Source organism: Phasianus colchicus, chromosome 1 (assembly GCF_987193195.1).
Source record: "Phasianus colchicus chromosome 1, bPhaCol1.hap1.1, whole genome shotgun sequence".
Lineage (NCBI taxonomy): Eukaryota > Metazoa > Chordata > Aves > Galliformes > Phasianidae > Phasianus > Phasianus colchicus.
Genome location: NC_143436.1, coordinates 9,800,855 through 9,872,943, shown reverse-complemented (window position 1 = coordinate 9,872,943; position 72,089 = coordinate 9,800,855). Strand labels below are relative to the sequence as shown.

At 36.5% G+C, this 72,089-nt stretch overlaps 1 long non-coding RNA gene across 1 annotated transcript; it reads right to left on the bottom strand.

Annotated features, from left to right (window-relative positions):
• Positions 1-28,871: 28,871 nt before the first annotated feature.
• LOC149919388 (uncharacterized) lies at positions 28,872-42,090 on the bottom strand. The gene is made up of 3 exons (XR_016463559.1): positions 42,018-42,090; positions 39,590-39,660; positions 28,872-29,299 (listed from the first exon to the last, which is right to left on the bottom strand). It is a non-coding gene; the product is annotated as an uncharacterized LOC149919388 (long non-coding RNA).
• Positions 42,091-72,089: the final 29,999 nt, after the last annotated feature.

Here is a 72,089-nt window from a genome sequence, read left to right as displayed (position 1 = left end):
TGCGGCTGGGATAACATCATCTCACTGCTGTGCTCAGCTGACCTTCACAATGTTTTTGTTTTGATTCATATTTGCTTGCAAGGAATTTGCTTTTTCTGTCATTATATAAATACACAGGCCAACTTCTGAATCCTTTGCTTTGCAGGCTCTGAGCTAACCACAAATCTGCACCCTGGCTGGTATCTAAACTGCATGGTGTTAGGAAAATGCAGCAACTGAGAAGCTTTATATGCACCCAACCCAGATGCCTCTGCAAGTAAATCCTGGACTACAGAAATCTGCCCTGATATTCCTGCAGAAATATGCAGCAGTCTCTCTCCACCAGGTGAGAAGTCAGAATTAGGCCAACCAAATCCTCTCATGTCAATATGCAGCATGACCAACCACCTTGTGTGAGAAATCCCCTATACCATAATGGTTCCCATAGTTCCTAATTGATAAAATACCACCGAGATCCACTCATCCAGAAGGGACAAACATCCTTGTGAATCTCCTATTCACAGGCAAAACTTAGCATACTTTGGGAGAAAAGAGGCACATTTAGATAAAATGGACACCAAATAAGAATAAACTGTGTTTCTGAAAGTGCTGTCACCAAAGCTGAGACCTATAGTAATTGTGATTGTGTTTGCTCTCTCATTCCCATATATTACTGTAATCAGTGAAGTCATAAGAGCCTTGCAGAAGAAAAACCAGAAAATACTGTTTTAGCCAATGCTTTTTGCACCTCTTATTCAGGAGCAATTCCAGTGACCAACGTTACCTGCCAGAATCAAGTCCAGGGATTAGCTTTGCTCAACGATTTTGAAATCATGGCTCCCCAAAGTGCTGGTAAATCATTCATATGTGGTCTCTGGTCTATTAAACAGTATGATCTCATCAGACCTAAATAGCTGAGCTAAACTCTCCAAGAAACTTTGAGAGCTGACAACAGACTTAGTACCAAGCTGTGGGCGTCACTGTCCTCCACAATACTGTCATTAAAGCAAGCTGTGGGTGGAAGCTCAGAGTCACCATTATTTCACAGAGAAAAGACATACTACAGCAATATCTACATTACACATTTTCCTTGGACTGGAGCTCTGGGCTCCAGTATGTTGAGTCTGCTGTTCAGGATGTGTTATGAAGGCAATGAGATCTCACTGTGGTGGGCTGTGAGAGATGATGATCATAGCTGCTGACACTCTGGCCCTCCTCTGGAAATGACAGAATCATAAAATGGCTTGAGTTGAAAGGGAACTTAAAGATCATCCAGTTCCAATCCTCTGCTGTGGGCAAGGTTGCCACCCATCAGATCACATTATCTGCCCCTTCCAACCTGGCAGCTTGAACACTTTCAGGCTTGGGGCACTGAGTTGTTTGACTTCAGGCAGCTCTTGGGAGGGAGACAGGTTTAGCTTACAACACTTAAGTAAATTGTCTCTCCAAGAAGACTGAACTCTGCAGTGAGATATGCAGCTGAAGGTGGGTCTGGGGCCAGTGCTGTTCTTGCCCAAGCAGGTCCTGAGCCGGGCTGTGGCTTTCTGAGGGCTGTCCCTGACCTGAAGGGTGTGAGTTATGGAGCTCCAATTCCTTGCATTGTAAAGGGAGAAAATACAGAATTAAGGTAAATATTTTCTGAGTGGAAAATGTTTGATTTTTTTTATTTTCTGCTTATGTTTTATACATACACCCATTATTAAAGTTATAATTATTTTTCCCCAAATATGCATGCTGTTATAGCATAACATATTCCCAGCCCTCCCCTCCACCCTCCCCCCCTTTTTTTTTCATGTTAATATTTTCATGGATACACTTATTAAAAGAAATCAGATGTTTAAGAAAACAAACAAACTGAGACAAATACTTCAAGAAGAAGAAAAAAGAAAAACCACAAGGAAATGAAAAATGCTCATTTTAATGTTTTCAATTAAAAAACAATTTTTGAAAGACGCTTGCCTTTACAGATATTTGGAGCACTTTTACTGAGAGTATTTAGTCAGTATATACTGGCTTATTTAAGTTAAAATGTTCCACAGAAGCATCTCAATATTGATGATATTTTTAAATGATAAGGTTTCTGAGGTCACTTTGCAATGAGGGAAAAAAGAAAAAAAAAAAAAAAAAGATGAAGAAAGAAACACTGGAAAGCAGACCTTTATGATAAGAAAACATGTTGTGCAGCGTTGCCAAATATGGGGGATGGGAGATATTTCTGAAATATTTTTGCTATTATGCTTAATTTTCTTTCTCTTGTGCACACCAAAATCCCTCTCAAGATGTCTTCAGAAATTGGAGTTGTCCATTACATCCCTCTGATCGTATTCAGCTCATTATAATGTAACCTGTGGGCCTGTGCAATGCTGTGCCTTGGAGTCCCGCAGCTCCAGACATCCTAACAAGGATGCAGTATGGGACACGCAGTATGGATGGGACCTGCAGCGATTTTCTCTTGTAAGAATCCCTGGCCATAGATGTGGAGACTGGAGGCGCCTGCTATACCATGCCAGCTCACTTGCCAGGGAGTTGGGCTGCTCCCAAGTCTTCCCCTCTGAGATGTAAGCTCCATTTGCCATTTCCCCCTTAAGCATTATTGCAATTTGCATACACCTATACTTGAAGAATAGATGTACTGTGCACAAATGTCCTAGCTGGCATACAAACAAGAATGTTTATACATAAGCAAATTCATCCTTTGTTGTCTATTAGAGTCATTAGTCTCTTTCAGACACTTGAGTCATTCTATTCATAGAGCAGAAAAAGTAACGCTGACCTCAGTGACCAATCACAGACAAACCAGTGAGCAGCAAGTGATGGATAAAGGAAGAAAATTCTCATTTAAATAAAAAATCCACAAGCTTAAATTTCTTTGTATAAACTATCAAGCATAAGTTTAAGATTAGCAAAGAAACTCAGTTTTTGAACAACTTATGAAAAGGAGTAAAGATCAAGGTCTTGTTCTGAAGCTTGATGCAGTCAATGGGGAAACTCACTGTTCAGCAGGTTTGGGGAGCATGTCCTTATTTCCAATGTATCTAAACAAACACATTTTCTATCTCTTCCAACTATACAAGGAAAAAGGACTGTCTTTTCAAAACAGAAATATACGCTATCCAAGGACAAGGAAAGTTGGTCTGAAGAGATATGTCAGTGCATGAAGGAAAAGTGTGTGTGGGGGGAAATGAAGGAAAAATAAGACATTATTTTCTTCGTGTCCCTGCAGAGTGGGATGCAGGACAGAGAACATAAATTTAGGCCTGTGCTGCTGGGAACAGGAGAGGTGTCAGAAATCACACATTTCGCAGTGTGTTCCTCTACAAGAAAGTCCTTTGAGAGAAAAGCCTCTAAGTGTGTGAGCAGATCCCATAAAATTTTACACCCACCTCCCCAAAAAATGAAGAATCAAGAGTCCAAACCTGCCACAGAAACTCCGACCCTTCATTTAAATCTGTCTTCAATGCTTTTACAAGACATAGCTTGAAGAGGGCTGAAAGCTTGCGGTAAAAAAGTTGCATCTATAACCCTTTCATTGTAGCAAGCTGTTCTTGCCTGTGCCAAGATATTATTTTCTATCCTCAAAACAGCGTGCACATTCATATGGTTTTAAAATTTTGCACAGTAGTTTCATACCAAACTGCTCATTGTTTATATAATTTTTCATGTCAAAATGCATTTGATTTGCCAGAAAAAATGAAATATATTATATTTTAATAATTTTTGACTAACTTGTGAGTGTTTACTGCAGGTTTAAAAAGGCTATTTTCTCCCAACTACCAAGCTGATTGAAAACAATTATGCTGCTGGCACAAGACTCTGAACAATATTCAGCACAAATTAAATTTCATTCTATTATGAATAGATGTGATATGTAAGAAATGAAGATACATAGCTACTTGTTTCTGCTTATGATTATAGCAATGCCATTCTTATTTCCCATCTTTTATCTATACTTTGTAGAATCTTTGGGTTTGATACCTATGCATCTGTGATCCCTTATCCAAAGGGCAGAATGACAACAAAAATAGGAGCAGATATCCTGTTACAAGATTAATTTGGGAATGATAAATGAGTGTTTTTAAAATGAATTGTATAGGTTACCATTTAAGCAGGTCTTGGCAGCTAACCAGCCCTCTTCTTTAACAAAAAAAGGGGGAAAAATGTAGAGAATGCATAAATGGGTTGATTGCCCCAGGATGTCTCTCTCAAGAAGGATTAGAGAAACCAACTGGGCCATTTTCTATCCCCACAAAAGCTCTGTTTGTGCTGCAGAAGTTTACCCTGTTAATCATGTTACTACAGAAAAAAAAAAAAAAAGAAAAAAAGAAAAAACAATCTTCTGCTCTTGTACAGCCTCTTGTAAGACATTTGAAGTCATAGGTGTCACTGAGTCAGTTATGTAATGCAGACTGAGTCTATCCAAAGAACGGAAGTGAGAACAAGATCTCTCAAATACTTGTCAGCATAGACAGGGAAAGCCAAGCAATATATTTATATATATTAACATTCAAAAGTACTGTGGAATCAAACTCCGCTGTTCAGACACAACTTTGTCAAGGCTACTCACTTTGGGTTTTAATTGTATTCTGTCATTTTGTTCAGGTTGTGGCTGGTTCTGCATGTATACTTTGTAAGAAAAAAAAAAAAAGGAGTAGTATTTGAAGGGCAGGTCCTGGTCATGCACATTCTTGCTCCTAAGAGTACTTCTTCCAATTGAGATACAGAGATTTCTGAAATGCCCAATCAGTTATGAATAAGACTCCAGCATGGCTTAAGGCCAGTTGTGATATACATTAGATGAGATAGGACATCTGTGCTTCAATTTGGTCTCTGTACAAGAAATTTATTGGCAGGAGTAAGTCTAAAGCCTTGGAATATTTTTGGTTGAGCCCTATAATTTTTCTTCTCGCTTTTTTTTTTTTCTTGCACAATTTCTTCCTGTTAGTAATGTAGTTATTTATTGTATGTAGAATGTCTTTCTCATTTGATCAGTGTTTCTTTCACTCTAACCTTTCTGCTTTTAAAAACTTTAAAACTGTCATAGTTGTTCAGATCAAGAGCCCAATTCCTAGCCGTCTAAGACATGAATAGATATTTATGGAAATAATATAAGAAAAATGGAAATGATGATGGGAGCCACCCTCCCAGCATACAGTAATCAAATCTTGAGTCGTACCATGCAATGGATGATCTCCTCCACGAGTTTTTAGAACTCATTTTCACTTCACTTATTTGGCTCTTTCAAAATCCTGCAGCAATTGGCTTTAGATTATACTTCTTACTGAGTAAAAAGACTTGTCTGTAAAATAAAAATGTATTATTTGGTATTTGTTTGCCATCTCTTAATCCCATAGTTACAGGAAACAATGAAGAACCTTTCACCTTTCTTATACGCTTTTGTTTTAAAAGACTTAAACAAAATATGGAAAGAAAAGGCCAACCAGTGAAGGAAGATTGAATAAAAATAGGGAAAAAAAGATTTGTCAAAAACAGGATAGGTAGAAGCAAGGGTGAGAGAAAGACTGGTGGTTGGCATGTGCCTTGTAACTGAATGTAGAGATTTTCCAGTGTGAGAGAACATGAGATGGGTTCCAAATATCCCGAATACCAACACTGTCTTAGAATCATTAGTCTGTGTTCTCAATAGATATTTTATTCATACTAAGGATTTCTGATCATTAAAATTTGTACATCTACAAATAAGCAAAACAAAAAGCTCAAACCAAGAAAACAAACCAATTATTTGTTGATTTGTAATAGAAGAAAAAGAGAAGATTCTCCCTCTGGGCCCAGCTGTTCATATTTATATTCTCTTGGCAAATGCTTGAAAGATTTTCTGTCTGAACCATACATGAATGTTGTTGGGAAAAATAAAAAGGATCCTGGAAAGATTCATACTGAGATACTGCTATAACTCACTGCAATCATAATGACATATTATGTTTCTGTTGCTCTGTGCTTTAGCTACATTATGTATATGGGATGGATCGGACAAGGATGTGGCTGTTTTTTCAGAATGTCCAGTGTGAAGGGATCCCAGTCAGTCCATGGTACATGGTGCACATCAGAAGAAGGCACAGAAGGATGCAGCTGTTTTGTAGGTGGGACAGTAGCATGCCCACAGCTGAAACAGATGCCATAGAAACACTTTTATTGAATACAAATTGAAATTTGACTTCTCTATGGAGCACTGTGACTGCCTTTCCCGGACCAATGCAGTATATCTAGTGAAGAACCTCCACACAGTCTTTGTGTACCGAAGTAACAAGGCCAGCTTCCCTGCTCCACTTGCCCCAATACAACAATATTTGTGAATGAATAAACTGATTTCAATTTCAAATGAACAATCCAGATAAGAAGGTGCTCAAAGCTGAATCCAAATGAGATAAACAGCTTCCCTGAGATCTGAACAAAAAGCAAATTTATGCATAAAGTTATAACTGTGAACTGTGATTTTGCCATTTACATTTGAGTGTTGAAGACAGCAGTCAAGCTTCCCCAACATGTCACAAACTGTTATTGACAACACTGAGAATCCTGGATATGTGCAAAGCTCTCTGGCATGTATGCTATCATAAAATTTAAAATCTGACTTAAAGGCAAAGAACTGTTGGTTCATAGGCACTTCTACTTGTATTTGGCATTTCAAATAGTATGACAGCTTCATCCAAAGACCACTAAAGCAAAATGTTACACTTCAATTGCTTTCACCGAGCAATGGGACACAGGGTCCTTAGAGAGTTGGATGCTGCACACACCAAGTAAGCCTGCACCAAAAATTTACGATTCAGACCTCTGACCCATTAGTGCATAAACACACTTAATAGTCCTACAAACATCATACAGTTAGTTGTGTCTGAAAGCTGAAGATACTAGCAGTGTTTGGAACCAGACAAGACAAACAAAATAGTAACCACTATTCAGATTTTATAAATGTAAATCATTAAATTTGGTCATTCAAAATCCTTAAATGAAAAAAAAAAAAATCTACTTTGAATAATCTGATCCTTCTGATTTTGGTTTAAGGAAGACATAGGACAATTATTTAGGACATGAACAGTATATTGCATTGCTTAAGAGAGGTCCAGAACTCCAATATCCACAGTTTGGGATTGATAGATAGAAAGACAGATCAAACATCAAAGGGTATGCATGTTGAATTACAAAGAATTTCCACTGCTAGTACCTTATGGAAGTGGACTTATCTGCACTTCTATTTACAAGTTGAAAAGACTAAGAACTATGTAATGCAACAACAACAAAAAAATACCCAAGAAATTCTGTTAAAAGCATTGCAGATATTTTCCTGATTTTGATTTCACTGTTTATACTTCATGCTGCAGATGATGTATATCATTTAGTTGATTATCCTTTGCAAAGAAATGTCACATACGTTGTTGTCATGTAAAGCAAATCCATTTTCTTTGTTTTCTTATTATTTATTTATTATTGTTATTTTTAATAGACATTCTTTTACTATAATGCTGCTTTGACAACTGGTTCCAAGGCACATCAGACTCAGAAAAGAAGTAGTTCTGATTTTTCTTCATTGTTAGCTAGATGTTTGTGTTTTAAATCCAAAGGCTGGTTACATTCTCCCAGTTTTACATTATCTTCTCTCTCGGTAACATATTTCACCCCAGCTGTACACACTGAAAACACACTGTGGCCATTTCTAAACATTTAAAGAAGAACAAGAGTTGTCTCAATGAGGAGCTATGAGATATGATTTAGTGCTTGTGGTAGCAATGGTAATGGGAGGACAGTTGGACTAGATGATCTTGTAGGTCCTTTCTAACCTTGTGATTCTATGATTCTATGATTCTAAGAGAGATATTTGAATTCTCAGTTAATGACAGGAAACCACAGCTCTCCAAAATGGTATGAATTTGCTCATTGATCACAGCAAACTGTAGTATTTAAGAAGTAATGGTTGTGGAAAGTACACATTCTATTGCACAGGTATGGTCTGTGATACTTGCTTTTGGATTCCAACCATCAAATGTTTATTCATGTCTCTGTCACTAAGATGAGTTATTGCTTAGCTCTTCATCCTGGTGTCTATAAGCCACTCTGATACTGCTGCTGATGCATGAAATATTTAATAAAGACACAGCTTTGTACAAACTGATGCTTTACTGGCTAAATTTGTACACAATATTTTTGACCTTAAGTAATTCATAATGTTGGAGAAGCCTGGCAGTTCATGCCACACTCTTTTGAGGAATAGAAGGAGGTATTCAGGACCAAAACAAGTAAACATAATTTCTAATATTATGTGTGTCAATGACTCTATTATTGAAATCCAAGAAGCCATAATTCACCAATGCTGTCATGAACAGGTTTCACTGATTATGCAAGAACACTAAAAATGCTGTTTTTCAAATTAATAGAAAGAGTAACTATTGTACAGTTCATACTTTGAAAACAGTATTGTTGTCCACCAGAGATGGTGGACAACAACAGAGATGTTGTCCACCAACCTTTGGAAGAATATGACTTTGAAGTTACCAAATGATGAAACAACCTTTTAATTTCACTCACTGCATTCAGACAATAAGAGCCTAGTACAACATCTCATGTGTGTGAAACGTTTCCTCTCAGTGCAGCACTGCAGCTGAGCCTTGTTTTTACAGTTCACTTCACTAACCTTGCTCAAGCTACTAATTTATACAACCACCTCATGAAACCTGAAGATCCCTGTAAAATTAAACAATGAGAAATCAAAAAGTCCCCTTTTCAGCTGCATCCTCTGAGGACTGCACCCAAAGCAGGAGTTGAATATACAAACTCTAAAGGTGTGAAAAAAAAATGTGCCACCAACTCAGTCATATTGACAATGACAGACAACCACTTTGCTCAGCTTGTTGCAATCACCTAAAAGTAAGCATATGTACTAACACACTGCTTTCAGCTCTGATAACTAGGTTGGGCACAACTGTTGCTGGCAGAGTTCTTTTGGATCAGACCGTAATCTGTGGCACTATCACTCTTGACCAAAATAAGAAAGAACTGAAACTCAAGGTACTTAATTAGCACAGGAAAAAAAAAAAAAAAAAAGATTTTGAAACTTCAGGCCATGATCTTTAATTTTCGTTTATTAGAGGCTGCTGGAAATCCACTGACTTGGCAAAGTGACTCAGGCTTTCAAAGAGTTGATAGAAATGTTGCTGCTGCAATTGCCACTATGCATTTTAGATAGTTTGTTCAAATGCTTATTACACTCATGGATTTCTTTCCAGCCTACAGAACACACACGTTTACTGATAATATATTGAGAAAACATGTGGATGCAGAAAGAGAAAAGCTATTAAAAAAGGTCCTTAAGAGTGAATAAAAATTATCAACAAGAACTTAGCAGTAGCAAATCTCCTTTGGACAAGATTTCATGCAGTGAAAGTACTGAGAATCTTACATAATTGGACTAACAGATTTTTTTCCAGCATCTGGTCATCTCTTGAATTACAATACAGCTCCAATTATATTTTATAGGGAGCAATTTCATTTTTACAGCTGAAGGATTCTTTGAGTTCTGTGAAATTAAATAAAAAGCAAAAGAAAAAGGTCAGTTGGCTTCAGGGTTTCTGAATGGAGAATGAGATCAGAAGGCACAGACTAGACAGGTTGTTTACAATGCTCGCTACTGAAACCATTAAGTCAAAGCAGCGTCCTGAAAATATCTACCAGTCTTATCCTCCTTGTCTATTTAAGGGAAAAGAATGAAATCCCAAGGGATTATTGGGGTGCAGTCCAAAAGTCTAATCTTTACTCTCTGCATGTGCTAGTATGCATCAAGGATAAAGACTTCAGATGACAAATTCCCTTTCTTCTTTTTCTTTGCTAAATAAGTCCTCCTCTTAGCGCTAGAATTAAGAACAAAAACACCATCCCCTCTTCTGACTTCAGCTTCTTACTCTGATCTCTTGTTTTCAGGAGATGGATGTCCAGCTTACTGTGTAGCACTGGGAGAACGGTGACAGAACCTCAATCTGCCCAGCAGTCTTGGTGCATACTGAGAGCAACCTGGTTTATTCATGGCTCACACATCCAAAAGATAGCCAGTAAAAGTGTGAAAAATTTCTTCTCTGGGAGGTCCAAGTGCAAAACCCATGCCCCACTCTCCAAGATGCACATTGCCACAAGACTGCAGTCTAATTAGAGAGCAAATATTTCTGCTGCTCAAATCATTTTATCTAGTGCATTCTATTCTGATCAAAGTTTATTGTGTTTAGTATAGCAATTTGCAGGGGTATTTTACCTGTAAGAGGAAGCAGATGGAAAATGAGTTCAGTAAGAAGAGGTACATCAGTGAGAAAGCTTGCGGGGCATTTCAGAAGCTATTTCCTCTGCTGTCAGCGGTGAACCAGTGACAATAAGTTAAAGTTTCAACTTTATTAAACAACACTGACCTCTTCCAAGATAAATTACCTTCCAGGATAACCTGCAGTTACATTCAGGCTGATGTAATTTATGTTTTAGCATAGTACAAAGCAAAAACATAGGTAAAATTTGATATGTAGGTTGTTCCAAAGCTAATGCTTCTCACTTATTTCCATGGAAAATACAAGTAGTGGACCAAGTATTTCAGAGATGCTATGGCGGTGCCCTTGTTGAGAAAATATTGCCCAAGTAGTTCATTGGCTGAAGCAGTTGGAAGTCAGAAGTCACCAAATCAAGACTATATGCTGGGTGTGGTAGACCTATACTGCCAAGACTGGTCATGTGCTCCCAGGTTTTCAAACTGGCATGAGGTCTGGTGATATTGTGTTGCAAGAGGAGGGTTGTCTTTTTCTCTGATCTGACTCTGGAAGTTTGAGACTTCAGCTTAGTCAGCTTTGTGACATAGCAGTTAGAGTTGATGGTTTGTCTGGGTTCCAGGAAATCCAGAAGGATCAGGCTTTTTCTATCCCAAAAGGCAGTGCACATCACTTTACCCACTGAGGGCTGAATCTTGAACTTTTTCTTCAATGGGAAATTCACATGTTGTCACTCCATGGACTGCCATTTTGACACTAGCTTGTAGCAGTGATGACACATCTCATCACTAATAATGATGCAATCTCATTTTGGTTCAGTGGTGCTAACAAACTTGTGTGTGACTTTCCTTCTGTTCCTGTGTAAGCATTCTTGGTACCCACCATGTGCAAACTTTGCAATATTCCATTTATTTCAATAATAATGTTGCCACCATAATTTCCAACACACTGAAGCCAGTATTCAGTTCCATACACAATTCCCTGGTTGTAATCTGCCAGTTCTTGCAGATAAGCTGATCAAGACGATCTTCATTTTGTGGTGTGACAATTGTGCATGGCCATCTGGAACATGGCTTCTCTTTTACGTCACTGTCACCACTGCTGGAGTGTACCACCCACCATCTCACTGTATTAGCATCCACTGTTTGATTTCCATAAATGTTCATCAAGAGCAGTTTACCCTCTATTATCATACCAACACATCTGCCTTTGAGATTATGAGCCAAAATAATAAAATAGGAGGCATTACTTTCAGAGCAGCCCTTGTATGAAGTTGCTGTCAAAGATATGATTCAACAGACTGCTGACTTTGAGCTTGTATAGATGTCCTGACTGAGGTAAAGCTTCACATATACTTTGGATATCCTACTTTCAGAAGCCAAATGAATAAGGCCCTATGCTACACTGACATGATTCAGGATCAAGGATCTTTCCATTCTGATCACCATGAGGTGAAAGTATTGTCTAGATGTCTATTTGCTAATAAAATATTGTTTGCAGTATCACATCTACATCCTCCTCATTCTAAGGAGTCAGTTTTAGAAGTCCTATAAATTATGATATAGTTCAGTAGTCCATTAATTTGGGGAAAGGAAATTTACTTAATTAAGCAAGTGGTATTTTACACTACTGTTACATGTTCAGGTGGTATTTTAATATTATCTATTCAGATTCAAATATGCCTGAATTATAACAGAACACACATTTCTACTAAGCCTTCTTTCTTTCTCAGAGAGGAAAATAGTTTTATTTTTACTTTTAACACACAGATTCACCCCCTGATCCATTCTGAACCTCAGTCCAATCTGTCCATCTCCATACGTGGCCTTACCTGTATTTTCATCTATAGCTTCAGCCTTTTGCAAACATCTCCTCATAAACAGCTTTCTGCAGAAGTGCTGAAATGTTACAGTTTTAAGATAAGTCCCAGTTGAAGCTGACAGATTTCCACTGCTTTAAATTTGGATCAAGGCAAATCAAAATATGTTCCTTCATGCACTGGCTGTGGTTAATTATCAGAGATACACAGATATTTGTGTTAGAATATTATTTAGTCATTACCATTTACAGTAATGTTTTGAGAAGAAAGAGCCTGATTCATCATCGCGCAATCCTTCTTCTGTCCCTGGGAATCCATTAAAACTTTTTTTTTTTTTTTTTTTTTTTTAAATTTGAATACTTTGGCTCCGCTGACAAGTTATTTTTATTGCTTTCTCTGCGTAAAGAATATTTTTTCTTGTTGTTTTATATGTCGGCAGATGATATACCACATAATTGCAAACTCTTTTACAAATTGTAAAAGCACAGTGTTCTCCTCCTATCCCATTCCCTGCTGTTTTGTCCTTAAGCCTTGCAACAAGCTTGAACAAGACAAACACTTCACAGGATTCAGAGAACTCTTTGTAGGAGTCACCTCTTGTTTGGAGGTGTGACACAGGATCACAGAAACACTTCTCCATTAACTTTGTGAAGATTGTCATCCATACAGAACCTATCCCAGTAACACTCCTTGAGGGTACAGAGCAATCATTTTGCAAACATCTTATACAATAATAAAATTAGATGTGCAGTTCTTCATTCAGTTATCCATAAAAGTCCCATGCCTCTCTCAAACAGGCAAGTTTCAATAAACCTAGTGTCAATGCTTGTTTATAGAATCAAAATAACATTTTTTTCCTATACTTTCTTTAAACATACAATATTTCTAGAACTCTGATTTGTTTTTCTACTTAACAACAATGAACCTGCAGGGAATTCAGTAAAGACTCTCTTTAGACCCATAATACAGCAGTGTTCACACTGTAAGTTAAAGCTGTTTATACTACCGCCTTCCATTTTCGAGGAACAGAAAAACAAAACCAGTAAAGGGCAGATCTCATCCCATCACATGATGGAGGTCACTGAAAGGCCAAGTTTGACAATTCAGCTGTGATATAACCTTGAATGAAGTAGAAGAACCAATTCCCCATCCTGCAATTTAAAGCCTGGAAAGGGCCAGATCTGCATTCCTCATAGTACTGCTCTTCCACATCGCCTCGTCTTTTACTGCCAAGTCACTAAGTAGAAAAAGCTAACGTATGATTTTATGGGCATGTCTCCAGCGCAGCGTAAGCACTGTCCTGCAAAGCAGCTCGCAAAGTGATGACAACGCCGCACAGATCAGACACTGAATGGGAGCTGTATTGGGAACTGTGAAGAAACTGATTTAGGTGAAGAAGTTTGGTGTGAACTTAAACAGACTGATGATGATAAAGAGTTGGGTTCTTTTTTCCTATAGTACCTTTTTTTTTGTCAGCGAGGGTTAAAGCAAACAATCTGCCATGATCCCACTGTGTAATTGCTTCCATTTTGTTTAGGCAGTTTAACCTCACTTTAACCCCTCTGACTACTGTTCAAGATGAAACAAAATGACTTTGATGATCTTAGACCAGCAATAATAATAAACTCCTCTAGTGTTGTAAACTTCTTTGTGCTCAGGACAGAGAGACTGATTACTCCTCCAAACTGTTTCTGCTGTGTGATTGATAATGACCAGTTGAAATTCTCCTTACTTCTACCCATGTACCTCCATACAAGGGTGATTTAATTCACCGGCACTTGGGAGGAGTTTACCTCAAGGCAGGGTGAGGGTTCAACGGCACAGTGAAGAATGACTTTCTGTAGATAGGGCTTGGGGGCACAGCCTTCTGAAACCTGCAGCCCCTTTGGTATAACAAGCTGAGAGTTAAAAGCTCAGCTAGAATGAATAACTTCAATTAAGATGTATTAATTTTATTGCGAAGGTGTATTAGTTGTATTAAATCTTGTTTTGGGGTGCTTTCAGCTGTTCAAAGGCAAAACTGTCCCATACAAATTAGCTCATCACTTTTGGCTGCTGACAGATCCAAGGCATCTCCAGACCACTCAAACTCTATCACCACTCGAACCATCATACCTGCAATTCCAGTGTGACAGCATGCTCTGCAATTACCACAAAGTGAAGAAGTCTAGCAGAAAGACATGCTCTGGCAAGAGAAGTCTTTTAAAAATATGCAGAGTAGACACAATGAGGAGTTAAACAGACCTGATTTGCATTCAATAAATGAGGTATGGTGAATGCAATTATAATGTGTCATGGACTAAAGATCAAATGTCATAATTTTTAATTGCAAACACACTGCCAGCAAACCAGCACCAATGTATGGATCTGAAAAGCCAACCATTTAGTAAAACTTTAAAATCCTCAAACTGGTCACAGATGTATATGGGAGCTAGGAGAGGGCAGGAGAGCAAGGGAGTCCTTCTAACTTACAGCCACGTTACATCAACTTTGCTGTGTCTGAAAACATATTATTAGCCACATTGTGTGGATGAGAATGAAATTTCCAAAGTAAAATCCAATTAAGTTAATTTTAGCACTACAGATGAACCAAATTCTTATTTCAGTGTATTTCAAAACCAGAAAAAGATAGGTTTCATTTCAAAGGTTTCTGCCATTCTGACTTCTTGTTTGCTGCTGCAAGATATATCCACTGCTTTAAGGTATGAACAGTTATAATTTTTAAGATGAAAGATAAATAAAAGAATTTTTCACAGATTACAGTATTCACATTAAAAAGTCTGCTGCTAAATCATTCATCTTCCTCATTTAGGTATTAGGAATAGCTAATGAAGAGATCTACCAACATAAAAACCATGTAAAACAATGTGGAAAAGTACTCATACTCCCACTGCTGATGGATCCACATTGTCTTTACAAGAGGCTGATCTGGAAGTTAGTAAATATTGGGCTCAACTATGTTGTTTTTGGAGGCTTTAACTGCACAATTGTTTCTGCTGAATCATTTGGATCACAGATAAATTTCAGTTTACACTTAAAAATGTACTGTTCCCCAAGCTTTTGCCTCCCACGTGGATCCAAAAAGTTATGAACTTTTAAATCAGATTCATGCCTGGGGACATCCTTGCCATCTTCTGTGTACAGAGCAAGGTCTAATAAGTATTCCGCTGCAAAGTGAGGTCAATTAATTATTTGAATTAGTGCTGCCACAGCTGTAGCATTCTTCACCTGCAGTTCAGACAGGTACATAATTCTTCCCTGTCTTTGAAACAATCAAAATTTTTCACTTTGAGCACATACTTTAAAACTGTAGTCCTCATTGATCACTACAAACAAGGGTAAAAGTAGCAGTACAGCAAGGAGTGAAGCATCTGACGAGCACGATGATAGTTTGCAGTGGCAAGGAATCTCCAAGCACTAGAATTACACCTAAGGAAGAGTGTTATTCAGCAAAGCCTTGTATTCAATATATTTTTTTTTACAATATCAAATATATTAAAAATGGGCTCTCAGTAATGCAGATCCCATCTCTATGCTGAAGTGACCACGCTCACTCCAGAAAGGTCATATTTCAGGTGTGAGGGAGATTTCTGTTATTTGGCCATCTTTGTGATGATTTCTTTCACTGCTTCACACATGTGTCATAGGCCTCTCTGATACAGTTTTTATACAGGTGGAAAAGATGTTTTCAAGCAAATTCCTTTCTTGGTCTGAACATCTATTTAAATGCAAGCAGATTTCCCCCCCCCTCCAAAACAGCTAACAAATTAAAACATCTGCTTCAAGGGAATCACAAGTTTATTGCTGTCATAACAACCTGACATTTGACATGCTGCACTTTGCTGAATTAAAGCCACAGTACACTGTACTCCAGAGAACCAATGATGGGTTACAGTTTGCTGTAACATCTGCAGAGTAAGGAATACAGGTTTGCTCTTGAGTTCAAAGAGCTCTTGGAACCATATTTCTTGAAATTAAAAAAAACTGGCGTATAGTTAGCACCTCTTTTTTGTTTTATTTATAAACTTGTTTGTGAGGTACAAATATACTTAATTCTGAACTCTAGTAATTTGCCTTTGAACAGAAACAAGACAGGACGAACAAAGGATCCTAAACTTTTGTACTCAGGAGAAAATTATTATTGTTATCATTATTATTAATAATAATAAAAACAGGTGTGTTTAAGGGAATAAGAAAAAAAAGAGAGGACTAGATAAGCACATCTTAGAGCACTTTCCCAAGTACAACTTCACTGATGGATCAAGGAAGAACATAACGCATTGCTGTGTTGGTGCTTAGTTTGATGGCTTTCCTTGAAGCTTGGTTCCTCAGTGCTTCAGTATCCTGTTTGCAAAACAGGGACCATAGTAACTGCCTCAAATTGCTCTCTGAATCTGTTATGTAAATTGTCAGATATTGCAGTTGTAGGGAATGGAGACCATGTGAGCATGGAAATAAATACTCAAATAAGGCAATCTCTCTCTCCTTTTTCATCTATTTCTCAAAGCACTGATATCCCAGATACAAACATCAGAATAGATTAATAGGAAATTTTAACTGCTACTAGATGCCTTTTCCCCACTGATATCTCCACATTCTTTCATGAATCAAGGAGTAAAAAGGAAATATCACTTAATGCCTATGGCTACTTTAAGTCTCAAAACATCCTAATCACCAAAGTGTTTCTAGCAGGAAAACCTAAAGAAGTAATAAATATCAAGAACACGTGGAAACCAAAACAGGCTAGGCTTTTTTTTTTTTTTTTTTTTTTTTTTTTGATCCAGTTGGTTGCTTGCTTTTTTTCTTGTTTGTGTGTTCCTATCCCAGAAAGCTCTGCTAGAATTCTTTTAGAATTCTTTAGAAAATATATTTTTCTGTGAATAGTCCACATGTTGCTCAACTCTATTATATGCTGTTGAAACACACTACCGATTTGAAAGCATACAAATTCAACCAAGGGATTAGTTAAGTAGGGTCTCTTTAAGCAAGGAGAGAACTTTCTTAAAGCAATTCTGGAAATACTATGTTCAAAATTTCAGTAATTTTCTGTTGATTAATATCATTAATTTCCGTAGGAATGGACTGGTCAAACTCTGTAGCACTGGTGTACTTGGCAAAGTAAGCGATCAGAAGCCTATTACATCTAATTTTATGGTCACACATTTTTGTAAAGGTATGTGGTACCTGTCTTCAAGGGATGATTTGAGGCCTTGCACTAAGATTTATAACACCAAATGTTTTGATTTGCACTAATCTGTAACAACAGTTTGACTCAAATGAAACAGAAAAGCAGAAGGGAGCAACTAAAGAAGGAAAGAAAAAAGAACAAACAAACAACACACAAAAAAATAATGGCTTAATGCTGAGTCAGAATTCTCCCTCTCTGATCAACCTTGAAAATATCTGAAGGACCAGCAAGCTCAGAAAGAATAATATGGTAGTGACAGCATGTTACATGGGTAACAGAGCACACAAAAGCAAACAGGTTGACAAAGCATAAGGAAGATTTATGTTCACATTGTGGATACAACATTTTGACTGAGCCCATTGCACCTTCTCTTGGCAACTGGAGGCAGCATTGCATGCTGTGTTGTGACTTGGCTGACACGGCAGGAACAGCAACTATTTTAACACTGATGCAAGATAAGGGGAGCAGCTGCTCCCATCTAGACCCACAGATACATTTCTTTTTTCCCTTCCTTTCAAAAGTCACCCTCTACCTCTGTTCTGTCAACACTCCCCTACTAAGGGTCGGGGAAGAATTTATTCCACCTCTTTTATCACATACATTCATATGTAGCACTTCATTTACTGAGGTATATTTGGGGTGGGGGGAGATGATAACTCTTAACTCCTAAGGGCTTGGAAGACTGGATCTTCTGATCATAAGCTCTGGCTCCTAAAGGTCAGATGCTGCTTGCTTAGTTATGTCAATTTTATTACAGTCACCTCGCTTCCCATGTACAATGGGCATTTGATGATTGATGTTTCGTAATGGGACATTCTTACTGAACTCTTTAAGAAATTCTTTCCCTCCATTCAAAAGTTCAAAGGAAAGAGAAAAATTGAAACAGCAACTGTGTAAGATTTATGTACTGTACTGTGAGAAGCCAAATACTCTCCTGTTGAATGCAGTTATCTAATGGCAATTGGGAACAGCATGTGGAAAATGACTTCAGGTATTCTTGATTTTACATTGTAGGTTGTTTTTAAGAAACAAAGGAAGATAAAGGCAATCCAAAAATCAGAGCATAAAAACTTCTACTTTGAAAGTATAAATTAATGATGCTTTTTAAAGCAACACCTCAACATCATATATTTATGTCAACAAAGGTGCTTGTTCTTTTAAAGTCTTAAGTATGAAGTTTATGGCAAATAATTTCCATTTTCTACTGTTGGATTTTGGGTTAATACAAGCTGTAATTTCTTTCATATTCATATGGTTATGATTGCCAAGACCTACATTTACAAAGTGCAGTCTTTTCATATCATTTCTGGAAATTGCAAAAACCTCTGTAAATAATTTATGAATTTAGTAGGACAGAGATCATAACAAATTCATCTGACCCCTTGCAGTTTCTGCTATTATAAGATTGGATTTAATTGACAGTTTTGCTGAAGTAGGAACAGGAACACCCCCCCCCCCCCCGAGTTTTTGTTTGTTTTTTTGTGAAATTCTATTTCTGTAAACATGGTGTTGCGTTTACCCTTTCTTTGACTATTTTACTTAAAGAAGAACTAGTCATTAGTGTAGGACCATAGACCACAATGGAATATTCAGTGTTGTTATAAGTGATATCTTTGAATTTTTTAAATGAAGATCATAAGTGAAGTTTAATCAAATGTATTCTTTATTTAGATGCACATAAAGCTCGACTTTTTGGTACACATGGTAAAAGTTTTGTCAGTTCCACCCCACCTGCTCTTATGAAATGGTGCATTATTTTTCAGTACAATTTATTGTAATGCCTGCAACATTTGAAATGACTGTTTTTGAACTATATGTGGAGAACAACTGTGATTTATAAGCTCTCATTCCATGTATTCCATAAACACTTTAGCAATGTGAATTTCATTTCCAGGACTAGTGCTGCCACTTAGGTGCAAGCAGGCTATTCCATTCTGAAGCGTTTTAAAACAGCTAGTAAACTGTTGCATGAGAAACTGTTTAAAAATATTTCTCTAAAGAAAAAAAGTCCAAACAAATAAGGCAAGAAATTTTCTAACTTTTCAAAAAGTTCCTCATAACTCCAAAATTAATCACCATTTTAGGGTCCGGTTGCAATGAAAAACTAAATAGAAAGAAATATTGTAAAGGGATGTTCAAAATGATATATTGATCAAAACAAGAAACAAGACCTAGAAACCCTCCTATAGTCTGCTCAGGCTCTTGACATCCTTATCATTACAGTGACCACAAGTCTCTCAAAGTAGCATTAGACAGTATGACCGACAGTTGTTTCAATTCTTCTCTCTTACCTCCTCTTCAGAGCTATCTTTACTGCAGTGTTTTCTTTGCTTGAGTTTTAAATACTCAGAGTACTGAAAAGCTATGAAGAAAGTTAGGCAGAAAAATTATTTCCACCTGGAACAGAATCATAGAATCACCAAGGCTGGAAAAGACCTCGAAGATCATTCAGTCCAACTGTCCATCTACCACCAATATTTCCCCACTAAAGCATGTCCCTTAGTACAACATCTAAATATTTCTTGAACTCAAGAACAGAAAACGATGAGATTTCTCTGGGTTCATATTTAAGGGGGATTCATTTCTCTGCAAGAGTTCTCTTTCCTGACTTCAGCATAAGTGGAAAGAGAAAGTAATATCTGACAGTAGCAATCAAAGAGGAAGACTACCAACCCCTCCCACAAAAAAAAAAAAAAGAAAAAAGAAAAAAAAAAAAGAGTGTTCTCAGTTTAAACTATAATTCCCAGATAAAATGGGTTGATGTTCTGCAACTGTCTTTTATGACAGTTAGCTGATCTAAAAGCATCCTATGAATTCAAAGCATTCTGTCTTCTTCCAAGATCTCATCCCTCAATACTCTTTCCTGTGTATATCCAACAATGACACTAGCAATTTAAAAGTATTTATTAAATAAAAAGTAAAGGATGTGGCTCTGGTTTGTTCAAGAGATTGGCAGACTTGAAGAAACTTCTTTTGTTATAGAGACTTTCTCCTTTAACTCCTTCTCTTCGTTAATTTGTTGTGCATGAATACCAGCTTGCTAGCAGATTTGCTGAAGAACATTTATCAGAACCACATACTGTCTTAAAGATATTTGTAAAACATAAAATCTAGGTATCTTTTATTCAAAGACTTTTTCTTTTAGGAAGAGAAATCATGTTCTCAAACTCTGAATATTCACATTTTCAGTACTTTAACAAGGATTTTAGGCATATAGGCATAGGGTGTAATTTTATTTTTCAAAAAGGAAAAAAGCTAATCAAAAAGTTTTAGAGAAGATAAAAGAAGACATAAAAAAGAATTAACAATGCTTTCTTACCACAATGATTTCTGCAGTAAATTTGCTAACTTTAAAGCCTCAGAAACACAGGGACTATTAGCAAAGAAAACTTGCCTTTGACTGAATCAGTGAATGGCTCCAAGAATGTCTCTCATTTGCTTGTGTGTGAGGTTGTTTGAATTTCTAAAGCTTGTTCATCTTATAAGTACCAAATTCTATAAGGATTAACACTGTGGACCAGATTTCCCATAGTCATCATGAGAACACTGACATGTTACTGTCACAAACATAAAAGAATCTATTTAATACAATCAGTATTGAATTCCTCAGCAATTAATTTTGTGTGGGTCTCATGGATAGAACAAAAAATCAGGAGTCAAGTAGATGCTGGGAGTGAGTTTGAATTGAGGCACTGACTCACTGGATAAGCTGTGGACAGTCACTTGACCTCCATGTGCCTCAATGTGCCAGCAACAGAGCTGGGGGAAAGGTGGGATCTCACTATGTATAAACCTTTCAGACTGTCATAAAAAAAAGTAAAGCCAGGATGCTAATATGGAAGCGTTTCCTGAATGATTCACTTGTCCCCTTTGACTTCTTCCTCAAAGAATGAGCAGGAAATCAATGAGGAACAGGGATGATTTCACTTGTTCTAACTGGGTGGGCTCCACTCACCCTGTAGCTGCAAAACATCCGAGTGGGGCTGCCAAAGTCCTTAAAAAAAATGCCAATGTTAGCAAGACAGAACTTGCAGGCAGAGCCACCTGTGCGCCTGCTGAGCCCAGCTGTACACTGCCTGCTGCAGAAGACTCAGATGTACATGCTAGACTTCTGCTTGTGACGATCTGGGAAAGAAGAGGAAGACTGCAAAATGCAGATTGAGTCAGATCAGCAGGAGGCAAGAATTTCTCACCACTATTTCTTAAATTCACACTGTTCTGCACGGGTACAGAATATTAGGCTCTCTGAAAGAGGTTAATATTTCTCTAAATTAATTTAGTGAAAGTTATATGTGAACTAAAGGTGCCTAGCAAGTCAAGACCACTTGGATGCTTCATCTGGAGTGTGCCATTTCTGAACCACAATCATTCTTAGCTCAGCTGGGCAAAGAATGGAAAAATAATGAAGATACTTAACAGCACAACTGATCTCCTATTTCCATTAGAACAAAAAAACAACATTAACCACCCCCCCCCCCCAACTTCTAAGTGTTTAAAAGTTTTATGGTACAGTCATTTCCCTTTAAGCATAGCAACACGTTCTTACAAAGCAGGTTTTATATGTTTAGAAAAAACTCAGGCATAATGCAGTCACAGAAAAAAAAGCAAAAGATATCCATGCTGTAGCAAACTCTGTAAAACCAAGCTCCTATAGAAAGACTCACATTTTATTTGCTAGGCACATAGCACTGCACAATAAAAATAAATTCTGATGCTACTCCCAATTACAGAGAAAAGTCCATGCAACTTCACTTCAATTAGAACTGAATATTGTTTTTAACTGAGTATATATATGTCAATGGCTTACGGGCTGGTTCGGCCTGGTTCCGTGACCGAAAACCAAAAATCACAAAACCATGACAATATACTTTTTTCTTCCATCCAACTTTTCAATCTCTCTGTATTACAAATATCAATAACTGAAAAAACTTGAAAATATGCTAGGCCTTTAATATACAAGCAAAGTTTGGTCTCAGAGAAATGCATATAGCAGTATCCTTGAGTTACCTGTATTTGGCATAAAAAAACCTAAAACCACAGATCTTGACCATTTTTTGTAGCTGTGAATGGTCTACTGGCTCCTTTCACTTGAGCATAAGTGTTAACCCTAGTGTCCTGGCTTAATTCCTGTTTACATAATAATTTTATGCTTATTTGAATTCTCCAGGAGTTTCTAACTGGAGAAGCCATTCTTTAGTTTCTGGTTCTTCATTTTCTGATCCAAGAGTATCTTTAAGATTAGAAGACATCTACTTTGGACCTACTCTCCATCTACTTTCTACTTTCATTTGCATAATGAAGAAAATAGTCTACAGTTACATACATTTGTAGAGACATAAGTATGCATTCATCTATTGGTACTAATTACTTGGATATTTGAATAGTCACAAACTCTTAGAGTCCTGGAACAGCATTTTCTAATGGATTGTGTAATGTGAAAAGCAAAAAAAGAACGAAACCTGAAAGGTTTTAATTAAGTGACATAAGATGCCTATGGCACAACTGGGAGCTTAACTCGGGTCTCAAGATTTCAGCTTTTGGTACAATATAATTTCTGTCCCCAAAGAAATGTCATGTAATACAATTAAGACTGCATAATAAAAATACAGATACATAGAACATAATGAAGACTATATAATATAAGAAAGAAATACAATAATATAATCCCATACTTTGAAAATTTCTGTGCAAAATAAAGTACTAAAAGTATCACTGGGTAGGAGTCAAATTAATATTGTGACTGCCACCTTCTGAGCTGGTGTTCCTGAGAACTTGCCCAACAGGGATAAAATAGGTGTCCCAACCATTGCTCTCTTTCTTCCCTACAGCTTCCCATTTCCACTTCACCCTGCTAAGTATAAGGCTAAAGTTGTCATAGCTCAGTAACAGGCAAATTCACAGCATTAACAAAGGCTCTCTCTCTGTATTCAAACCACAGAGGGGTGTGCTTAACTTCTACCATTTGAACTGATTTCCATATATTTCATCACTCCTATTATTCACATTTTGGTGTTGTAATAACTCGGCAATATGTGCCTGTGGCTTTCATTAGAGAGAGCAGCACTTACATTTTGACAAGTCTCTCTCTCCATTCAATTACTTTGCAAATATTTTGGCAGAGGGCAAGTGAGGAGGGATGGACAATTTGTTAGAATAGGGGACAGGCATTTTGAAAAAGCTGTGGCTTTCTGGTCTTTCTGTCGTATAGACTTACCTTGTTCCTGTTGTTTACTTATATAAAATTGTAATAACATTTCATGAACTCAGAAGAGCATAGTATCATTCATTGTTTCTAAGCTGCTTGGAGATTTTGGGCTAAAAGATACTCTAAAGATGCAAAGGAGTTTACTGAGGAGTTAACTACGGGAGTCAATTCCTAATGTATCTCTCTGTGTTTACAGAGCAGACTTTTCACCTCACACTCATGGAATCTGAAGATGTAAAAAACACACTCAGCCCCAAAGATCCTAAAATCTGCCCCAAAAAGTAGAGATAAAACATCAGAAGAAGATAAAACTTGTCATTCCCATTTTACGGAGTGAGAACTGAAACAAGCAGCTTAATGTATGTATGTATTTGTTTCTGTATACACAGAGAAATACCAGTGGAAGCAGGGATGTGAATGCAGATGTCCTGAACCCCAAATTAAGTACTTCACATAGAGAATATTCTTTAAAGTCTCCCCACTGTCCTACCATGTATAATTACTGATTTTACTGAAGTTGGAAAGGTAAGAAACAGTCCTTCAAAAACCTATATCAAGCTTGTGAATTAAATGCAGGAGCATGTGCTATGTTTTATCACCTTCCTGCTTATTTGTTTATTTTTCACACAGAGTTCGTATAACTCTTTGGTTTTGATAGTACTTTTTTATTATGAAGGTTTCTTAAGGTAGCTGAAGTGGCTGAAAGCACGGTATGCTGAGGAAGTGCTCAGCCATGGCCCACTGGTTGGTGTCAAAAGGCCAGCATCTGGTACCATTCTCTTGATACTCAATTGCTTCTTTCTTTCAGCTCTTTTCAGACCAAGGTACAACTTGAGAAGTGCATTTCGTGTTATAAAAGCCCTAATAGAATGGCAGCTTTATGTGCATAAATCTGTTCTCACTGCCAACACCACAGCTTAGCCAAATAGCAACTGCAGCCACAATACCAGGAGGCCAAAGTTTTCTCTGACTAAATCTGTCACCTCATCTCATGCAACTAGCTGCCTACAGGACTGAATATGACCTTAAATTTTATTCTTCCATTGTACACTTTCAAGCTACAGAGAAAATTACTAAGTGCTGATTTATTGTGCTATGAAGATTTTCTCAATTTTCTTTATTTTCTCTTTCTTTATACTCAACAGAGATATGTATATTCCTTTAAATATTAAGGAAAAGAAAACAAACAAGCAAACAAACAAACAAACAAACAAAAGAGAGCCATGGTTAACTGTCAGCAAATCTATATAGAATTAATCTGTCACAATTTACTTATCTGAACAAAGAGAATTTCATTTTGATTTTATTCAAATATCAAAAATCCTCAAATTAAAACCAAATGAAATAATCTTTATAGTCAAACTGAGACTCAACCAAGGCAGACAGCATCAAGTGCTAGTTCACACAATGGAGTTAGTCCTCTTTCTTCAGTGCATTTGACAATGTTTATGTTTGTTTTTGTTTTTGTTTTTGTTTTTTAAAACCAGGAGAAAATCAAAGCCATGTGGATACCCACAGGGAAAACAGCAGGTCTCAGGACGTTGGCAGGGCAAAATTTGTGATTCTCCCATGGCACACTCTGTTTTGTCAACTTCGTTAAACTTATATTTCTGTGTTAATTTCTTTTATTTTCTAAAGACATTGGGGCTTTCTAAAGACATTGGGGAAACAAATTTTCCTATTGTTTTTATAGAATTGTAGAGCAGTCATTCCCAGGTGGAACTCCTATAAAGAAAAGCTTTATTTTAATCCATAAGCTTCAACCTAATATATAACCTCTCAATTCTTCTAAGGCATGGGCTAACACAGCAGGTGTTTTAAGTTCCTGGGAGATGCATTAAAGAGACAAATTTAAACCATGTCTTTTTTTTTTTTTTTCATTTTGAAGGGGAGGAGAATATAAAATTACAGGGACCATACTATAGCCTTTAAAATATAAATAACCCTCATAACACCTGTGTATAGGGAGACAAAGCAATATTCTAGAGTGTGTTTAATAGAACAAGGCCAAAAAAACCCCACCCTAAACCATTAAATGGAATATTGAATTGTAAGTGCATAGCAGTCATAATTTTTAAAACGTGGAACCCAAAATAATGAAGAAACAGCCAATAACATGAAAAATCACCTGAAGGTTTGAATTCAAAGGTCTTATTAAAAATACCAATTTTACCTTTTAAAGGACCTGTGTAATTACACATATCACAATGTAACATGCAGGGCACACAAGGAAAGCATATGCTGTAAAGGCCCAAACAACCTGCAGCAGTACATATGCAAAAAACACAGCAGGTTCTTCAGTTCATGAATGCATAAATATCCAGAAGAGGGAGCCTGAAGGTAGTTTGCAAGACACCATTATGGACTGTTCTTGCTTGGTAAAACTTGTCCATCTTGCAATTTCTCAGCAGAGGACTTGAGCAGAACAAGAGTTAATGGGAAAGTTTACACATTAATTGGCATATGGCTGTGAACAAACCCATTGGACTGTGCAAAATGAATTCTGCCTTTTCTAGGTATTACATCTTTTCCTTCGGATAAAAAAAAGATGATCATTTTTGTACTCCAGTCTCATAGACTTGCGTTAAACATAGTTACATCAGGCATTGAGAAGAAAGGCGATCTTTTGTTCATTTTGATTGAATGAAAAAAAATATTATCTGGACAGAAAGACATTAAAAGCGTTATGTTGTTCCTTCTAAGTTTTCAGAAGAGTCAATTGGGATTCCAGAGATTATTCATGTCAGTTCCACTGTATAAACAATTTGAAGCTCATCAGACTGTATTAAGCGCACTTAGACTGAATTCCTGGAGTGGTAAATATACCCATTCTATACGTGATAGGATGCTGACTTAATTAGTAGGTATATACTGACATCAAGTTACTCAGATATTAATATATAAATCTTTTGACTGATTCGTGGTTCAGCCTACTGGAAGGAGACTGTTCTAGATTCCTGGAAATCCCTTATGAATCAGTGGGTGATTATTTGGTATCTTGCTTTCTCATCACACATAGTCTAGTGGCAATCCTATCTGCCAGTAGGAGAATTAATGATGGTGAGTCACTATTTACAAAGAATGAGTGCAGTTACCCAAGGAGACTTTAATGACTAGAAGCCAAATCCCCAAGTAAATTTTGTGATATTTTGTTTGTTTGTTTTTTAAATAAAAAACAAGACGTCAAGACATTAGACATACTAAATACCTGGGGATTCCCTAGATGTAAAGAAAGTTACAAAGAATATATGAAATTACAATCAGTCCAAATAATTTTGGCTTCCTCTCTGTAAAGGAAATATCCAGTGGTATTATATAAGATAGTGTTTGGGGCAGCTGGTACAAATAAGATGTCTTCGTAATTTTCCTTCTGAAGTCTGGATGGACTCTTTTCACCCACCAGGACAGAGGAGATTTGTAACTGGTTTAAAGACATTCAGTAACCAATACACATTTCTCATGAACACCTGAGATCCAACAGTATCCAGATCTCTGAGTCATACTTACCAACTGTTTGCTTTCAGTGTTAGGGACATTTTCTTCACTGATAATTTTGACATGAATAAATATACTATTTACATCCAAGGTGTCTTAAATAGCTGTAAATTTAGTTGAGGATATAAGACTAAATACAGGGAAGTAAGTTATGGTTGATAATATGCATACTAGCTTTCAAATGTTCTCTAAAGCAGCTCTCAGAAAAACACATATACAAAGGCTTAAATACAAAGCAAACAAATATATATGCTCACAGAGAAAGAAGAACATACGAACAGAACTTGGGGATTCTCTAGCTATCTGAAATTGTATTTCATTTTAAATATTTCCATGTGCCTATGAAGCTGAAACATTTGTGTGCACACAGTCTTGATGCTGATCAATTGTTCCATGTCTGGATGGAGATCAGAGATGAATGGCATCAGGGATCAGAGCTGAGACTGATACTCTTTAATATCCTCATCAACGACACTGACAGTGGGACTGAGCAAGTTTGTAGATGACACCAAGCTGTGAAGTGCATCTTATACACCCAAGGGATGGGATGCCATCCAGGAGAAACCCAGGCAGGCTTAAGCAGTGGGCCCAGGAGTACATGAGAATCAATAAATCCAAGTGCAAAGTCCTGCACAGGGGTTGAGGCAAATTCTGCTACCAATACAAGCTCAAGGATAAGGGACTGAGCACAGCCCTGCCAAAAAGGGCCTGGGAGTACTGGTGGATGGGAAGCTGGATATAAGCCAGAAGTGCATCCTCACAGCCCAAAAGAACAACCGTATCCTGGCCTGCGTCAAAAGAAGTGTGGCCAGCGGGGTGAGGGAAGTGATCCTACCTCTCTACTCTGCTCTGGTGAGGCCTCACTTGGAGTACTGCATCCAGAAGAGGAGCCCTCAGTACAGGAGAGATATGGACCTGTTGGAGTGAGCTCAGAGAAGGGCCACTAAGATGATCCAAGAAATGGAGCACCTCTCCTATGAGGACAGGCCGAGAGAGCTGGGGCTGTTCACCCTGGAGAAGAGAAGGCTCTGATATGACCTGATTGCAACCTTTCAGTATCAAAAGGGGAGCTACAGAAAAGAAGGGGACAGACTCCTTAGCAGTGTCAGGGTGATAGGACAAGGGGAAAAGGTTTCAAGCTTAAAGAGGGTAGATTTAATTTTGAGATGAGAAAAAAAATATTTTATAGTGAGGGCGATGAGGCACTGGAACAGGTTGCCCAGAGATGTGGTTGATGTCCCATCCCTGGAGACATTCAAGGCTAGGATGGCTGGGGCTCTGAGCAACTCGATCTAGTTGTGGATGTCCTGTTGCAGGGGAGTTGGACTAAATGACATTTAAAAGTCCCTTCCAACTCTAAGGATTCTATGATTCCCTGTTTGACGTGACAATACACAACAAATGAAAAGCATAAAAGCCCCAGAGCAACGTAAAGTCTCAGACTATAGAATATATCAGGAAGCAGAGATGCATCTTCAGGAAAGTTAACTAGTGGGAGTGTACTGCAGAGCAGACCCAGGAATGACAAGTTCTCATTCCTTCCATAGTATCTCAGATGATAAATCTTGATCCCTTTTCTCAAGCAAGTAAACCTTAATTAAATGACCCATCCTCCTGACATCAGTTGATACTCATTTGCAGTTAAAATGGCAAAAGTGTCAATCTGATTTACAGAATGACTTGGACGTAACTCTTCAAGAACATTTGAGAAAGGAGACACTCAGACTGGCTTGAATTCCCTCACATCATATTTAGTACACTTGGAGTTGGTCAGATCCTAGGCTTTTTTTTTTTTTTTTTCTTTCCTAACTCCTGTACATCCACAAGACCAGAAGTGCAATGGAAACACCACAGACCACATTCTGGTGCTATAAATCAGAGTAGTTCTGTATACCTCAATGGAGTTAAGTCAGTTTACACAAACTGGGTACCTCCATTTCTGCTTTACAAAAGGGCTTGGGGAGCACATGGATTTAATTCTACATTCTGATTTGAGGATCTGTCTCCAGTACATATGAAAGCAGTCTTGATAAGTCAAAGGCTTTGTGAGTCGTGGTTAGTTATAGATCAAATATGCCAAAGCCTCCTTTTCTAGAGGGAAGCATGAGAAAGGCCATGAATACAATGCCTGCCTGGCTATAGAGTATAATAAAGCCTCAGCTGAGAGATGGATGCTCACACTCAACTATTGCTGATGGCATCATTTTGCAAGATGTCAGCAAAGTACTCGAGGATGTGTGACTTCACGAACAAAAGAACACAGTATTTGTCATCTGCTAATATGTTTTGTATCAAAAAGGCACAAGAAGTTCCTTCCAGATAGTTTGCCAGGAAGTCTTTGCAGTACATTTCTTTCATTCCTTGAATAATAAAAAAAATAATAATAAAAATCAGGCACACTGAAAAACTGAATCAGGAAATAATAGAGATAATGCAAAGATTTATTTTTAGGTTTAGAAGAATTTGCTTTATCATCATACTATCCATGTCACCGGGGGAGCTATAGAAGGGGTGAATTTGGAGAGTTTAACCAATATGTCATCTAAAAATAATTTTCCTCAATAGTCTCAATACTTTCTATTGGCATTTTTTTTTTGACTGTTTAATTGCAGAGTATAACCATGAATTGCATATGCCATATGCATAGAGCATGAAATCTAGTCACTTATGTTCTTCAATAGTTGAGTCAAGTTTTGGTTTTAAATTTAAATTGGTATTGTAGATTAGTAAAAATAGGTGATTATCATGATTTATCTTTACAGTTTAGAAATATCTGCTTGTTACAAGTCCTTGTCAGGGAAAAAACAAACAAAAAAGAACCTTTTTTGGACTTCCATGTTATGCTTTCAAACTATTGACATTTTCATATTTTAAAGTAAATGCTTCCTTCATATTACAATTTCCATTTCAAAAGTTTATTTTCTGTATCTAAATAAAAACAAAACTTTCAAAAATCAGAATTTATTTAAATGAAATACTATAGGCATATCCAAATACACTTGTTATCCAAATGAACAACTAATATGAAATTCTAATATATTAGCCCTGAGCTTTTGATCAAACCTAGAGTAGAAAATTATATCAAATCTTAACTCTTGCTACAAGAAAACCATATTACTTCAGGCTTATTGTGTCGAAGGAACACTCATCTGAACCATGCACTTGAGTTGATCTAGACCACAAGTTGTTGTTCCACTTTACTGGTGGCAAGAAATACATTCAGTCTCACATCTAAGCTTCCATGCCATTTAACACTGTATTTATCAAAACCAATTATAGAGTCTTAGAATCTTTAAGGTTGAAAAAGATCATTAAGACCATCTAGTCCAATCGTTAACTCATCACCACCATGCTCACTAATCATGTTCCTCGGTGCCACATCTACACATTTCTTGAACACCTCCAGGGACAGTGACTCCCAATACATCACCATTCTTTCTGAGAAGACATTTTTCCTTACATCCAACCTGAATTGGTGGTAAATATCTGAGCACTTTGAATCAGGTGGCAACCACCCATTAGTAGTTTGGCCAACAACCTGATGTTGTAGACTTCAGACTCTGTCACCTGTTCCCATCACTGTGCCTGCTGAAAGGACCCACATCAGACTAGCCTTGGGACTCAGCTGGCTCTTAACCTATAGGGTTAGAAAGCAACATGTCTACATGGGCTGTAATCTTAAATTTCAAGGAAGAAAGTGGTTCAGAAGAGGTGCTGGAGTAGTGTCAAGGTTTTTGTGGGAAAAAATGAAACCTGGGGACAGTGTAGGAGAAAAGGTCTTTCTGCTACTATGTGCACACAGGGCCCAAAAACTTGACCAGAACCAGGGAATGGCATGAGCTCCTGTGTTAATCTATGCTGTGCTGCTGAAGACTTCTGTATTCACAGAGCAGATTTGTCCTTTTTCTTCTACAGAGGCTTTTTAAGTAACCCTTCACTCTTCCTACCACTGATTTTACACTTGAGAAACTCATTCTCAAGAGAAGTGAAAACAGTTTCACCCATTCCAATTCCCTTGAATTGTTTATTCCTAGAGGCAAAATAATCAACTAGCAACACCTGCTAAAAGTGAGCATGGAGCAGAGGAAACCCAGCAGGGAAACTCCCTGCAGCCACAACTGCCACAGGAGCATGCCCACTGCCTGATGGCACATGAGGTCAGCATTGATCTCAGTCAGTTTATGAGCTCTGTTACAAAATTGAATCGTTTGCTACTGAAGTCCATGGAGCAGAAATTGTTACTTCTAAGCTAATCTGTTTTCGAATTACCTTCCAGTTGTGACTGATGACCTCACTGCAAATCAGTTTACCTAATTGAGAACATTCACTAAGGGAGGAGGAATCAATCTTTATCTCTTTTTTCCTCTTTTTTTTTTTTTTTTTAATCCCCCCCCCCCCCCCCCCCCCTCCCCGATTGCTTTCAGCTTCCCTTCATGTTGTTCCAACTAGGAAGATAAATTTTATGAAAAAGCTAAGACTGCTTAATTACCTACTCCTATTTAGAGGACAAGAATGGTAAAGGGAAAAATCAGTGACTTTCCGTGAATCACTGACAATGCAGCTGATAATGTATGTTCATTTTTGGTACAAATTTCCTAAACTATTACTCAGCATATCTACTGGAACATGATACAGGTATTTCTAATAATGTTCTTATGGTCATTGCACATAATTAGAGGAAGTTTTGATTGTCAAGTGAAAAAGAAGAAAGATGAATCTTAGCAAGAGAATGGACAGAAGAGATGGTAGAAAGGGAAGATTTTATGTCTTTACAATTTTTAAAAAATAGATAGCAGAAGTAATCATAAGTTTCCTAATAATTTGATTCTAGATAACTTTCATTATGAGAGGTGGAAGTATTTCTTATGTCCACAGAAATTTATACTTAATACCTTATGCAAGAGTGTTTCAGACTAAAAAGTAGAAAAGAGACTCAAAGAAATAGGTAAAGATAAATCCTATTTTAGAACAACCTACATAGATCTATACCAAAGTACGGAGATCTTGGCTAGGATGCATCAGTATTCCAGTTTGAACCCTCCTTAAATTTGTAGCATTGAGAAAACGGATGTATTTATACATACTGTATATGGTGCGACAGAGTATATAGAAGTGTGCAGAAAAATTTAACTGTTATCTGAGAACCATGGAAACTTCTCTATTTTTAATTGCATTAGGAAGCAAGTAAAATTAAGAAATATTACTAAAGGAACAACAAAAACAGAAAAAACAGAAAAAAACAGAAAAAACAGAAAAAACCCTACAACACTGTATTATTAAAAGAATCATTAAAAAAAAAAAAAAAAAATCACACTATCCAAGCTTTTCTTCAAAACAGTCAACGTAAACTAAGCAACTAGGAGGTTCATCCCACATTAACACAAAATAGAATGCAATGAAAGAAAGATCCCCATGCAGCTGAGTAAGGGACAGCCCAGATTGCCATTTTTGCTGTGTCAGCTTGCTTAGAAGCAAATCTGCATTTCCTCTTGGAGAGATACAGCTGTGCATTTTTTTCTATAACAAAATAGCCAATATGTCTCTAAATGTGATTATCATAACCACATATAACTTGTTGTACAACTGTGTTCAGCTTCATAGATAGGGCAGAAAGCCAGAAAATGTGGTGAACATATCCTCTTCCCCAACCTCTTGACCTACTGGTGTGATGTTTATCTTCATGCTGACATTCCTCAAAATCTATATTTCCCCCTTGAATCAAGCTACCATATATTAAGAATGGGATAGCAACTAATTTTCTCTGTGCATTTTAGAAACAATTTTTCTTTGCATAAACTGCCTTACTTTTGCTTTCCTTTGTAACCTCTCTCTATGTTGAGTCCCCATGTCGTTTCTGACTGCGCAACTCTTTGCAGCCAGTCTTGGTTACATGTAAAAATAATCCCAAAGAAACACTGTGTCTTGTGGTTTCAAATGTCAGTTTTACTATGTCCCTGAAGTTTAAACATGAATGACATGCTGACCTTTGAAGTAGCATTGTCCTGGGACATAGCTGAGATTTTCTATTAGAGTGAGGTTTGCCTTTAACAGAAGAGGAATGTTCAGATGGACTGATTGGTAGTTGGCCCCTGGCTAGGCTAAAAGTATAGCTTTCCTCTCTCTTAGGCGTAATTCCTAGCACAGGAATGCAGATTCAAAAGGAAACAATAGAGAGATAAATCTAGCAGTCCTTCTCAGCAACTTTAATTTTAAGCTATAAATCGAAACACGTATTTCTTCCTTCAGATATTTTATCCACTTTTACTCATGCCTTATCTGTGATTTAAATATGGTATGCTATCCTGAAATTTATGTTAAATGATTTTTCTTTTTTTAATACATACATTTTTTTTCCTTGGGGGAAACGTTTTATGAAAGTTCTAAAGTAATAGGATAAGGTATAGCTTATTTTCTTAAGAGTTCCCAAATCAGTATTAGAATGCAACTCAAATTCCAAAACTGTTGGCCCCCTACTGAAGCAAATAGAAGTGCTGCGGGAACAAAAAATGCACTAGTGACCTCAGAGCAATTTTTAGTTTTGCTTCCCAATACTGAAGTCTTTTGAAGCAGAGTTTAGTTATTTTGTATGATATCTGGGGATGCACTCCATTCTTTATTTATCTAATAAGGGTTTCTGCTTCAGTGGATGTCATAAAATGAAAGCAGCTATTTGAATTTAATAATTATAAGACTTACTAGAGACCAAACCCATGAAACCAAACTTATTTGCTATTAAGATTACTCCATGTTGCTGTAATTTTCCCATCTCATTTCAAGGAGCTTCAGAAATGGGAATCTGGAATTTCTCATAAATTTAGCTTTCAGATAGGACCTCCAAAAAAGTAACCAAATGTGGTAGATGAATGATCAGGGAGTAGGAGGATACCATCAGGGCTGGTAATTGCTTCCCACCAAGCACAAATGACTATGGTGGTGCACAACAAAGTGATCCAGACCTTTAAAAGCATTTCTTGTTATAATTTCTCTTCTTCAATTTTTTAAATCCTATCCAAAACAAACAAACAAACAATAAACAACAAACAAACAAAAAAATTTCATAGGCTTAAAGGTGCAGTCCAGACATGACCTAAACAAACAGAGATGCAGAAAACATCAAAACTCCCAAAAGTCAGCTACACAAGGAGAAAAGCAATGAAGTAAGAGAAGAAAGAAGAAATGAAGGATCTCTGGATCACTCCCCCCAGGATCATCCTCATTCTAAAGCTGTTGCACAATCACATTCTTGATAAGACAGAACATACAGGAGGGATGTGGTTACTTTTGTAAATACCCATTTGAAAATCAGAAAAGTGAATACATTGTATTGAAGGGAAAGGGAAAATTAGTGCTGCTTGCTAACCAGAATAAGTCATCATCTACATTTCTCAAATACAGTATTTTTTTCCTTTTTTCATCTTTTTTTTTTTTTCCATTTATATCAGCTTATAAAAGACTCAGCATAGATAAGAATGTACTTGCACAATGTGCAAACACCAGCAGATATTTGATAGTATTTTATAACCCAAATATAATGCATCAAAATTTTCTACACAAATGGAAGAAACAGAAGTTACTGACTCTTCAGTGTAAGAAAAGCATTCAGTTGCCAGTATTTTCTTTAACCTCTAGTTTGGGCAGCTGGTGAAATCAGTTTGATGAAAGCATATTTCTCTCTTCAATACCAAGTAAACAGAAACTTCATTAAAAAAAAAAAAAAAAAAAAAAAAAAGCTAAACTTCATTGACAAAGGAAAACTTCAAATAACCCATCACTGAATACAACATCCCTGCTCATCCAGACATGGTATCATAATGCAGGAAAATGGTTCTGTGACACTTTTCTCAAAACTTCAGTGCTTTCCAGAACAGGTTTTCCCTGCCTGCCCACACACACCTTTGTAGGAAGATAGATAATGAGGAAGAGACCATTTTAAATGGAAAAGTAAAACTGCTACTTTCCCAAATGTATGTATAATAACCTCTATTGTAAGATTCAGTTGTAAGGATCTGGATTTTCAAATTAAACTTTAAAAACAAAAAAATACTTTACTCTTTTCAATCATCATAAATGATATAATGCTACCATAGATTACATCTACTGTTAAAGCTTTTATTCTCCTACAGTCAAGTATAATAAAATGAAAAAAGTAAGACCTGTTCTCATTTCTGTATGAGTTTTCTATTCGAACCAAAATGATATCTGCCTGAAATGTGCCTGAACTTCAAAGCTAGGCTCATCTGTGTCAGAAACTACAAGAAAGGTGTGAAGATTTTTTTTTCCCCAATAGGTATTACCTTAATATTGACAGATTTTATAATCACATCGTGATTATATATTTCATCTCTCTGGAGTACAAGATAAAGAGATTTATCTGCAAAATACATGGTCTTCATATTCTAACATTTCTAAAATGAGAAATAATCTATTACAGCTATATAGGACAGTACTAGCATGCGGTGAAAAGGTACTGCTTTGAGAGTATGTTTAATATTGAATGAAACAATAGAGAAATGTCTACATTTTATTTACTTTTTTTCAATGAATTATCATTAATATACCAAAAAAAAAAAAAAAACAAAAAACCAAAAAAAACAAAAAACAAAAAACAAAAAAAACAGAGAGCAGAATGAGAAACAGTATCTACTACGTTGCTGTCATGACTGGCGTTTTAATTGGCTCACAAGCATAAGGGGACTGCAGTATGTTTAGACTTAATTTCCACATGTACATTTCAGCCATTACAGCAAGTCTTTTTTTCTACATCTGGGAATTAGTTTATAGCATTGCAACTGTTGCTCATCTGGTCTTCTGCTGTCTTTGCCATGAACATGCATCATGACAGAGGAACTGTGGCTGAACAAAACAGCTAGCAGATATTATCGTAGTCCCATTAGGTATACTAACTGAGAACATATCTCTGTGAGCAGAAAGCAGCCCAAACAAATGTGTTTAGGTCTACAGCTAAATAAAATAGGAATTGCAAACTATGAATATTTCTTATGTAGAGAAGAATAAAGCAATAGGGGAAAGGGACATGAGGTACAAAAACACGTGCAAACAATATTTCTAGAAACCCTTGCTCAAGGACTGCTATTTTGCAATGCAGCTATCAGGGCACAGCAAAGGCCATCTTCAATACTGCTGGTTGGGACTTCTCCATGTTCCTTTTCTATCTAAAGATTATGATTCATTAGAACACACACAAATATATGTATTTGTTCTTGTGAAAACTATTAATTTTCAAGAACACTCTTGTTTGAACCTTTTTGCAGATAGAGCCATCACAGAGTATACCAAATCAGTACAACAAACTTGACTGTACTTTTGCTTAGACAAAATACGAGCGCATAGAATTTATGCATTTATGGTCAACTGATGATAATTTGTATAATGTTGAACAACCACCAGACAGGCTGTAACCTCTCCAAGGATATAGAGCACAGAGAGCACCATCCTTGGAGATGCTTCACAGACAGAACTGACTTTCCGCACCTTTTCCCTCTTGAGAGATTATGAAGAACAAAAAGAAAAAAAGAAAAAAAAAAAAAAAAAAAAAAAAAGGATGCAGTCTCTTACATCCCTTGAGATGCTGAGTCATCCTTTATAGAAACTTCATTCTTTTTCTCAACCAAGCCAGCCAGACTCTAGCCCAATATGTGAGTATTCTCACCAAATTTGCAGTTGCAACAAAAGCAAAGACGACATTGATTTTACCTAAGACACGAGAATAAAACATTTTGTTTTGCTTTTAAATTACAGGTGGGTTTCATAACTGCTGATTTACTCCAGTGCACTGGCATCGCATCAATATTACTAGGATAATAAGGAAGCTAGATTTTATTTTTTTTCTTTCCCTATCCTATTTTTAACTCAATACAATTTAACATGATGTAGAAAATAAAACAGATTTCCAACCCCTGAAATCTTTCTGAAACCAGAGTTCTAGTTCCCCAGCCAGCACTCATCCACATGGAGGCCAAATGCTTTTGTCATATTATTAATTCAGTCTTCCAAGAAGTTGTGGTTCTCTTGTTAGAGAAACTCCGCTATGAAATGCAGTGCCAGGAAATCTGACAAGTTGCCCTCCCTCCTAGTACGATATTTTGGAGAGAGGAAGCACAGATCAGAAGGCAGACTGTGGGCTTAGAGGGATGCTTTGCATAATGCTTACACTTCCTTGTGGCGTGGCTGGAAGGAGGAGAAAGCTGGAACATTTCAACAAAGTTTCTGTCTCCTGTAGCTTATAAAGGGCAAGGACAAACTTAACAAAACTAGAGAAACTCATATCTTCACTTCCCTGATTTTTCTACTGTCTTCAAGCAAAGTCTACCTGCAAATTCCAGTAGATCATATGCTACGGACAGTGTTGAGGGACATATATTTGAAAAGTTTCAGGGATACAGGAAAAGCAAATATTTAATGGGTTTTCATTTTCATACATTGTTTTAAGCCATATTCAAGTATATTAATGGATTATCTTTGATATTTCTTTCAGCTTTCAGATAAGTACGTCAGTTGTCATACTGGCTACTGTGAACACAAGTATCAGCTCTTGGGAAGATGATTGAAGCCCTAATAAATTTGAAACCGGTTTCAATTAGTACACAGGAAATTTACTTTGTGAGCCATGACTTGTTTTATTAGTGCCCTGGAGGGCAATTTAGATTGGAAAAAAAATCAGGAGATCATTGTTTGCCAAAAAAAGAAAACAGATACTTAGCCTTCATCCATAGCCTGGGATGCAGCCATGAAAACGAGACTAAAATATTATTGAATATCAAAAAAATATTTATCTTTATACATTGAGGTCAAGCATAGTTCCAGAGTGCTGGAAATGACATCCATCCCTTCCTGAAGCATGTTGTTAGCATGGAAGTTTGCCACTTGCTGTTTTTACTTTTAAATGATCCCTAAGTAAAATCCTTATTTTGCATTTCTAATAGGTACAATTAAGATATGGAAACAAGTGCTCAAGAAAGGAGGAGTATCCCTAAAATTATCTATATTTACAACTTCAGTCTCCTGAATTTTCCATTGGATCACATCATATACATTTTCTATTTTTCTTCTCTTATTGCTCGTATTCTCAGCTAGCTAGGAAGAAAAAATAAGTTGCATCAAAGGCATAGGATACAGAAAAATAGGTAAAGACTCCTGCTAATGCAAAATCTCTTCTAATAATATGCACAGGAAGATGAGATTTTATGATTACCAATTTTTTTTCTGTCAACTGTCTGGCCAGTAAGGTGAAAGGCATGGCACACTAAATGAAACAACTCTTAATATTTCTTTCCCTAACGTAAACAAGCATCAACTACACAAATGTTCTTTGTGTGTTAACCTGCCTTGACCTCATTCACCTCAATAAGGGCCTCTTGCCGTGCAGTCTATAATTTTTCAATATTTTTTAATCATAGCCACGTCAGTGTCTTTCACACTTCAGCAAGCTCCTTCAAATGATGCCAACCTCAGTTAGATTCAGCAGCAGCAGACCATAGCTTGAACAGCAAGGGCTAAATTGCCATAACTATTTCTTGTCTGTGCAAGGGAGCAAGAAGTCTCTCCTTTTTTACCCCCATCCCATGACTAATGGTAGCAGAAAAGGACATAAATATGAGATCCCGGTGCACCTTCAGTAAGGAAAAAAATCCTCAAGAAAGGAGCTGAAGTGCTTCAGTCTTTTCATCCAAGCATTTACAGAAGGCTGCAACTCCAAACAAATATGCATATAATCTACCTTTAGGTTTCATTTGCACAGTGAGTGCACTGCAATTAGGTAAAAGAGGCTGCTCTAGAAAATATTTCAGAGTATCTAAATAAAACCATTAGTCTGAGCCTACCTTTATGAGAAGAACCTTTATGAATAGTGATTACAAGTACTTCAAAATTCATACAAGTAGAAATTACCACATAATTGGACATCATTCTTCTAACAATGGGAACATTATAAATTCCAGAGGCACTCAGTAATGAATCTCTGGGTATATGCAGGTATTGTGAGTGTATGAAAAGTCTTTCACATTTGAAGTTTCCACCACCAAACTTTTTGTTTTTCACATTAATCGCTGGTGCAATATCGGAGTTTTTATATCTGAACCTATTTCAGACATGCAAATATTCATTAAAGAGCTAAGCTCGATAGGGCAAACTCTTCAAAATATTTGCTTCCTCTGAACAGAAAACCTACCAGGCATGAAAACAGCATTTTCACTGTGACTGCAATTATAATCCAGAGTTATCTTACTGCTCAGTCACACATCCTGGTCATATCCTGACCATAAGGCAGGAGTATCACAATCTTTACAGAACTTGCAGGAAGGAGGGACAGTGACTTGTCCATCAACTGAAATTCTCCAAAGAAAAACAGCATATGCAAAGGCAATCCTGACCTTCTAGTTCTGGCCTCGATAAGCAAGCATGACATTATCAGGTCATGAACAGGATCAGAACTGTAGAGTACATGACAGATTGCACCTATGCTTTTATATATGGTGTCCATTAAATCAGCTACATTTTGATAGCAAGTTAATCAACACTAACATTAAAAACCTGTGACTAAATTTCAACACAGAATGCATGAAATTTAATTATGTTTAAAAACAAAAGCAAGAAAAAACCATCCATATATTTTTTTTTAAAAAAAATCTTACCTCACACAACAAGAAGTGTTTAAATGTCAAAGTAAATTTATCCACTTTGGTTGATGCCTCCTTTGATACTCCTAAGGGAAATTAATTTTAAATTTGAAAAATAGAATTAATTTACGGATAAAACATAAATATTTGCCTACACAACTTAAAAATAAATGTGAACATAATCAAGTACCAGAGCATAGCTTTAAGGTATTCAAAGCCTTGACTATATAACAGTGAACATTCTAAATTCAATACGATTTGGGAAAGTGCATGGCAGGAGGCTTGTGACGAAACACAGTTGTATTGCTCTTGTATAAAATATCAGTCTTTTTTTGCTGTAATGAAACAAAGTCATCTTGGTTTGTAAATGCAGTTTGTTAGGGTTGCTCATTAATAGAAAAAAAAGAAAAAAGCCCTCCACATGCATCAGTTTTATTGGAATGAAATTACAACTCTTTATAAAGGCAATCCTACTCATAAGATACTGAACCAAATTAGTTTCAATTTTTGAAACATTGTAGCATGGTTTTCCTTTGGCCCACTCAGTTAATCTTGCATAGAAAAAGGAGAAGGAGGGCAGGAGTGGCTACTTGGAGGGGGGACGTGTGATATGAATAACATACAGAACAGGTGTGGAATATTGCGTGTATAACCGTATGGCAAAAAGCAGCAAGTAAAAGCACATGCCAAGGAACCTGATCTGACATTAGCTAGGGTGCTGTAACACAGATGTCAGGTTGCCTATGACTTGGAGCTAAACAGAAGAACTGTGCATGCTTTGGCCTCACAGGTCTACTCAGATGCAGATGTGGGCATTCATAAAGGCTAATGCAGCCAAGGGACATTAATTAGAAAGTCAAGTTCATGCTGAAGTAACTCTGAGCACCTAACTTCAAACTTCAGCTCCAAAAGAGCCTCACTCCCTTCACTGGATAAACTAAGATAATTCACTTTCCTACACTAACTTCAGACTGTGAATTCACCCTTCTCCATCTACCACACTTTTTTTTTTTTTTTTTTTTTTTTTTTCCCCCTCTCCATTTTCTTTTCCAGAAAAGTTGCTAGAAAACTATTTAAGTCTTTATACAACTCATTAAGGAGAATCTAAATGGACCTTCCAGGCACCGGTGCAGAAATTCTGCTGGCAGTATAACCAACTTATCACTGTCTGATGTATATCACATGAGTACAGCCATCCTGGACTGCACTGTCCTGCACTGGGACTGGGACCTTCTGCATCAGGGTGTGCTAAAGAGTGAAGGGGTTGGAGAGGGAAAAAGAAAAAGCTATGTACAGCCTTTTTATTGCTCTCTGTATGGAATTCATCCTTGAAAGATGAAGTCCAAATCGAACTAAAACCAGTTTGGGCTACAGTTGGTTCATTTTACCAAACATCTCAAATCGAAGATCACTGGAACACAAGTTCCAGTTAACTGTGACAGTTAACACTGTTAAATTTCTTATGTCAGATGCTAAGGGATCCTACAGATTTAGAGGATGTATTTCATGTTTCTATATGTTCTTGCACAATGCCTAACATTCCTTGGCAAATCAGTTAGTAACATTCCCACCTAAAATTATGCTACAACTTGCTTGCTATGTATGAGTACAGTTAAGGTAAAGAAACAAGTTTCTATATTTGAATCGTGACTTAGAATTCTATTTAAGTGTTCAGTCCTTGTAAATGTAATTGACACAGGATGAATTATGCAATGTCATTTTTTGAAATAAGAAAGAGGTAAATGAGATGAAAAGTTTTTTTCTTAAAGAAAGATACTACAAAATATTTGCTGAAACGTAGTCTAGGCCTTAGTTTTAAAGAGATGTCAGACAAAACCCCATTCAGTGGAAGAAACCAGTGTCATAAACCCACCCACACCACCTGTTAAACAGAAGCCACCATGCACAATTAAGGTAATTAATTCTCATGAAAATCTGAACAAAGCACAGGGAAGTAATTGGAAAGCATTTTCATCACTTCAGTGGAAACAAGACCCAAATTAGGTACAAACCTACTGAATCTAATCATGCTGGGTCTACAAAGGCTGACATAAACCATAATAAAAGCAGAGATGAAATTAATAAGAAATACTTCTACAGATTTTGTGTTTTCTTAACCCTAATCAATTCTTTAGAAAGATAACAAAATGTTCTAAGTATATCAAAAAGGCTTAGGGTTCCAACAAGTTCAAAATCACTAGACAAGCCCTGTAAATGTCCTGCTAGGCCAATACTCTCTGGACAGTAAATAAAATTAATAAAATTGAGTTTAGAACACTAGATCTAAAATTTTTCTGTTTCCTGTAATGTTTATTCATATCATTAACCATAGGCGATAATATACAACAGCTGAAGAAACCATCTTCTTCTTAATCATAAAAGAAGAAGTGATATTAAAATATTGTTATCATTATATTCCTGTTAAATGTCTATCATCACTTACCCGAGATACAGCAACAGCTGTATTTCTGCAGTTTTGTCATCTGGACAGAACAGCATTCAGCATCTGTCACAAAGTTTCTAATTAAAATTGTGTTAAAGAGATTATGCTTTTTAGCATCAGATGTGGAAAAGATCCAGAACTGATTTCTAAGCTATAAAAACATAAATTAAATGAATTAATGTCAAATAGGTTTTTTTTTTTTTTTTTTTTTTTTTTGTAAGCTAACTTTCTAGCATCAAAGAAAATAAACTGGGAAAAGAGGGAGAAAATAAATAAGTAAAAGGCTTTAAGATTCTCAAGAGGGGCATCAGAAGTTTAAGCACTCAGAGTTATTAATCTCTTCTGAAATTCCTAGTGCAGGTGCATGAGTTTTTTTCTTATGCCCATTCCAAAACTTTGCAGTCACATCTAGAATGACTACTGATTTAAAATGTTTTTGCTGGTCTATGTCCCTAAGCAAGAAGATATGTGTACCTTTTTCAAACATTTTCTTCAAGCAAAGGTTTTATGGTTTAGAGTGACTTGAAGACCATCTCAGCTAACTAACTAACTAACTAACTGACTGACCGACTGACCGACCAACCAACCAACCAACCAACCAAAAAACTCACCCACACACACATATATACATGCTAACTTTTCTTACTCATAGGTTCCTCACTGCTCATTCTTGTAGCTACTTCTATTACCTCAGAGCCAATCACAGAAGCCAAACTACCTCCTGCTGTTTTTTTTTACAGCTGAGGTTTCTCAGTTCTTTATAGGTACCATTTGACCCCTTTCCAGCTGGCTCTGATAACTGAACATGGGCAGCGGAGTCCAGAACTACCTTTTTGCTCCCTGAAAAACTGCTATTGAAAGGTACAGACCATCTTGTTATATGTCCTATGAATAAAACAGAGTAGGAAAATCTGCTTATTTTATTATTTCTTATAACAAAAATGAAAAGAAGGGAGAAGAGAGGGTCTGTTTGTGGATATTATTGAATTTACTTCAAAGTCCAATTTAGAAATAAAATCTTGAACAATGAGCTTTTGTAGTCTCATGGAAATTTTAAATTAAGCAGATATTTCACATATACTGTACTATGTCTGGTTTGTCTGTAGAAAGTTCTATGAATGATAGTTCTACAAATTAAGTGTTAGTTTGGGGGGCTATTAATTGGTCCCACACAGACCAAGAAGTACCTCTGAATGGCATCCCTTTCTTCTACCGTGTCAACCGTACCACTCAGCTTGGTGTCGTCAGCAAACTTGCTGAGGGTGCACTCAATTCCCTCATTGATGTCATTGATAGAGATGTTAAAGAGCACCGGTCCCAAGACAGACCCCTGGGAGATGCCGCTCGTTACCAGCCTCCACCTGGACATAGAGCCATTGATGTCCACCCTCTGTCTGTGGCCTTTCAACCAGATGAACAAGTCCAAGAAAGTCCTGGGCAAGGGTTGTGAAATCCTTTGTCTGAAGGACACAGATGGACAGGGCCAAGGACAACGAGAGAGAGAGATAAGCTGCAGATTAATGGCCAGGAAGCTGTCTTTTGTGTGGGCTTATCTCAAGGAAGATGGCCATCCCAGGAGGTTCTGCATATGACTCTTGCTCACGCACCCAGGAATGCCATGATAGCAGAAGAAGAAGGGTAAAAAGAGGACCCACAACCATGAGGTTTAGGTTTTCTGGCAACAGATTCCTCATGAAGAAGAAGAGGCTTCTGCCATGAGAAGCCTTACAACCTGCCTCTCTTCCTCCTGGACCTGCTCTGTGCTCTATCTGCATGCTGAAGAAGAACAAAGGTGTCTGCTATCAGATTCCTCACTATGGAATTCCTGCATGCTGACGGACTCTCCTGGGCCTGCTATCTGAGTCCCGCTGCTTCCTCCTGGACTGGCTCTGTGACTTCTTCCTGCTACCTGCTTGCTGCCCAAGGCCTGCCACACTGCTGCTGCTCTCCCACTGTGCTTTTGCCTGAACCTTTGAAATGGCATGCAATGGGACCACTGCTGGATGCTGGTGATGACTATCCCCGCTTTACGCGATTCTTGCTTCTTTCCTATCTTTTCTATCACCCTCCTTCCCTTCCATGTCACCCTAATTCATAATAGTCGCCATCCTTTCCTTCCCTGTCTCTCTGATAAGGGTTTATAATAAACTGGTCAGAACAACATTTGAACTGTTGTTTCTTAATCTCACACCGGGTATACAGATATTAAAAAGAACCTCCTCTCCCTCCTATAAATTTGAGCAAAACACCATGCCACCAGCTGGGAGTGGCTTTCTGAGCTGATATGGGGAAGTGAGAGAAGGAAGACTTATCTGTTTATGGCTTGGGCAGATGCTCTTGACAAAAGCAGAGAGCAAACCAGAAAGCAGTAGAAAAGGAGGTAGTTCCAGGTAACCTAGGAATCCCAGTACTGACTGGGGAAAGATACAGTGAGTGAAGATTTCAAATGATCTTATTTAATTTCTTTCACTGAAGATCTCTGAGCTGAGGGTCATGAGGTTTTGGAAATTATTATTTTTTAATCATCATTCTAAGAAATGGTTTAGATAGGTTCATTCCAAAACTCTGTCTTACTGGAGTCCTATCACAGCATCTCATCAAATATACAAAGCTAGATATATGAATTAATAAATTTTCAGAAAGATATTTGACATTGACATTAAATGTCAATATTTCCATGAGAAAGTAGTCCCAAGTGGTAATGTTTGGCCTTGCCCCATCACTAGGATTGTTTGTCACAAAGCCTTGAGGTAGATGGAAGCAGGATTTAAATGTTATGTCAAACGCATTTTTGCGTTCAGCAGAGATAAATGTTGTCCCAGACATAATAATTTTGTGAGCAATAAAATCTGAGAGAACAATATCCTCTTAGTGGCTATGGTATAAGTGGTATAAGTTATTGTAAATATCTTTTTTATTACCTAAATCATTTCCAAAGTAGCATTTGTGAAAATGCAGCTTTTCAAAATTAGGCTCACAGACAGGCAAAGCTTCTGCTTGTGTTTGGATAAAGTACATTCAATTCTCATAAATAGGATTAAATTGTCTCCAGTTGTCACTAACATTCTCAGAAGCTCTATTAAACTGATTATTGTGTGTGTGTGTGCATGAAATTTTGAAACACCACCAGTAGAGAAAGAGATGTAGAGACATTTCACTCTCTTTGAAATTACTGGTGAAAATGAACACAGGCATTTTCAGAACTGGCCTTAGTAATGAAAGCCTTTACTACCTTGTATGTATAAGGGCAAACACATTATTTGCAATTAAAAACAGCTTTAGTAAAGTGAAGGAGAAAGCCTAATGGGTGATTTCTAGGAAAACAAACAAACAAACAAACAGATTTTTACATTTTGGCTCAATTCAAATTACAGGTAGGGAGTGGCTACCTTTGGGGTCCAAAGATCTGAGAGCAAGGTGCCGTATTTGAGCCTAATAAGGCCTTTATTGTATCCTCTTCATGCTGTTGTGGGGAAATACTAAAAGTTTCCCAAACCCACTCCAAGGTGAACATCATTATAAAAAATTTTGCTCCCTGTACTGTCTGAAGCAGGACTACAATGATAGTGGAGAATAATTGAGATTCTTATATCAGCAGAAACTAGACTGACTGTAATAGGGTTTGGAAGTTTCTTTTATCCTTGATCAGAGGTCTCCAATATATTTTATATTAAATCATTCTGGCATTAGCAGCATTACACTTGATCATTTTAGTACTTTGCAATATATGGTATCCTTCGTCTGATCCATATTTTTAAATTCTTTGTCTTATGCTTTCTGTTGTCTATGAGCTGTTGTTTTGACTATATTTTTCCTAAATAGATATGTATCCATTTTAGTAGGTTTTAAGATGGAAAGATTAAGTTTTCAGATATCTGGAAGAGAAATAGTGCCATACACAACACATTCATCTTGTCATCCAAGTACTCATTTCACTCTGTTTGAATACCCCAGCAAATAATGGAACTTGGAGGAAGAAAAACAGTAAAAAATTTCTGCTAGTGCATAATACAGATTTTAACAGAATAGATAGTAGTTTCTGACCTGGTATCTTCAATAAGCTCTATTTAAGTCTTTTAACATTTGTTTTATTCCATTATTAGTATTCTGTTTTGATCTCTTTTGGTTTATGCCTTCAAAATAAAATTGCGTGGAGTAGCTACATTTCTTCTGTATGCAAATTGCTTATGACATTTCTGATTACCCTGTGATAAATCTTCTAGGATGAATGACAGAGATGCAGTAGCAGATAAAATTGTAGATTAACATAATGTAATGCTGAGGTATTTGACTTGTAGCAAAAGCAATGAATGAATCCATCTCCCATGCCTCCTACTCTTGTTAGACTTCCATTGCATAAATGTCACTGCATAATTTTGTCATGACTGTAAAATTACTAATAGACTACTCTGTTCTCACTGTTGCAAGACCTTCCTTTCCATTATGAAGTCAGTTTTCCTGCAGATAGATGTCACAGGACATGCAATTTCCTTCTGAAAAGGTCATTAAACATGACAAATATATAAGCACAGTTTGCTTCCTCCCCAAGGCAGGGATTCAGAAATTTTACAGGAGTCTCTTATGCAATAATCCTCCCCAGCTAGTTTGTCAGGTCTAGCCAGCATTAGCAGCATACCTTGATTGGGTGAGATATCCCTTCAAAAGTCATTAATTACAACTGTGTAAACAAAGACCAACAGTGACGAAAAGATCACACTCACTGAAGAACTTAAATTAGTTGGCTTTTTTAAATTCAGTGAAATATTCTGCTACCATGCATCCTTGCATTGCAGAAATACTAATTGCTGATCAATAAAAGATGTTTCAGTTGTGTTATTAACTCTTATTGAAATAGTAAAAATAAAGATCCAGACCATTTGAATACCTCAAGTAATAAATACCTTCATGATATAAACTTGAAATCAGTGGAAATCTTGTCACAGACCTCTGTGCAAACGTTTCAAGAGCTTCAGGTGTTACTGTGCTCATAAACACATCATTTGGACATAAATATGAAGTCTTATGAGTTTTGAACACAATCTATACTTGTTTTAGGGAAAGTGATCTCCCGATGATTTTTCAGCACTTGCTGTTAGCTTAATTACAAGGAGTAGTGATACTGTCCATGATGTCATCACTATATGTCTTGATTAACTTGACATTTTAATTGGGAATCTTATGAAATTGACATGAAGTTGCAGTTCTTCCTAATCATTAGAAATGTGTAGTTAAAGATGAAAAAGCATTAGAAAATAGTACTACAAATACAGCTAGCTCTATTTACATGCATTAATCTGTTGTATAGAATATCTTTAAAAACTTAATTTCTTTAATGTTTAATTCATAATCTAAATTTTATGTTATTTTTAGGAAGACAGCTATTCCCTTGCTAGAAATAAGGCAAATTAAACCATTTCTCTGACATCAATAACAACTCCAAGCCTTTGCACAAGAGAGACTTATAAGGATTTCTGTAATGACTACTAAGAAACCAAGTCAGGTAGATGTCTAGCTCTTAGAAAGCTTATTGGAAAAGCAAATATGAAAACAAAAAAATGCTATGCTTCATCATAGAGCAGAATATCATCTTACAGGGAACAGTATTTTTTTTTTTTTTAAATAACAGTTTATTTTCTGAAAAATCATATAAATCATATAGACAGATGTGTGCCTTAGTCACGCATCAAGGTTGATTAACATTACTTTAGGTTTATACAACACAGGCCAAGGATTAGACTTTTTTATAGTAACTTTTTTTTTCATTTTTGTACTAGAGAAAATGTAATATTGCATGCATTTTTCTCTGTTACAGCACATCTGTACAATAAAAATAATATTTACATCATCAAATTTTATGCTCTCATGCAGAAAAATCTAGTCATAGCTGGGTCTGCTTGTTCTCTTTCTAAGAACATGTTTTGGGAGAAGACTTCACACAGCTTAAGATAATATGTAAAAATTTTTGGTTGTATGTTCTGCTACCCACATGCCTATCTATATATATTTTTTTATGTTTTGAAAGTTGGTTGATAACAAAAACCTTAGGATATATAAGTATTTTGAAAACAAACATCCACCAATTTAATTATTAAGCCTCATTGAATTCCTGCAGCCATGAGTCAAGGACTTTTAAATCACAGGGTGTGTATAATGTTTTTAACTTCATTGTACCAGGCTGGCCTGAACTGTAAGTGGGGTTCTTCCTAGTACAGTTCTTCACCAAAGAAAACTCTGTGGGAGGAGGATATGCACATCAGGGATAATGATCTGACCTCAGCTATTACAGATACCCATAGCTGGCATCAAAAAGAGATTAACATGAGGTTGCTCAATATTTCTATTAGATAGAGTTCAGTTTTGATGTTACTCATGGGCATAAAGTAAATTTTGACTCTGCTTTGGAATTCAAATTCTCTTAGTTATCCGCCAACTCCAATAAAATTTCAGAAAAATAAGATTGTTCTATTGCACAAATGAGCGAACATATGGTTGAAACAAAGAAAACTAAAGATTTATCTGAGGAACTGATAGTGAAAAGATCAGTGATCAATGGTGTTTAAGTTTTACCAAATCCATTTATTTAAAAATGAAAAGCAAAATGAATATCTAATACATCATTAAAATAACATTCATGTTTGAGGAATGTCTCTCTTAGACAACCACATGAAAAATATCAACATCACAAGGCTGTTTTCTCTCTTTTTTTTTTTTTCCATTCCACTGAAACTGAAAATGTTAGACTGCTTCAAGTTTGATAAAGGAGAGCATTTCCAGTGTCAGTCCCAGAATTAGGAACTGATTTTATACAGGTATAGTATAGTTTGTAATTATCTTAATAGAAATAATATCTAAAACATCTGATTAACATTTCAGTTAGAAATTTACTGACATGTCACAGACTGACCTTAGTGTGTATAGTTCCTCTTTTACTCTGAATGGTAGTGGGAAAATAATTTCAACCACTTTTTACTTAAAATATCAAAACAATTTAAAAAAATAAAAAAACCTCTTGTGAAAAAAAAAAAAAATCAGAGTAATTTAATTTTTTTTCTTTTTTTTTCCCCACAAGGGTACATTTTTCCACAGAACTGTGATGTTTACGCTCACCCTGACTCACACTGGAAGGAAAGGAGGTGCTAATATCCATGATCAAATCAGTTCATAAATTTACTTCATTGCCTACTCACACCATCAACACTTGTTTTTCCACTGAATTTGTTTCTCATTATTTCCTCTCTTCTACCTTACTCATGAGTGATTTTAAATCTACATCAACTGAAAAAATGTTTGCAAAAACATCCCTACGTAAACAAGCATTATAAAAGCAAGGTGACTTACCTTTTAACAATTCTCCCTCAAAAAAAGAAAGTTTTAATGCTTTTTTTGAGCAAGAAACCCTCCTCTGAGGCTCTTCTCTTCCCTTGCCTGTCTTATACTGTGGCTTTAATCTCTGCCATCATTATAATTTCCTTAACCAAGGACTATGATGTCACAACATTTTCATGTTATGAGGGACCTCTCTGGGTTCTGGATATAATCACTGCTTTTCTGGGTGTAGCCATGCAGTTGTCAAAGAAAAAGAGGTAATTTAAAAATAAGGAAACAAGCTATAATGTCTGGTTCTTGGCCAGTTGCTCTTTATGCTGACATTATTTGAATACCGAAGTCCCTGGCTTCTTAACACACAGCAGCTCTTTATTATCTCCTGAAGGAATCAGAAAGTAAACAGCTGATTGACTTAATTCACTTTTCCCTACTGAAACCTGTTATTGGTTGAAACACAGGAAGAACCGGTATTTCTACTGCATCTCACTAACATGCCTAATCAACTCTTTCCCCATTCACCAAAAATTGAATATTAAAATTAGGCATAATGTAGGTCTATGTGCTGACACATAGTAAACAATATCTGTTTTCTAACCTTCTTTATGCCGATGAATATATTTTTTGGGTTAAATGATTTCTGTGGCTGCAAGCCACTGGCAAATTGTCTAGCAATGCAAGCACTGCATGAAGTAACCTTTTTATTGTGAGCTTCATTGCTGCAAGTGAGTTGGGCAATCTGTTACTCCAGATTTTTAGAACTATCTTTCAGATTCTAATGTCATTTCAGTTGGGGCTGAGGTTTCCCAAAAGAATGATACTAGAGAAATTAAGACTTTCAATCTTCTATGCAAACTGATCAAGGATGAAATCAGAGCTCAGCATAGATCAGGAAAATTTAACCAAGAGGCATATTTCTCCCATTGCATGCCACGGATGTTTATATGCTCTGTTGGAGTTCTCCACACCTTCTCAAAAAGCCACAGATGGGACAATGGTTTGCCCAAGCAGCTGTGCTAAAACTGAATAATCCTTGCTCTCATTTTCTGGCAATGAACATGCATCTGATGCAGCCCTCATTTAGGTAATCTTACGTGCTGTTCTTCCCTCTCCCTCTCCACCTATGCTGAAAACTACACAGCTAAACATAGAGTAATTCCTTTCTCTCCCTCAAAAAAAAAAAAAAAAAAAAAAGGGAACTGGAATTGAGTGTAGTTAGAGTTGATATGCCCTGTGTGGCACAGAGAAGTGATGAAATTATCATAAGTAACAAAAAAACACAGGTCAGACTTTTAGCTGTAGGGAGAAGAAGAAAATATTTCAATTTAGTTGAGGTGTTTTGAGTCATGGAGCCTCAGAAGAACACTTTAGCAAGTGGTCACTCAAGAGCCATAACAGCAGCTGTCTGTGGGCCACAACTCTCTTTATATATTGAGATTGGGAAATTATTACTAAATGCAGCTGACTACAGTGCAAAGAGCTTGTTTGTCCCTGAACAAATTTTAAGTATAATGGAAGAAGCAAGCATTGCTACCTAACAACTGTCTGTTGTGCAAGTGCTGTTTTTATTACTTTAGCTCCCAGGCTAGTAAGAGTTTGTTGGTCTGTCAGCTGGAAATAAACCCCAGGGAATCTAAATCTTTATTGAAGTTTTTAAATATCATGGTCCATTCTTTTTGTTGCTGCTGTTGTTGAGCGTTTTCAGTTTTATGACTTAAAATATGGAAGATGGATGTGGTTAAACATCCTACTCTCAGTCAGACGTATGCTCATGTTCAGTTTCTCCAAGGTCCTTCTTGGAGCTGCGTCACTACAGCAGGGCTGTGCCAGACCTTCAAGTTGAGAATATAGATCAAGCTCTCACTCAGCATTCATGCATCCCCTAGTATATAATCATTTGATATAGAGGAAGACACTGCACGGCGAACATGCAAGTTCCTTCAAAAAAGATTACAGAGCTTCTCACAAAGCCTTTAAACCTTCAGACTTTCTGACACAGTAAAGGAAATCCTGAGACTCTGTTTCTTCCAGTTCTAAGCAAGAACATTTCACAAGCCATACAAAATAATTTACCTTTTTTTTTTTTTTTTTTTTTCCCATTTAAAATCCTGCAATAAAATAATGAACATAAGTTGTTTATTTCCTGTTAATATGCTGATACTACATGAAATTATTACTTCAATTTCCAGTTCAGACCAGCCTAGTCTTCATGCAATGGACTCATATGAAACTAAGAACAAGTTTCATATCACAGAGTACTGAACTTTCAGCTTACCTTAACACAGATGCCCTTGTCTTCCAAAGAAACTCTAATATCTGATGAACAGACCTAGATGGTCACTCAGTTAGTTCACCTCAAACTACTTTAATAGATAACTATCTCTCATTGTTATTAGAAGGCTTCTGCAACAACTGCACTTCTATCTGTTGTGTTCTTGTGAGACCTGATCCGGAGTACTGCTCCCATCATGAGAAAGACATTGAGCTGTTGCAGGGAGCCCAGAGGAGGGCTCAGAGGGATCAGAGGGCCGGAGCACCTCTCTTTATGAAGAAAGGTTGAAGGAGATGGGCTTGTTCAGTTCTGGGGAGACCTCAGTGTGCCCTTCTAGTACTTGAGGGGAGCTTATAAACAGGAGAGACAATTACTTTTTACATGGTCTGATTGTGACAGGACAAGGGTGAATGGTTTTAAACTAAAAAAGGGGAGATTTAGATTAGCTATTAGGAAGACATTTTTTTTTACTCAGAGTGTGATGAGGCACGTGCATAGGCCACAAGTTGTGGATGTCCCATCCCTGTAGACATTTAAGGCCAGGCTTCATAGGGCCTTGGACAACCTGATGTGATGAGTGGCAGCACTGCCCTTGGCAGGGAGGTTGAAACTAGATGACCTTTAAGATCCCTTCCAAACCAATCCATTCTATGATTCTGTGATTCTATAATTCTATCTTTCCTGTCTTCAGGCAAATTCCTGAAGGAATTGAACTGAATCACTACTAAGTTACGAAAGAGTAAATTTATCCACATTATCCACATTTAGTGTGCATTTAGTTATGACACAAATTAAAATTGGTATCAAATGAGCTACAAAAGAAAGACAGTGTCAACTCAGAAGTTAAACATATTGTAAGAGAAGTAAAGAACTGTAAGAACTTATTAAAGTTAGATGCATGGTTGATCTTTTTCTTCCTTAAATAAGAGTCATTCTTACTCAAGGACTTACTGATCTTGGCAAAACAACATCATTAATTTTTAAAAGTTAAACCATTCTTGAAATTGTCTCTGACTAGACTTTATGACAATATATTCATATATGTATTTTATCAATATTTAAATCAATATCTCTTTTTCCATTTAATTTATTTTCACTGTATGATATTTCTCATATGAACACCCAGACAAAATATTCCTTTTTTGTTTACAGGTGCTCTCTCTTCCTATTTCAAGGATTTTGAAAAAGTAACTTCTTTTTCCTGTTTTGTAAATTTACTGACCTCTCTTAAAAAATATCCAATATTCCAATGTTTGAAATTTTATCTTGACTGAATACTGGGACAAAGCCAGTACAGAGATACCACTAATTTTTATTTTTTATTTTTATTTTTTTTAATATCCAAATTTGAGAAATGAGTTTCTTACGTTGAACAGAGGTATCTATTGATTAAATATTACAAGTTTATTTGTCTGAGATAAACTACAGGCAAGGTAAAATGTAGTAATTAACAGAAATGGTCCTGTTTAAAAATATTATTTGCTGATGTTTTCTGACAGTAACTTCATAATAAAAAAACTGTTAAAAAATTACTGTTACATATGCAAACAAGAATTTCTGAAATTGCAGATTGGTACCATTGGCCATAGTACTGATTAATATTTCTTAATTTTCTTGGAGCCACCCATTTGTATCTTATTTCTTGCATTTTTATTACTGGATCTTTGGATAAGAAGCCATCCCGGCTGAGATTGGAAGGAACCACTGGATTGATTTCATCCAAATCTTGCTCAAACAGAGATGATTAGAGCAGGGTGCCCAAAATCATGTCCAGGTGCCTCTTAGAGATCACCAAGGAGGAGACTCCACAAACTCTCTGGGGAATGTGCTGGATATGCTGGTGCTCCATCACTTGCATAATAGAGAAATGTTTCCTGATGTTATTATGGAACCTCCAGTGTTCGAGTTTGTGCCATTGCCCATTGTTCTGGCACTAGTCACAGCTGAAAAGAGCCTTGCTCCATCTTCACTGCATCCTCTTCATGAGATTTCTGTCAGCCCACATCTCCGACCTACTGTGATCCCTTTGACTGGCAGCACAGCCCTCCAATGAGTCAGTTACTCTGTCTGGTTTTATATCATCAGTGAATTTACAGAGGGTACACTCTACCCTGTTCAGATCACTATACTAATACTGGGTACTGCCATAGCACATGATTGTCCTATACTTGAGGCTACTGTTTGATGAAGCATGAACCACTTTTAATGTATGATCCACTGGATTTATACATAGGCCATTCCAAAATTAATGTCTCTGATTTATTTCCATGGAAACTAAAACAGATACAATTAGCACAATAACGCTATTTGACTAAGCAAATTCTTAGCTACAACACACTGTTTTTCAACACAGTCACCACCATTAGCTGCACATTTTCATCAGTGGTGGACAAGAACCTGCATGCTGTACTAGTTAAAGTCTGCACCAGCAGAGGTGACCCACTACCACTGTCACCACTGCTGAAATGCACCACCCACTGCCTCACTGTGCTCACATCCACTGTTTGGGCTCCATAAATGTTCAGCAAGCATCAATGAATGACAGTGGGTTCAACTTTTTCCACATGGAGGAATTCAGTGGCATACCTTTGCTTCATAGGCACTATTTTGGCAGACTGCCCCTGTGCTGCCATCTGTCACATGGCAACAACGTAACGGAATACTGATGGGAAGGTTCAGCCTCTACTGCTGTGCCATCAACATCCACCTTTAACATTGTGGACCAACATAATAAAATAAGAGGCATTACTTTCAGAGCAGCCCTTGTAATACTATCTTTTAAAAGACTAGGTCTTTCCAGGAATCAACTACTTTTATTGTAGCAGTAAATGTTACAGTATATGTAACTTAATGTCTTTTTACTGACAGTGTCTAAGAATGAGCAAGGTTCAATAACAATGCTAAAAGTACATTTTATCACACAGGGTATATGATATGGTTCTATTTAATCTCAAGACTAGAAACCACCTTTGCAATGCAATTAGGACTTGTTTACTTGTTTTTCTTGGAGTTAGGTACTACCTCTATAAAATGGGAATAAAAATATTAATCTTCTTTATGATGCTGAAGGCAAAGTAAGCTCTGCAGTTGAAAAGCTAGGTGTTGTCCTCCTCCTCCTCTCTAGTAGAATAATTCCTTGTACATGGAAGTATAATTCACTCTATAGATATTTTCCCTGCAGAGGCACTCAACAGAATAACCCCTGGACTGCACACAAAATTGTTTTCATAACTTGCAAGGTTATCTGCTTTTGTGCAACAATAAAAAAAAGATCATTGCTGTTCCCATGAATAACCAAAAAGTTGTGTTTTGAATTCATCCACCAAACAACAAAACAAAACAAAACAAAACAAAAAAAAGTGGAGAAAAAACTTAGTGTTGTTTGTAGAAATAAAATGTTTTATTATCCAAAGATTTCAAAATCCATTCCCCATACCTGGAAAATATATACTGCATCATAATTTAGTGGGGTTTTTTTTTTTGTTCATTTTCATAAATATTTTTTTTTCCTGTAATGGCATGAATAATCTTAGCAATTTTATTATTCTACTGCAGTCTTACTTTTTAGATTATTCTGGTGCATTGATTTCTTCATTGCAGTACTCTTAGTTGAGTGTTTTAAAGAGTTTCTTGAATTCAAATATAAAATGTAAATGAGACCCTTAACTAAATCACAGATGCAAATAACATCCAGATGGATCAGTACATGTATTTCATAAACAGTCTCTATCTCTCTAATGGGTTAAATTAAAATCCTGGATCCAACACATAGTAAGTGGAAGTTTCAATCTATTCAAATCCTTATTTAGATCTGATCTGCATGGCTGATGTCCATCTCTAGTCAAAAACTTTATTTGCCCAAAGGAAAATGATTCCTGCTGTAGTCACAGTTATATGTTTCAATGAGCATCTATGAAGCCAAAAGTTTGTACTGTCGAAAGAAACAGCCTTGTCAGAAAAACAAACAAAAAACAAACAAACAACAACAAAAAAAAACAACCCACAACAAAAACATACACACATACCATGTTGCAATTGTTTCCTGAATAAAATATGTCAAACTTTGGAATGTTTGGATTGCATACAGAATGAACAAATGTATGTATATAAACGTGTATTTACATGTGTATGTAGTTTCCACTTCTGATATATATATGTAAAATGAATATGAATGAAAATTTATAGTTTTGACATCAGCATAAGCAACAGGAAATGATCACTTCGGGCTAGAATTACAATTACATTCAATATTTTCTAAACAACCTATATTATATTATACAAATCTAGACTAATTTTATATAAAGGTATGTTACATCATATTTATAATTGTGTGTACTGATGGGATAGGGATATTTTATTTAGAATACTGTGATGATACCAAACTCAGTACCAAAAAGGCTCAGCCATATTACAGCCACGGTGCCAGACTCAACAACAGTAAAAATAGATGATAGGAGTTACAACAACAGTAGGCCCAATCGCTTCTTGGTAGCAAATAGCAAATAAAGGGAATGCAACATAAATTGCAGCTTGGGAGGCTCAGATTAAACTTGCAGAGGAAAATAATCCTAATCATAAAATCAGTGTTGATAACAGTCCCACTTTGGGCAGGAAACTAGACTAGACACATCCAGAATTTCCTGCTAATCAGCATTTCTAAAGTTCCATGAAAAGGATTAAAATATGTACTATGTATCATATCTCCAAAACAAAACACAACAAAACAACAACAACAACAAACCTGCAGAAAATAAAACAAACAAATAAAAAGTCCAGCAACAACACACTATTATGATAACTCAGATGGGTTAGAAAGGATTAGCTACTGATATTAATTAGAAGAACAATAGATATTTTTATCAGGGGCACCAAGATACATCCATTTGTGAAAGCATTCATGGGATTTCATCAATAAAAAGTGTACAGAACTGGCTTACAGCAATTGACAAGACTACATCCTAGAATCTCTAAAATTTACTTTTTCTTTGTTGACTATTGGAAGGTCAAGAAGTGCTGGGTAGCTGTTGGGTATAATTATCTGTATCAGTAATTTAGCTTCCATTGTCTAGTTACAGTAGTTAGGATTCCCATTCTAAAGTGCATTCACCACGTACCCTATGAAAATGGAATACAAAATACATACTTGATCACAAATTTTAATTTATTCTTACAAAACCACTTGCAAACATTCCTAATACTCCACTCATTTCTACACAGTGTTGCATCCTTTCCTTTAAAATTGACCCCATACTTGTTGATTGCAGGCTCAGACTTTTGAGACAATCCCAGAACTTTCCTGTTTCACTTCTATTTCTATCAGAAGATTTCTAAATGTAAATGTAGGACTTTAAAGTGTGTCCTGATTGCTTAATGATGAACAACTGCAGATGACTTGAATTCTACTTATTTAGGCACTAATTACAGGTGTCTAGCTGAAATACATCCAAAACCTTGAGTTAATATAGGAGGAGCTTGGATACTGCTCTGACAGGTGCAACAATGAAACTGAAGTCACACAAGTAGGAATATTTTAGGGAACTAATGGATGAAAGGATTTACTTTTCTTCATTTTTTTAAGCTGCAAAATAGGGATAATAGTATATCTCAGAAAATAAATGTCCTTTTGAAGTGATATGAAGATACCCTGATTTTGCAGACCACTGTGAGTTACTCATCTGGAAGGTGTTACATATGGTGAGAACAAGTTATTGCTTGCTGTCTCCTATCGAAGACAGATGCATAGTTAATCATGAATCCCAAGCTTTCATCTTGCAACCCAGACATGGCAAATACATTTTTTACTTGCCTTCAGCTTAACAAGCAGAATTACAAGTTTCTTAATTAAGTATATGAGCGTATGCCTAAATCCAGCATTCAATACCAGACTGGTTCACTGTCCTGCTGATAAATTTAAATAGCTCTTTCATATTCACAGTGCACGTGTATTCTTAAAAAGTCAGCACACTTTTTAAAAACGTCACTGCACATTTACAAATCAATGAACCTCATAGTTTTTTTGTTGTTGTTGTTTGTTTGTTTGTTTTTTTAATTCCTGCCACAATGATTGTAAGAAAAGCCTGGTTACTTGAATTTCAATCTGTAATATTTTTGTTCTCATGATGAGAGGAAATTAAGAGTCTATTTTAATTTGCTTCACTGTTTGGTAAATATTAGCACTTGGTGCAGATGAAAAGCTAATAATCTAGTGGACAAAAAAAAAAAAAAAAAGGAAGAAAAACATACTCTTCTTAGATAATTGAAATGAAAAAATATATTAGCCTTCTAACTACAAACTCTCAATTTGCCCAAATTTAACAGTATATATCAATAAATATGCAATATATATCAATATATACCTGTAACTCATATATGGTCACCTTCTACTTCTCTTACGAAAACTCTCTCTCTCTCTCTCTCTCTCCATATATATATTTGTTCTCTCTCATTTCTCAGTGCCAGTTTCTTGGGAAGAAACACTGTGGCAGTACCTACACTCTCAAGAAATAGCACTAGATGTTTTTTTTTCTTTCCATTGCCAATTTAAAGTTGGTAGTAGGCAGCTGTTCCATTCCCACTTGGGCTTGCTAAAGAATACGTTATAAGGTTTTCTCAGAACTAGGCAAGTGAAGAGCAAATTAACCATATAAAGTGCGATATTTTATACATCATGAATTTCAGGAGGATATTGGAACTACAAGAGTCACAAGCTCTTGCTAGGAACAAAGGAAAGTGTAAAATAAACTGTAGAAAATATACAGAAAACTTCTGCCTGCTTCAGAGCAATAGGAAAGCAACACAAACCAAAATTGTTTAAGCCTTTGATTAATTACTGAAGTCATGATACCATTTATATATGTTAATAAAGGAGCTGCCAGCTTGCTTAGAGCCAAGCATTTTTTTCTGGACTGGGACTGCAGTTCTCAGAATTAGGCAGCAACATGTCTTTCTGAAACAATCTCACGACTCCAGTCTATGAAGAAATTCCTAAGAAACACTTGATCAGATAAGAAGAATGTTTTCAAGCAATAGTCATGCAAAGGTTTCCCAGATGGATGATATTGTACAATGAATAGAACACTGTGGGGCACTGTTTTTTGCAAATAACTTTTACCCTTTTTTTTTTTTTTTAATTCACACAGTTGTCTTTTATTTCCTTGCAATGTTGGTGGTATGAATTGCTGTAGGCCTCACAGGAAGCATCCAGCCAACTTGGAGTTTCATGAAACAGCATGCAAGCTTAAGCCTGCCCAGATATGATATGAAGCAGTGAGCTGAGTGAAGGATAGTTGTGTTACCTAAATTCAAGCTCTTCTTAACCAGTAAATCAATTCATAACATGATGTGTTTTAGGATATTTCAACACCACAGTGCAAAATTTGTTTTTGAGCTACCTCAGGTGCTAGAATCAATACAAACCAAGTATATAAAATGGTCTTGTCATTCAGTATAACCTGATTCTCAACTGGCTACTAATTAGCTAAATAGAAAGCCATGATAATGAGCTTCTTCCACTCTCTTTATCTGAACTTCAGAGATCATCAAAGCACTGTTAATCAATATAATCATGACCACAAACTGGTCACTTGGATGTGCACTGACTCCCCTTGAAAGCAGTAGAAGTTCAGTAATGACAGCTTTAAAAATTTAACCAAGAAGGAAAAAAGGGAACATTAGAATCTTGTTTGCTCTCCTTCACTTTCTCCTTACCCAGAAATAACTCCAGAACTAAAACACTGAAAAAAGAAACAGATTTGTATTTCTTGCATGATTTCCAGCAGCCTCAGCAATACGAATTGGAAGCCACCCATCTAGCTGATGCACGAAGACCACTAACCATATACTCTATAATGTATTTCCATTTTTGCTGTCTTTTTGGATTATTTCAATGGCACAGTTCAAGACAGCTGCATTCAGTTCCTAAGGAGTTGCAGCTGTTCATCATGGATGTGTCAGGAAGGAGAGAGTTTGGAGCTTGTTTCCAGGGTTCCTACTGTGTAGAAGGCTGGCAAGGACTGTGGAAAAGGGAGGGTACTGAAGAGAATTCATGTAGAGCTGTTTCCAATAGTTGTGGCTTTGGTTACATTGGGTGAATAGTTGAGGTAGCTTTTGGTTGGACAGCCTGGGCACTGTCACAGCAACTCTCAGGCAGTCAGCATTTTGGGGCTGGTGACTTAATTGTTGAGGGCTTTGGTTTTTAGCCATTTCCTTCTTATATCTTATAGGACCAGCCATGTGCAGATGTTTGTAATGAAATAGCTCCTTCTTTAAATTTGCTCTTTCAGGGTGCCAGCCATGTGAAGATGAGTTAGGTTTTTAGTCAAACTCATGATTTTTTTTTTTGAAAGGATTGTTCAAAGACATATAGAAGTAAGTACAATAACCTACTGAAAGATTTCCCAATATATTTAGAGCTAAGAGATACAGAAAAGATTATTTTCTGATCACAAATAAATAGGGATCAAATGCTTCACAGATTATGGAATCTTTTCTCCCATATGGCACCCACAAACTACAGTTTTATGAGTCTAGTTTTCCAGTTGCATCAGTTTATAGGAGGTATAGTGTAACTACAATGACTATCAGTCTCTTAGTACCAAACATATTTCATATTCCATCAAGGTAAAGGTAAATGAAGGAGGAAAGATGATACAAGAAGATGAATGAATCCAGCAGCCTTTGTGTCAACTCAACACAGAAGACAGAAAGGAAGTGCTAAGTTGCAATAGGAACCTCATGGAAATTTCTGACAGTTTTACCGTTCTCCCACAGGCTTTACAAATGTTTTGGACTATCCTTCACGTCATAATTACAGGAAAGGCACACACGAATGTAGATGACATCTAGCAAGTGTCTTTTCTCTCTTCTAGTACATATATGCTTATAAAATTACAGTCATCTCTTAAATAGAACTTTTATTACAAGCCATATCCCAAGGAGTTTCAGAATCCATAAAATGTGACAACAAAGCAAATAGGTACCATGTGTTCAACACAAACATAGAAGAGGCATATACAGGCAATCAGGGATTGTAATGGAATACCTGCATGGATTCAGATTCTACAATGCATGAAGGAACTGGGATAGTATATGCACGAGAATCAGCTTCTATGATGTATGAAGGAAGTGGAATGGTGTAAGCTTACTTTGTAAAAATATTTCCATACATGCCAACACAATAAGTTTATTTAGGTACTGTTTAGGTGCTATTTTGCCTAATGTTTATATTGAAAATTGGTTATAGTGGAATATCCTTAACTGTTTTAGTTCTTTGCTATGCTGATACATATAAGGAGTTGTAAAATTTGAAGTCACTTAACTCATTTTCCTGGAATTCAAATTTTGTTTCTAATATTTTATTTTAAGTCCAAAAAAGTAAGCTTTTGCTTCCACAAATCCTTAATAAATTGGTAACATTACCAAACAAAATGGTTAATTTTCCAAAATGACATGGTTTTTTTTTAGTAAAATGAGATATTTTTGCCCAGTCATGAAAACTTGCTTTTCTCAAAGGACTGTGTACTTTTAAAAAGTGTTAATTCTTAGTTCGATAAAGCAATTCTGACAAAAATGTATGTCAACTTTTTTTTTTTTTTTTTTCTTTTTCCCCCTAAGACTTGGCAATTTTCTTGGACATTATTTGGCCAAACCTGAAGAAGGAATTATTGGATAGTTTGCAGGAAATACAGAAGATTAAAAAAAAAAAAAAAGTAGATAATAAGATTAGGAAAATCAGTGAATAGATGTGACATAAGAGATTGTAAAACATATATATAGATATATTTTCTCAATTTATTGAGGGAAAATAAAAAAAAGAAGGCAAATATCATAATGCATTGCTGATTTTTTTGTTATGATTTCTTTATGCCAGTGCAATGGAAATGGATGAAGTATAAAATCTGCAAAGGATTTTTGGACAAAATTTACAAAATCATTATCCATTCACTAGGAACTTGCCAATAAAGAATGAGACCAAGACAGTAAATACCATTTTTGTGTTGAATTATTTGAATAGATACAATAAATCTTTAAATCAGACCTTCCTTCTGAGTTATTTTTTATTGTGTGCTTTCACATTCATGTAGCTTTATTGATTGTATCTTCTTCACTGCCATATGTTAAATTGCAAGCAATAAAATTGAAACATTAAATCACATTCCTTTTCTTTCATGTGTCACTTACCTATTGGGAACATATGTTATCCTGGCACAATAAAACTTGCCCTGAAGGCCTAGTTTGTGTACACAATGCTGTGAAAATGGAGGCATATAAAAATGTCCTTGTGTCCTAACGGAAGATTAAGTTTCAATAAAATAATGGTATAAATATTTTAAATATAAAAAATGATTGCAGTCACGCATTAACAAATTCTCTGTAGTCTGTAGCCTTAAAAGGAATGTAGAAGGACATCTGCAATGGGTGCCTTCCATCAGAGTTTACCACTTCATCTATAATGCCACTCACAGTATTTGCTGAAAGGATTTGGCCCAGACACTCTTTACACTCAGATGACTTTTTAGCCAGCTTAACCTATAATGTATCTGTTCTAAATATAATATATTTTTGTTACTGATCAAGCAAACTGAGAGATACACAAAGAAAATTAAACCTAATTTCATTATGTATTGAAATCAATTTAACGGGGAGAAAAATTAAGTATTCTGTGGAGTAGTAAACGAAATATCCTTGTTTTACCTTGTGCTACCTCCGTACTTTCAATTAGAAAACAAAACAAATAAAAAAAAAAAACAACAAAATTTTGGCTCAGTTTTGTTTAGTGGTGACAGTGACAGTGGGGCACCTCCACTGGAGCAGATTTTTACGAGCACAGCATGCAGGCTCCTGCTCATTGCTGGAAAAAATGCATAGCTAATGGTGGTGACTGTTGAAAGACAGTGTTTAGTAGCTCAGACTTTTCCTTATCAAATAGTGTTACTGTGTTTTTTATATCTTTTATACCTTTTGTTGTTTCCCCAGAAATAAATAGGAAACATTATTTTTGGAGCAACCTAAGTAATTTAGACTAGGATATAAGATATTAATTTCAGCCTTTGTCAGAACCAGATGATTTTTTATTTTTTTTTTCCCCGGGAGACAGACTGCTGAGTTACATAAAGCCATTCCTTTAAAACTGCTAATTCGTAAAGAACTACTGTAGATAATTGCTAAGAGATAAAATTGCTAAGATTTAGTAAAAATTTTATTGTTAACTCATAACCAGCAGGTGAACCTCATAGTAATGTCCTTATAATTTGATTATAAATATATCATACAAGCAATGTAGGAATCAACTAAAGGAAATTGGTAAATTCTGACTTTCCTTGAGCAGTCTGAACAGTTCATAATGCTTTGCTAATCTAACTTCTCTGCTCATCTGGCATTGGCAGCGATAGTTCAATAGCAAGCAGAAGCATGGCATAGCACTTTAAAGAAAGTGAAGAAAAGTATTTTTTTTGTAGCTAATGTTATAACAGTTCAAATCAGAGACTATATAATTGCCAAAACCACACTGGAACTAACTCACCTATTCTTCCTAAAAGTGCCATGGGGACTTCATTTCACAACTGTTGCATGGGACATTAGAGTTTTTTGTTTGTTTTATTGCAAAAGACTGTGAAATACTGAGACTGACATTCATTTTAGTTTTGTTTCCAAAAGAAAGAACAAAGTTTAACTGATATTTGCTAGACCATGATTCCAAAAAAGCAGCTGGAGTTTAAGTGAAAAGAGCATATTTTTCCATTAAAAAAAATTACTTTTCTGTACTGTCTGGGAGAGATGCTAAGTTCATTCATCTGCTCCAGGGTAATAGCACTACATTCTTACTATACCTATCAATCTCATACAATTTTTTTTTTTCTTTTGAATACAGTCTTTTCAAATGTATTTTTCCCTCAAAAATCAAACAATGTCTCACTTAATGAGCATTTTAGAATGTTGAGAAAAGTTCATCCAGTTCTTATTATTTCATCACAAAAAGTCTGATTCTAAGACATTATCCATTGCTTTTTATTCTCAATCTCAGAAGGGAGCAAATCAATTGCAAATGCAAAATTTGTCAAAGGCTTTGGGTCCAACCCTTGGAAAAGAAGCAAAGCCCATGTTAAATGGCTCTGCTCCATAAAAACTACAATGGAAGTAGTAGGAAGAATTTTCAGTTCAGGCCAGAAAAACTGCTTATGCAGTTGAATCACAGATGCTAGTTTAGAGCACAGAAGTACAGCCATGTTCCTTTAAAAATTTTGATTCAGTGTATCTGTACCACATTTTCATATGTTACATGCCCCCATACACCAAAAACAATGGTACTGAACAGGGAAGATCTAATGATCTTCTGAAACAAATACAGTCTTCTTATACCTGATGTTGTCTTCTTTGTGCCACCAACTCGCAGTTCATCAGTGAATGCATCAGTGCCACGAATATTTTTTTAGGGTAGGATTTACCTCTTCAAGTTTTAGCTATTTGAAGTTTGATTTTTAAGTTTGAGCTGGTTACCCTTCTTCAGTAACAAGACTTTCAGATTCCTCTTTTAGAAAAAGAAGCATAAGTGTTTGAACATGTGCCTGTAGAAATCTTTCTTTTTTTTACTATATGTGGAATTTAGGTGATTAGATAAGAAATCACATTCATTTAGATTCTTAGAAACTTATTCTTATTTTCTATTTATTATTCTTACAGGATTCAATTCTAAAAAAACTTAATCTCTCTGAGCAGTCTTTTTCTAGGGAATTATTTCTACAATTTGACTGTCAGGTGCTACATGTGGAATTTGGCTTTCAGCCCAAGCTTGTTGAATAAGGTTGGATAAGAATACTTGATTTACTGTGAACAAATAGTTAAACCAAAATTCAATCCAGGTAAATAGATAGTTCATGTAACAGTCACCCACCACTACCACCTCCTGCTACTACGACACTAAGAATACAAAGCATCATTATGGAACTAGGATCATGGAATTTAACTGTACTACGAATTCTGTACAGAGTTTCTGTGTGAGTGGAGATGCATAAGGTGCAGACTTGAAAGGCCAAGAAGAAGTAAATTGTATCTATATATTGTGTTAGAGTGAAAACAGCTTGGTGAAAGATAATATTTCTAATAAAAGTATAGTGTTTTTGTCTTATATTTGTATTTTGTGTTTTCATGTCATAGCTAGGTAGGTAAGCCTGATCTACCATTAAAAAAAAAAAAAGGTCAAATAGAATTGGGAAAAAAGGGGTTTATAACAATTCTTTACTGTTTCTCTGCATAATTCTCTTAGTTTTAAACCAGCTCAGTAGCCTTGAGTTGCAGCAATTTTGGCATAGCTCTTTGTGGCCCTAAGGAAATTTCTTTCTTCATTTCTGATGCTGAGTTGCTTCTGCCTAGTTATCCTCTTAGCTAGCTTTCCCACTCTGGGAGTGGACTTTGCTGCTAGTTTTTACTCTTTGCTGTCCACCTTTCACTCTGAAATTCCTGAATGAACTACCTTATTTCTAAGGAAGGAACAATTTTTACATCCAAGAACTTCACCCTACATACTTATTTTTTCTTAAGAGGTTATAATGTATAAGCATAAAGAAAGAATGGTAATATTTGTGTACATACATAGTAGTAACATTCCTTCCTTAGGAGTGATACTATTTACCTATCCTAAACACAACATACAGGATACAGAGAGGGTTTACAGGACTCAACTAATGGTGTAAAGTGCTGAAAGACTGAACTAAACTTATGGCAAAGGCTGATTCACCTATGTAGGATATTTTGCCACAGAAGTGGAAAACAGCAACTTTCTTATAATTGTAGATGATTATCTATAGCCATGGCACATCAGAGGATGTGAGATTCCTCATAGAACCCTAACAGACAAACCCAAATAAGACATGACCTTGTGATCCCAGATGTCACCTCGAATAAGACAAGAAACACTTCTTCTAGAACAACTCTGAATTACTTTTATTCTTTAGGGCACTAACATCAGCTCAGGAGGACCTTCAGTCCACCAGGGTTTTAGAGTCTCAAAAAAGCCAAATACAGGTCTCAACTTCTCTTTCTCATGAGGAAGGAGGTTTCTTTTGGTTTTCTTTGATCTTGTTCTGTTTTAAACTAGGAAAATAGTAGTCATGATAGTACTCATGTACTCCTGGGGGATTCCAACTGTATTTTTTTTGTTAACTAAGTGTAAGATGAGTGAACACTCCTGGAAGTAGACCGTACAACAAAATTGTATCCTAAATCACTGACTACTTGTGCTTAGCAACTTAGCACTGAGCATTATGTATATATGGAAGTTTCCATTTAAAAAGAGAAAGCTGCAATAATTATTTATAGCTAGAGAATTAATAGCTAAGCGCAGAACTTTCTATCAAACATTAAGTGATATTTCATAACAGCGTCTATAAGGTGTTTTCAAATTACTCCTAGAAAGTCACTGAAAACCAATTAGATGAATGCAAATTAGATTACACAAAGACAAAATATATATCAAATGACTATGTAATAAAGATCTTTGTAACATGAATGTTAATAATCAAAAATTGCAATTGCTAAGATGTCTGACTTTTAAATCTTCTTGTATATACTACTTGCAAGCAATCAAACCTTGAAAGAGTAAATTTCTGGAAAATTTCTGTATCTTAGCAATTCATATTATAGTCATCAAGTTTAACACTCTCAATTCACAGTTTCAAATCTGGCCTCTGCTGTGTTAGTTTAATAAAAGTACTGAACACCTGGACAAAAATATCATTTTCAAAAAAACTTAATCACTTCAAATCCAAAGTTATAAGGACATAGACAATATTCCAGGATTGACTTCATATGAACAACCATTTTTTTTGTTTTGATTCAACTAAAAAAAATTCTATTACCAGAATTAAAGACTAATAAAAGGGACTGAGAAATGAAAAGATGAAAACTGTACCTTTGGTCTGGAATTGCAAAATAGTTACAAAATCCCTCCAGTTTTTCATGTGAAACTACTCTTTAACTCTGAGTTTTTCTTTTCTCAAAAATGCTTAGAAAGATGGGGGAGAAAAAAAGAAAACAGTCCATTTCCTTTATGTATTTTTTTTCACGCTTACCATGCAGTTCCATTTCTTTACGCAATAGGGCCAACTTGTGAAATTTGTGTTTTGTTGTGTTTCACTCAGTCAGCAAAGGAAACCATTGGCCAGTACTCCAAGAGACGAGATCTCTTCTTCTCCAAAAGTAAATCTGTTTAATATTAATAGCCCACAATGGCCAGTATCCACTCTTGTAAGAGACTGATGCAATTGCTTTTCCTGTCTAACATTCCAACGTGCCATCTAAGAAATGTAATACCTTGTTCCCATTTAGAAAGATGTTTCCAAATAGCACCACATTCACAATATTTTCCCAGAGGCTGAATTTATTTTTAAAATCTCTGTATATGTCTCTGTCCAAGAAAATAACAACAAATGCCTATCAATTACTGAATATGTACAAATGATCCATTTGGAAAATATTGCAAAAATTTGAATCTTTAAATGTCTTTTCAAGCTGCAGAAAAATCAGACCAATATGCTTAAATGTGCTATTAATACACAAATTCCAGATATGCAGAAAGAACTGCTCCATTTTGTTATTTGAGAGTCCATGTTGCAGATAAATTTTAAAAACAAATTTCTTCACTAAGGTCATTTGCAAATTGATGAGCAGTGTAACTTTTTACTGAGATAAAAGTAAAGAAAACAAGTAAGTCTGCGCTTAGTGAAAAAACTGTATAGGGATATTTATTGATCTGTTTTAGTGCTGAGGTCTACCTATTGAAAAGGAGAATGAACAGCGTACTTCTTGGAGAAGCTGTGGGTGCCCCAACAGTGGAAGTATTTCAAAATCAGGTTGGACAGGTTATTGAGCAACTTGATCAAGTAAAAGATGTCCCAGTCCACTGCATGGTGGTTGGACTAAAAGATCTTAAAGGGTATTTTCCAATACAAACTGTTCTATGATGCTTTGATTCTAAGAGATGGCAAGAAAAAAAAGTAGATAGCATCAATATGAATTATCAGGATGAGGTTATTTATAGACATCATCAATTTTATTTTCATTATTGTTAATTTAGATTACATCAAGAGTATTTGATGCATTTTTGAGATTTTACATCCTTCAGCTCTCCGCAATATCAAAAGGAACCTTTGGGATGCAAAGCTTTTGTGATGCAACTTAGCTCAACAACAACTGTTTCATTATATTCTTCTTTCCTTTATTTTTATTTCTCTGTTTGGACAGTTTATGGCTTATTTGGTAAATGGACATTTTAAGAACACTGGATATATATTGAAGAGTAAACTTTAAGCTGTTCAATGGACTGTTCACCAGGATTCCGTGGGATGCTGTCTTTAAAAATGAAGATGTTGAGGAGAGCTGGCTACTCTTCAAGGATGCCTTCCTGAGAGCACAAGAACTCTCCGTCCCTCTGAATAAGAAAGCGGGCAGAGGAGGTAGGAAGCTGGTGTGGCTCAGTAAGGACCTGCTGGACATGCTGAGGGTGAAGAAAGGTGTGTACAAGCTCTGGAAACAAGGGCGTGTCCCCTGGGAAGAATACAGGGATGTCGTCTGGACTTGCAGACGTGGGATCAGGAAAGCCAAGGTGCAGGCAGAACTGAACTTGGCGAGGGACATGAAAAGCAATAGGAAGACTTCCTACAGGTACATTGGCCAGAAGAGACAGGTCAAAGCAAGTGTACCTCCTTTGGTGAATGTAAAGGGAGAACTGGCTTCAATGGACAAAGAGAAGGCTGAGGTACTGAATGAGTTCTTTGCCTCGGTCTTCACTGGCGGCCAGGATTCCAGTACTTCTCACGTCCCTGAGCCCTGCATCCCTAAACCTCTAGGGGGGGACTGGGGTGTTAAATCCCCCCCCACTATGAGGACAGAGCAGGTCTGAGACTGCCTCATGAGACTGAATGTGTACAAGTCTATGGGGCCGGATGGCGTGCATCCCAGGGTTCTGAAGGAGCTGGCTGAGGTGGTTGCTGATCCACTCTCCACTGTATTTGAAAAGTTGTGTCTGTCAGGTGAGGTCCCGGATGACTGGAGGAAGGGTCACGTCACTCCCATTTACAAGAAAGGGAGCAAGGAGGACCCCGGGAACTACAAGCTGGTGAGTCTCACCTCTGTGCCTGGGAAGATGATGGAACAGATCATCCTGGATGACATGCTTGATCACATGAGGAATGAGCATGTGATCCGAGACAGCCAGCATGGCTTCACCAGGGGAAGGTCATGCTTGACTTATCTAGTGGCCTTCTACGATGGAGCGATGGCATCGGTGGACAAGGGAAAGGCAACCGATGTCATTTACCTGGACTTGAGCAAGGCTTCTGACTCGGTCCCCTACCACATCCTTATCTCCAAATTGGAGGGATGTGGATTTGATGGGTGGACAACTCGATGGATAAGAAAGTGGTTGAAAGGCTGCAGACAGAGGGTGGTCATCAATGGTTCTATGTCCAGGTGGAGGCCAGTAACGAGCGGCGTCCCCCAGGGGTCTGTCTTGGGACCGGTGCTCTTTAACATCTTTATCAATGACATCACTGATGGAATCGAGTGCACCCTCAGCAAGTTTGCTGACAACACCAAGCTGAGTGGTGCGGTTGACACGGTAGAAGGAAGGGATGCCATTCAGAGGGACCTTGAGAGGCTAGAAAGGTGGGCCCCAGGTGAACCTGGTGAGTTCAACATGGCAAAGTGCAGAGTTTGCACTTGGGCCAGAGGAATCCCAGGCATCCACACAGACTGGAAGGAGCGGTCCTTGAGTGCAGCCCTGTGGAGGACCTGGGGGCCTTGATAGATGAAAAACTTTACGAGTCAGCAGTGTGCCCTTGTGGCTCAGAAGGCAAATAGTATCCTGGGCTCCATCAAAAGAGGAGTGGCCAGCAGGGAGGTGATTGATCCCCTCTACTCTGCTCTTGTGAGGCCCCATCTGGAATACTGCGTCCAAGTGTGGAGCCTCCAGTACAAAAAAAACAGGGAGCTGTTGGAGAGGGTCCAGAGGAGGGCCACAAAGCTGGAGCACCTCCCCTGTGAGGACAGGCTGAGGGAGCTGGGCTTGTTCAGCCTGGAGAAAAGAAGGCTGCAGGTGACCTCATTGCAGCATTTCAATACCTAAAGGGAGCCTACAAACAGGAGGGGAATCAACTCTTTGAAAGGGTAGATAACTGCAGGACTAGGGGAAATGGTTTTAAGTTGAGGGAGGGGAAATTTAAGTTGGATGTCAGGGAGAAGTTCTTTACAGAGAGAGTGGTGAGGTGCTGGAACAGGCTGCCTAGAGAGTTTGTGGATGCCCCGTCCTTGGAAGTGTTCAAGGCCAGATTGTATGGGGCCCTGGGCAGCCTGGTCTAGTATTAAATGTGGAGGTTGGTGGCCCTGCATGTGGCAGGGGGGTTGGAGACTCATGATCCTTGAGGTCCCTTCCAACTGTAGCCATTCTGTGATTCTGTGATATATACGTATATATATATATATATATATATATATATATATATATATTTAATAAATTGCTACCTAGGAGTAATTACTTGCATTATAAATACCTGTACTATGTATTGACAGGCAGTAGTGTTTCTTAAATCCTATTCAAGAAATAAAAACTAAGAAAAGAACTTTGCTTGAAATTTTATGCTTCTCTTTTGCTATTGATATTATAGGAATGAGATTTTTTGTTCAAAGACTTCACTCTTCAAATTAAGGTATTTGTATAAAATAAATTGTTTTTTTGAAAACTAATTTCCAAAGAATAAAGGAATAATGGTAGCCAGTTTTAGTTTTTGGTAATTTTTGTGCTAAAGATCATTCAGGAAAGAACATAATTTGACACTGAAAGACATGATAAAGAAATTGCTGCAGAAGAAAATGTCATAGTATTGAAAGGAAAATGGGAGAAATCTTAGAAGTGTTTTGGAGAAAAAGGAAAAAAAATGTTAGTAAAGAAATCTGGAATAGAATGCAGAGATAAAAACCCTGTATCAGATTAAAGTTTGAAAACTCTGGACCAGTAAAACTAAAAAATGAATGTGATATCTCAGGTATAAAAAAGAAGAAAAAAAGAAACAAATTAGGGTTTGAATATGTTAATACTGTACTACTTAAGTCAAAAAATGACTCCTCCTACATTACAGAGGCACTAGAAAGAAGCAAGCCAAAGATCAAGGTATGATCCAATTTTTTTCAACAAAATTGCTGGAGAAATTTTGTTTTATTAGATTTCAAGATCAGAGGAAACTACTATTGTTATCCAGTTGAAACTCTCACATCATAAAATAAAGTATTTAGCCAATGGTTCTACAGCACGTGCGTAAGTTTTGATTGAACTAGTAAATATCTTTCAGTCTATCTTAAAAGACTCAACATACTGAATGTCTTTATCTAGGTTATTTAAGTCACTAATAAACCCTCCTTATTACGCTATTATACTGTTTTTTCTTATGTTTTCAGCCATTGGATCTAGTTACATTTCCTGCTGTATTATAAACTCTCCTGCAATTTTAGCAGTCATGACCAGTAAGATTTGTTGATGACCTGAATATAAGACAACGTGCACCAGGACATAAAAAAACCTGATGGTATGGAATAGTGGATTTAGACAAATAGAAGGTCTAGAAAAAAATCAAGGAAATATGTAATGTCAGTTTTGTGAAGTAAATTCTCATCACAGAAGAAACATGGCAAATGAAATAAAATTTTTGCCAGATGCATGAAAAGCAAAACATATGGCTTGTTGTCTCACATTTTTTGCATATTTCTTGTGTGTTGACAGACAGATTTTGAAAGATGGAAAGAGACTTTCATTCCACTAAATTCTCCATATATTTTCTATCATGATTATTAGTTGTATTATTTTGTCAACTTAAAAATGACAGTTTCAAATGGTTAAAAATATTCTAATGAAAATTAGAGCCAAGAACACACTGGAAACAATCATGAACAAGCCAGCAATATTATAGAAATATCATCTGGAGGAGCTGCATTTTTTCAAAATATATGGGGAAGAAATTTTAGCAGTTGAAGAAAGCAGTATTTACAAGCCTTTTCTTTGTCAGGATAGGGGAAAATTGTACAGACATTTCCTTTATTTACTCAGTTTTTGGCACTTTTTTTTTCTGATATATAAAAGTAAGTCTTATATGTCAGAAAACAAGTAAAATTAATACTAGTTAAAAAGATAAAGTCACATCAAATAGAAAGATAGTTAGATAAACAAACAAACAAACAAGCAAACAATTAAAATTTGATTGCGACCATGCCTAAATACATCTTCCTATAAATAGAATTCACAAATGGGTTTCCAGCTTTGTCTGAGACAAGAAGACTGACAGCTGAGAATAGGCTCTTCAGTACACAATGAATTGGAAGGTAGGATAGTGAATGATAGTAAAGCAAATTGTCTTCTTCTAGTCCTAGGGGTCCCTTGAGAAGAAGCATTTGGTCTAGTTTCATAGATTGTAGTCTGCATCTGGTTGTACTGAGAA